The sequence below is a fragment of the Eutrigla gurnardus genome (genome assembly GCF_963514095.1).
Source record: "Eutrigla gurnardus genome assembly, chromosome: 2".
NCBI lineage: Eukaryota > Metazoa > Chordata > Actinopteri > Perciformes > Triglidae > Eutrigla > Eutrigla gurnardus.
Genome location: NC_139916.1, coordinates 8,787,664 through 8,847,267, shown reverse-complemented (window position 1 = coordinate 8,847,267; position 59,604 = coordinate 8,787,664). Strand labels below are relative to the sequence as shown.

The 59,604-nt window shown below is 41.2% G+C and overlaps 4 protein-coding genes across 4 annotated transcripts in view; 2 read left to right on the top strand and 2 right to left on the bottom strand.

The window, feature by feature from the left end:
• Positions 1-4,864, bottom strand: part of LOC311027414 (uncharacterized protein) — a 7,816-nt gene extending 2,952 nt beyond the window's left edge. The window contains exons 1-3 of the mRNA XM_084031440.1: positions 4,723-4,864; positions 3,511-3,652; positions 2,994-3,150 (exon numbers count right to left, since the gene is read on the bottom strand). Of these exons, the coding sequence (XP_083887566.1) occupies positions 2,994-3,150; positions 3,511-3,652; positions 4,723-4,792 (369 nt within the window). The 5' untranslated portion in view covers positions 4,793-4,864. The remainder of the gene's footprint in view (positions 1-2,993; positions 3,151-3,510; positions 3,653-4,722) is intronic.
• A 1,762-nt stretch (positions 4,865-6,626) lies between these two features.
• Positions 6,627-12,725, top strand: alas1 (aminolevulinate, delta-, synthase 1). Its single transcript, XM_084028678.1, has 11 exons — positions 6,627-6,790; positions 8,097-8,340; positions 8,511-8,693; positions 8,798-8,944; positions 9,095-9,314; positions 9,777-9,961; positions 10,101-10,280; positions 10,473-10,637; positions 11,110-11,378; positions 11,495-11,657; positions 11,823-12,725. The coding sequence occupies exons 2-11, from the start codon at positions 8,130-8,132 to the stop codon at positions 11,981-11,983; spliced, it is 1,884 nt and encodes a 627-aa protein (XP_083884804.1). The 5' UTR covers positions 6,627-6,790; positions 8,097-8,129; the 3' UTR covers positions 11,984-12,725.
• A 10,862-nt stretch (positions 12,726-23,587) lies between these two features.
• poc1a (POC1 centriolar protein A) lies at positions 23,588-56,974 on the top strand. The gene is made up of 11 exons (XM_084035165.1): positions 23,588-23,754; positions 27,399-27,483; positions 27,619-27,790; positions 27,934-28,113; positions 28,367-28,474; positions 28,894-29,009; positions 30,614-30,747; positions 34,083-34,151; positions 34,514-34,618; positions 47,620-47,898; positions 55,247-56,974. The coding sequence occupies exons 1-11, from the start codon at positions 23,740-23,742 to the stop codon at positions 55,355-55,357; spliced, it is 1,374 nt and encodes a 457-aa protein (XP_083891291.1). The 5' UTR covers positions 23,588-23,739; the 3' UTR covers positions 55,358-56,974.
• On the bottom strand, positions 25,750-26,425 carry b9d2 (B9 domain containing 2). Its single transcript, XM_084040276.1, has one exon. The coding sequence runs from the start codon at positions 26,286-26,288 to the stop codon at positions 25,761-25,763; it is 528 nt and encodes a 175-aa protein (XP_083896402.1). The 5' UTR covers positions 26,289-26,425; the 3' UTR covers positions 25,750-25,760.
• Positions 56,975-59,604: the final 2,630 nt, after the last annotated feature.

The following is a 59,604-nucleotide window of genomic DNA, read 5'->3' as shown; positions in this document are numbered from 1 at the left end:
TGTTTATGTGCAGACTAACTGTAAACAGCTTGTGAAGGTGTATGTCCTCACCACTAAACTGAAAATACCCAAACTATTCAGCCAAAATTGCTTCCCTTCATTCCTTCCTTCCCATATGGTTGTCCAATATGAATCATGGACTGTATAAGAAGTGGACATAGTCATTGTGACATCATCACCTATTAGTTTTCAAAGCTTCGAGTACAGCCTTAAGGCCTTCGCCATCTTGGAAATTTTGCAACCAGTGCCCAGAAGTGACCATATTTGGACTTTGGACATTTGGATGAATAACAACAAATCATTTGGACATTTGTATATAATTTACTCTTGAAGAAAACAGTTTTCCTCACATGCTTCCACAGTGAGGAGAAAAAGTAAACGGGGTTGTGTTTAACAATTAGAAAAACTATATCAAAATACAACACTTGAGCAGTATTTATCAAGTGTTTACTTCCCAAACACATACATCTTCTCTAAAAAGCCCATAAATGAAAACAGCTTGTTTCAACTCGCAGGGACATGCGTAGACGAGTAGTGTGCCTGCGCAAGCAAGAGACTGTTCATGCAGAAGTGTTGCTTTAAAAAGATTATTTTTTGGTAATTAACTTTGTGTGAATCCATTCTCTGTCTTTCACAGTAGTGTACTGCTCTGCAGTGATGAGATGATACATCATGTTTAACTCATCATGTTTTTTGTCTGCTATTATCAAACAACAGGACCTGAAACTCGACGCCAAGAAATAATTAATTCTATTTTGTTATGATTTGGATCAGAGCTCTAGATGAAACTAAAGATGGGCGATATGGCCTATAATTACCAATGCAATATTTTTAGGTTATATCAGGGGTGAGGGAAAAAATGTATTCTCATATTAATCTTAATCATATAAAAAATTTTACAGGACGATTAACAAAAATCTATATTTCTCACCAGAATTTATATATTGCTATTATTTTTTTACGATTGAGTAGAGCAGCCAAGACCCACCCGAGTCGTTGAGAGCTGCGGAGAGCGGGAAATCAGAGACGATATCACACCACCCAGAGATAAATCCTGCACCCTCTCTTTTTTAAGTATGGGCACACTATCGACACACTTCCAGGAAAAGCAGAGCCAGATATAACCAAATCTGTATGCAAACGCTGTCATGGGCAGGGATCGTATTGTGGTGGATGGATGGATGGATGGATTAAATTAATTATTAAATGTAGCAGTTTACTTAAAAATAATCACTCTGTTTTTCGATACAGCTGAAATAAATGTAAGACTAAGTGGCATTTGATGTGCATTGCTGTTGGAAATGTGACTCGTGATATATTGTCTCTTGAAGAGTATACTTAAACTTTTGGTTTTAGAAGGGGGGGGGGGGGGGGGGGGGGGAATCATAATAATCAATACTATCAAAACTTGTAGAATCACATTAAATAGGAATCGCAATATAAATCTAATCGGCATCAAGTAGAGACAACAAAAAAAGCTAAATGAATCTAAATTATATTATAATACAGAGAAGGTATTTCTGTTATTATTAAAATAAACTACAGAGCCCATGTTCTGGCAATGATGTGACACATAGTGTGCATCTGTGTTAGTCACACAGTAATAAGATATATCAGGCTCTGGCTACACAGACAAAACTTGTTGATATGATCAGTAAAACAGTATTATTTATGTTAGGGCGTGATCTTTCCGGTACGAACGCCAAACAGCAATTATCAATTATCACTGACACGACTCACCGCAGACGGATACTAAAAAAGTTGAGTTAAAATCTGCGCGGCATGCAGAATGATGACCAACACAAAACTGAGGAACTTCACAGCTCTACACAGAGTTAACTTCATGTATAAAGTACCTCTTTGTAACTGTTGTCAGTGTAACATAGGATGTTCAGTGTCTGTGTTAGTGAGACCGAGTCACTGCAGTAAAAAAAGTCACGTGGTGGGTGGGCCAAAAGGCCTCAAATTAGCCCTCTGATATTTAAAACTACTCCAACACGCTGGAAACTATGAGACTCACTTCTTCATTTAAACAAAAACCAACAAATCTGTTGAGAAACAGCCAGTCAGTGACTCAAAAATGTGCTCCTTATTGGTTGAGTGCAGGAAACACATGCAGCAACATGTCGCAGATGCAGACGCACATGACCACATGCTGCCAGTACAACACTTCCTGATTCTAGCATTTTATAAAATAATACCTAACTAATTCTAATATCTGCTCACTGTTCATTAAGTGGATAATAATTCATGCAATAAGCTCTATGGAGGGATATAATAAGCTTTTTTTAAGCGTTTAAGGTAGTTCCAGGATATGGCAGGTGACTAAGTAAACAATACAAAAATCATATTGTCTGCTGGTATATCCAGCAGACCTGCTAACTCCACCTTATCATTAAAAAGACTTCCCCTTCATCTTTTTTGTAACCCTGATAGTTACTTTAAGGTGGTAGCAAAATTACATCTTTCTTGCATCCTTCAACAAAAGAGGAAATATGTAGTTAATATAAATATGGACACTATTGAAAAACCCAAACTTAATGAGGCATCAGTGCCTCAATGATACAAAAAGGGTTATATCAACAGTACAGTATCTACTCTACTCTACTTAAAGTCTGCCAAATCAATGAAACACCACATCCTGTTTGGAGCTCTTGAAACATCGGCTGTTGCAAATATCAAGCAGCTGAAGAATAAGCTCCAGTTTTTTATCTAAACAGCATCACCAACAACATATAGCAGCCGATACAGAAAGCAGATTGGGCTGATAGTGACTCAAATAGCTGGATCAGAAATTGGTGATAATGGGGCTGATCCATTCAGTTAAAGTCTATGTGTATATACTGCATACATAATATTGTGCGCATGTTTTGACCAATGTGTTGCTGCATTAAAGGGTTTACATTTGAGTCGTGATTTTTACCAAATTGCTGGCTCCTTATTTATTATTTTAACAATAAATACCAAAAAGTCAAATTGGTGCACCTCTAAACAATAGAGGGTAACTTACGTCTTGGTTTGCGGCACATCTTGTACAGGCAGCAGCAGGGACAGACACAGCAGCAGATGAAGATGAGCAAAATGGTGGCGAACCCACCAATGCCAAGGACCATGGGCAGCGGTGAGGAGTAAGAGCTCATGGAAAATTCACTAAAAAAGAACCAAAGAAAAAACAAGCAAAACAATATTAATGTTGCCATAACCTTACTGGTATAGAATAGACAACATTATTAATGCACAGTGTGTCACAACATGCACAAATGCATACTTTATTATTGCCCAGTTTGAAAAATCCCCTTCCTTGTTTTTTTTGCTAATAGAATTATCATCCAGCATGTAAACTAAACACATTTCATGAATACATTAAGTGAAAGGAGACTGCAACGGATTCACACATTAGATTGATGTCGCAGATGCACAGGAAAACACTACTTCCTGTTGCTTGCTTGACGTGACAGAGAAACTTAGAGAAACTGTGACTATAATAGAATACAGAATAAAATAGTATACCAGTCTTCTTGTTCATCCTTAGAAAACCGCATGTAGTCATTCGTACAGCAGGTTCTGACTAGGCAGCTTCCACAGCAAAAAGAACCTTTAGCGCATTCTTTGTATGCTGAGCGACTGTAGGCTAGACAGTTGTTGTCCCACGCTGTAAGAGAACAAGACAAAAAGCAGAGAGGTGCAGGGAAGGTGAACCAGTGAAGACGAAGCTGCAGTGGTGATTAACTGTCAGAGAATGGTAAAATATGAGATTATTGAAACACATCTCAAACACGCCTCAACACACTTGGGGGGGGGGGGGGGGAAGGCATCACTGTAGTGTGAGGTGATGTATTGGTTTGATAGTCTAGGATGAGAATGATGTCATAAAACAGCCAATTAATTTTGATTGTTTTAATTATATATAAAATAAAGAAAAGACCAAAGCCAAAAGATATCCACTTCATTGACTGTTGGTCAAACAAAACAAAAACGTAATTTTAAATTATAATGGGTGTTTTACACGATATTCTGCCATTTGATAGCCTTAATAACCAAATGGTAATGAGGATGATTCAGGCTCATACAACAGTTCTGGTCGAGCTGGGTTAGTAAATACTCGCTGTACTGTACTATTCAGTCGGAACAATGTGTTTCCTCATTTTATAAACTGATTGTTCGACTGACAACAGATGTGTTGGCAATTGTGAATGCAAAAAGTGATTCACATTGGAAATGCAGTCTAATAAAAATAAATTATAAACGTTATAGACAGGTTCTGACTCGACATTACGGTAATTGTATTGCGTTAAACTGAGTCTTTTTATAATCTTTTTCTTCGCCTTTATTCATATCAAAGAGGATTCGTTAAGCTTGTGCTGTTCATCTTCACAAATAATGCCAGTAAACGACGGATGCTTTATGGGAAGACTTCGACAACAGCGACCAGTTGAGCCTTAACGTTAAATCTGTCGGTGTGCTGTTGACCTTCAAATCATAAAAAAAATATGGACCAGATTATAGACCCACTAGCTAGTTGAAACAAGCTAACTTTAGGATAATTTTAACAATAAACGGTAATACTTAACAGACCCAGTTCCTGGGTAGCGAAGCTAACGTCACTGGCATCGCCCCGGTTTCTAGCTAACTGAGCCACTAGCTAGCGTTAACGAAACAACGGGAGGGACAAAGAAGGAAAAGAAACGACCATTTCCAGTTTTAAAACGAATTAAAACTCACCAGCTACACAGGGGGCCAGGGCCGCACACAAAGCCGACACAACAACAACACTGAACAGGCCCGACGCCATGGCTACTTCAGGACTCCCGGATTCGGCCACGGAACTGTGTGCGGGCTCTCTCCTCCTTCCACACACCGAACTGAGCTGCCACGGCAGAGATCGTCTATGCACACGGCTGCGTCGCTGCAGGCGAAGCCCCGCCCATGTTCCCCTCTGTAACCAGTGGCAACCAGGAAGCAGTAACCAGAACGTGTGTTCTAGAAACAATTAGTAAGAACTACTGCATGTTGATGTTGTAGTTTGTTAATGTAGAGCAATATCTACAATATAATAAGTCTTATTTTGACGGACAGGTCTTCAAAATATGACAGGCCTTCAAAATATGAGGCCCTTCCTTACAATTGTTTCATAGTTTTGCTTTAGAAATGCATTTTTGCCACATTCCCTGCTACAAAAGACAGTTTTCATTACAGATTAATCTTAAGTCTATTTATTTATAATAATTTTAGTTCATCCAGTAAAACGTTTCAGAAAAAATATCCATCAGAAAGTTTCAAGTTGATAACTGCAATAAATGACTGGTGATTATTATGATCGACCTCATCTAACTTGCTCAACTTCATAAACGTATTTCATTTTATGAAGGCAGTTCAGAGAGAATTTGTCAGTAAAACATTGTTTTGCCCTGAGAGCAAGAGAGGAAATGACACAATGTATGTCAGACTGTGGGTTTGTTTTACGAAATGATGCACAGATTTTCGTGTGAAGTAGTATAATTTTCTCTCCCCCAATAAGAACACTCTATTTTGGTGTATATGGTATGCTGTATCTGCATCTGTATCATTAGCCTAGACAATTCTGAATGTCATATATGAAAACTGCTTTCAGCAGCTCAGCTATTGTGGTAGATTTCAATCAAAAACAGCAGCAGAATATCAATCAAGTGTAAAGCCTAAAGAGATCTGCAGGGGGCAGCAAAACACTACGAATGACCGTGCTAAAAAGGTTAAGACTTCATCCACAGACTCAGATATCACAGAAATACATTTAAATATGTTTTGCAAGTACTATATAGTACGATAGTTTATTTTTTATTTGTTTTAATCATGAGGCTTGCAGTTGCTAAGCAAATATCCACATCCACTGTTTGCTTATGTTTACTTAGCATGCATTTTCATAAAAAGGCCCATTCATCCCTGAACAATGGCAATGTGATGTATAATGCAAATAAATATGTGTGGTTGTAACCTTTACATCTTAAGGGATTAGTACTGCCTTTCTTCATATTTAATTTTGTCCCTTCCATTAATATAAATTCGGGGAGACCCTAAGCTGCGAAATATACATTTAATTCCTCCCTTTTCTCCAAAAAATAAATAAAAAAAAATACACAAGCAAACAAGTGTTTTTCTCGTTAATCCAATTTTGTGTAGTCCTCTTTTTGAACACCAGGGGTCACACGCGCACAGAAAAACTCTCAATTCCGCCGCATCGACTTCAAACTGCGAGACTTTGATCTGAAGATATAATTCACGTCAAAGGTGTTCATTCAACAACACACTCTTGTATCAAAGTTAGACATTAGAAAGAGCAGTTCGATATTGAGCATTTCTGACGTAAGTAAAGTTGACAGACGTGCATCGACGTCCCAGTGAATGAAGACAGTAATGGTGATAAACTTGCAGAGTCAAAACACATCAAGTATATTTATACTATATATTTATACTATCAAACATCTACAGAGAAAATACCCGTCGACGTGTTTGATCACATGCGTGAGTCACGCAGTTGACTGACTGGAATGACCTTTTGACGTAAAGGAATAAGATCTCGCGAGTCTTTGGCGCGGGATCAGCCACAGCGCAAGCTCTTATAAGCACTTGCGCGTCCTCGTCCTCTTCGTTCGTCCTCAGTGCAGGATAACGAAGTTGCCATCCTTGGTCCTTCTCCAAAAGCAAACGCTTTTTATCCAGAGGGTCCTTAGAAGATCAGCCCCGCCGCTGTCACCCTGCACTCCAACACTGTTGAAGAGGAGTACACCATCAAGCGTGAACGTTTCTTTCAAAGGTACGTTTCTTATTTGATCATCTTCTTGGTCGTAGCTTCTTAGCTAACGTTAGCAGCCTAGCTAACGTTGCCCTCGGTCAACCGGCGAGGATCACGAACGGTCCGGCTAACGTTTAGACTTCGCGTTAGTCTATCTGACGTTAGGTCGGGTTTATTACATATTTTATATATAATATTCACTCACTGTTTTATAACGTTAGCAATGAAAGGCTTTGCGAGACGATACGGAACGCCACTTTGAAAAAAAGGGGCGAGTGGACACTTGAAAACCCACGTTATGTGTGCGTATGGTGAAGGTTGTAATGATAGTACTACTACCCAGATACTAGCTAGAGGCCAATGTTTTTTATCCTGCCGGTAAAATTACACTTGGAAGGAGGGATAGCGGTGTTGTGCCGTATTCGGCACCCCCTCGCGGGAGAGTATATTTAGGAGTCTGGTTACAAAAGCCGACGGGATACAGTTATGAAACCTGGAAATTCACGGTTATTAGATGGGAACCAACTTGCCACCAACACAAGCTAGTATATTGACTCTCGTTTTGTTTTTAGTAAGAGTTATTTTCTAGTAAAAGGCCCCTACTGAGTTTATTTTACTGGCTTACCGTCTAACTTCGGGAGTATGGAAGTGATTACTCTGTCGAGGAATGTGTAGACTTCAACGGGAGGGAGGGGGTATGACACGGGGATAGCGGTTATGTGTTTTCCCATTTTACGCAATTCGACTTTACAAATATTTATTACAATGTCATGATCGGACACCTGTTACACTGACCCCAGCAGTTCGTCCAACCTGATACATCTGATCGACTGAGAGAGAACTTTGAGAGAAAAACAAGTATTAGGTTTCACAACATGTATTTTGTGTATATAATAATCGGGTATTTTGGTGAATTGGTAGAGATTTTGAGCAGCATGAAGGTTTATCATAATACAAAACTGTTTACAAAAAATAATTTTCATCATCTTGAGATCTCTATCAGTGTGTGGACACTGTCATAAGAATGTATACTCTAGATGTAGTTTTATTGTTCACCATAAACTACAATATTAAACTATTTTTGAATAGTTTCATGGGGAGCTTTCTGTCTTTCCTGTACATAAAAAAGAAGCCTTTGTTTGCCAATTATTGTGTTAATGTATTTAAATTAAACCAAAACTGCGTGAATGGATCTATTGCATATCAGGTAAAACGGAGGTGTGTTAGTAGTGTTCTTGTGCCTTAGAGTTACCCTGCTAAACAGGTTTTGCAGCACTTGGGAAAATCCGAACTGTCCTCATTACTAGTTCCGTCTGTCCCCTTCTAGGCCGCTTGACAATCACAAACACCACTGCTGACCATGGATGTGATCGTGCGTCGCTGTCCCTTCCTGGCTCGTGTGCCCCAGGCCTTCTTCCAGCAGCCCAAGAAGTCTATGGTGTCGTACGCCCAGCGGTGCCCCATCATGATGGAGCTGGCTGCTAAACCTATGGCTCCATCAATGGCACGGGCCCTCTGCTCCTCAGCCTCCTCCCACCAGAAGACTGAGGAAATCATGTCTGCCTGTGAAGGTGAGGGAGACAAAGGAGGAGTAGATAAATGTTTTAGCCTAATTAATGGTACATTATATATCCCAGGTAATGTGGGTGATGACTGGCTGAATTATTGCTCCATGGTATTGTTTTAATGGTTGTAAATAATACTTTATTTAAAGTCTAAAACTTCTTTGGTCCACCTGCAGTCCCCAAAAAAGAAGGGGAGCCCATGCTGCCAGGGGGCCACCCTATGCCATCCTCAGGCCAGGGAGTGGCCTCCAAATGCCCTTTCCTGGCTGCTGAGATGGGCCAGAAGAACAGCAGTGTAGTCCGCCAGGTCGGCATGGAGTACCAAGAGGATGTTCAGGAAGTCCGCACTGTCCAGAAAGGTATGCGTTCTTCAGAAATTCATTAGACTTCACTGTTTTGGGGCCATTTTTTTCAGGATTTACATAATTTGACTTCTTTTTGTCCTCTCTTGACCGTTTTGCAGAAGTGTCCCCTGCCCAGTTGAAGAAGCCGTCCCTGGCGAGTACCATTCAGGGAAGCGGGGGGGAGCAAATTAATCTGATGAAGACCCTCCTGAAACAGAGACCGAAGATCGTCTCCCACTTGCTGCAGGACAACCTGTCGGGCAGCAGTAAGTTTTATTTTACTTCTATTTACTTCTTCACATGGAAAAAGGATTTTGAATTTTGACACTACTAGTTTTCACTTAGATGAGCTGAGACTTTCACTCTAGGTGTTGCAAGCCAAATTATGCAAACTTCTCCTTCCTGTTTTGTTACAGTGTCCTGCTACCAATACGATCAGCTTTTCGAGAAGAAGATCGAGGAAAAGAAGAGCGACCACACTTACCGTGTGTTCAAGACCGTCAATCGTCTGGCCAACGAGTTCCCTATGGCCGATGACTTCACAGGCTCTTTAGAGGATAAGAGGGAGGTGTCTGTTTGGTGCAGCAACGACTACCTGGGCATGAGTCGACACCCACGGGTCGTGCAATCCATTATGTGAGTGTTTGAGGAGTTGTTTGTGTGCGTCATGTAGGAACAAAACCCACATGATTCAGTCCTATGGGTTAAAGGTGTGGTTACATGTAATGACACCTTCGGAGAAGGGAAAGAATAGGTGAGACAGTACATAATAATTGAATATAACCTGACACCTGGTGATCCAGTTCACTGTTTGTGTGGGTGTAGAGTGTTAGCCGGCTGTAGTTTTAAATCTAAACCTCATGGGCTCCAATGAGATGATGTTTTTCTACATTTCTTTTTAGCTTGTTTAAGCCTGCCCAGCTCTCTTATCCTCTGTGCGTCAGTAACACCAGGAAACAAGATGTCATTTATTACTAAGCAACTCTCCTGCGTAATTATTTACATTTTTACATTTCCCTCCCCACTCAAGCGTCCATCTGGCGTATAAACATATAAACGACAGTAAAAAGCAATTTGTTTGTCTTTCTGGTGTTCCAGGGAAACTTTACGAAAGCACGGTTCAGGGGCAGGAGGGACGAGGAACATCTCTGGGACCAGCAAGTTCCATGTGGAACTCGAACACGAACTGGCTGACCTTCACAAGAAGGACGCTGCACTGCTCTTCACCTCCTGCTTTGTCGCCAATGACTCCACCCTCTTCACCCTCGCCAAGATGCTGCCTGGTATGCAACATATTTCTTTCTACAATAAACCCACCATTTCTGTACATTTTATACATTATTCGTGAATTCCTATTCAATATTCTTGCATTAAATGGAACCACTTTGTAAACTCTTTCTACTTCCTTCTGAACTATTTCAGGTTGTGAGATCTACTCCGATGCAGGCAACCACGCCTCGATGATCCAAGGAATCAGGAACAGCGGGGCTAAGAAATTCATTTTCCGCCACAACGACGTCGGCCATCTCCGAGAGCTTCTTCAGAAGGCAGACCCCTCAAAACCAAAGATCGTGGCCTTCGAGACCGTCCATTCCATGGATGGTTAGTTTGGGATGGTCCCCGTTATTACTTTACTTCCTTGATGAAGTGATTACAGCTACACGTTTGCTCGCATAAGAACCACCAATTTATAGTTGTCTAGCAACGGGAATCAAGTTTATAATGTAGGGTCTAAAATAAATTATTTCATGGCTTTTACTCTAATGGACTAATGGCTGATCTTATGCTACACAGGTGCTGTTTGTCCGCTGGAGGAGATGTGCGACGTGGCCCACGAGTTCGGTGCCATCACCTTCGTAGACGAGGTTCACGCCGTGGGCCTGTATGGAGCCCGAGGCGGGGGCATCGGAGACAGGGATGGCATCATGCACAAGATGGATATCATCTCAGGAACACTAGGTCAGCATGGAATCTCTACAAAAACCAAATAATATGCTATACTATTTAAGCATTTTGACTTTGAGGTTATGCCTGCATGTTCTTGATTCATTACGAGAACCATCTATACTTGTTGCATCCATATTTTTAAAGATCCGTTTTGTTGTTGTTAGGATCAGGCTTCATCCGTGTCACACAGTATGCCAGAGGGCTTAAAGAAGCCGGAGCAGCTCTGTTGTTGCTAGGAGACTGCGGGCTCTTATTGAATTACTCCCCGCGACTGTGTGTCGCTGTCAAGCTGAGGGGACAATTATCTCTTTACAGCCTCTGTACTCCTGCAGCAGCCATTACAGAGTGATCTAGTTTGTGAGATTACCGTGGGAGGATGTTGCATAGATCACTGAACATAATGTAGTTTGTTCAGTGGTCTTTATCAAAGGATGTAAAGTGATGTCTCTGGAGCCGTAGAGTAACCACCAATGCCCTCTTTCAGGCAAGGCGTTCGGCTGTGTGGGCGGCTACATCGCCAGCACCGCCACGCTGGTGGACACGGTGCGTTCCTACGCCGCGGGGTTCATCTTCACCACCTCTCTGCCACCAATGCTGTTACACGGAGCCAGGAACTCCATCCAGGTGCTGAAAGGGGAAGAGGGCCGCGCGCTGAGACGTAAACACCAACGCAACGTCAAGCTGCTCAGACAAATGTTGATGGACTCGGGGCTGCCGGTGGTGCACTGCCCCAGCCACATCATCCCAGTCCGGGTAATTTATTGCTTCCTTTTCTCGCCTAACGATATGAAATCCGACATTACAATTAAACACGCTAAGTCAGCCTCAGTGTTTCTAATCTTCGTCCGTGTGTCTCTGTTACTTTTTAGGTATCGGACGCAGAGAAGAACACAGAGGTGTGTGACCTCATGATGAGTCGTCACAACATCTATGTGCAGGCCATCAACTATCCCACCGTTGCCAGGGGAGAAGAGCTCCTGCGTATCGCCCCGACACCTCACCACACCCCCGAGATGATGAAATACTTTGTCGGTAAGAACATCGAGTCATCTTGTTAATGTATTTCAGTTGTCAGACATGAAACGTTCCCAGATCATCTTAAATGTCTAATTGATTTTCAAAAACGTAGTTGTTAAATGTCTGAATTTCATCCGTACACACATGAGTTGACCTCTCGTCCCTGTTTTCCCGCCACAGAGAGGCTGGTGGACACATGGAAGGAGGTGGGCCTGCCGCTGAAGCCCCACTCGTCAGCGGAGTGCACGTTCTGCCAGCAGCCGCTGCACTTTGAGGTGATGAGCGAACGTGAAAAGTCCTACTTCAGCGGCCTCAGCCACCCTATCTCAGCCTGCGCATAACACTATACCCCGCTGCTGGCTAGAGATGGCACATCTATATATATATATCTACTCAAAACCCATTCCTCTTATCACTGTCATAGAATGTATTAATTATCTTTGATAAGTCCTCCTACACATATTATTTAAAATATTCTATGTTCAGATGTTCTATATCCTCAGAATAAAATATGAGATGGAAAGAAAGCTGGTGTGTTTGTGGGGCATTTCTTCTTTAGATCTTACACAGCTGATGATTTGATAAGGAAACACCCGAATAAGGGGAGCTGACGCTCTTCCATACACATGAAAGGATGATGCACAAATAAAATGAATTATAATATGTGTTCAGATTGTCATATAGCTGGTATAATAACATTCTGACATGAGCTAACGATGCTATAATGGAGCAGATTGTATGCATGTATTGTACATTTAGTCACATGCTTCTGATGTTCGTGGAAGAAAAAAATGGGTCAAACTATTTTTCTGGCTCAGCAAATGAAATGACTGAATCTTTGTGTTGTACTGATGGTGGTGTTGGTCCCCTCATTATATTTGATGCCCTGACCTACTTGTGATAAATGCAGGACATGGACATGTTTTCCGGTTTTGGTCCTGGAACAAACAATGGAGCAAAACAATATTTCACACTACTCTATTAGCTGACAAATGTTCGCTTATTATAAGATAATTTTTTTATGCTGCTGTTAGGTTTCAATGCAGGTGGCCTTTATTTGAATACATATGTGTGAAAGAGGAAGCAGGTGTCTGTGCAATTTTAGCAAGGCAAGTTTAAAAAAAGCACATTTTAGTAACAAGGCAATTCAAAGGTTCCTACATAAAACATCAAAGTGCAAAAGAAACACATCACATAAGAACTGTTGTTAAAAATGTTAATTAAACAACCAAGAGAGCATAAGAAAATTAACAGGCTAAAATAGAATAAGACAGGTATAAAATACAAGAATAAAAGTTGCTGTACAGTGTAAGAAATGAATAATAATTTGATTAAAGGAAAACACCACCGCATTTCCATACTGAACTATGTTCTGCTCTGATGTTAGACGAGGTGATACATACCTCCCTCTCCTCTGTGCGTGCACTCAATGGCTCTTGCGCGCACTCCACGCAGCGCTAATTTGCTAGCATGTAGCTTGTCCCAGTATATTCCTTAGGATCCAAAGGGGGGTGAAGTTAGAAGCGACCAAGCACTTCCACGTTGTCCCTATTTAAATACGGTTACGTGAGTAGTTACACGACCCAAGTTTGGTTACACAAAATGAAACATGCCAATTTTTCTAAGCGGATAACAAGGATAACTATATAGTATGGCGGAATAACAACTGGAAGCACTTCGACGTCGGCGCAGTAATATCATCACTCCGCTCCCCCTCTTACTTCCGTCAATAGAACCTACGTGACCTGCACGCCGTCGCCTGCACTACCTGTAGTAGTTTGTGCACAGTTGAGGAAGCATCAGGTTGTAGTAAGATAGTTTGCAATCAAACAATCAAACATCATGGTTATAACGTGGATCGTACAGGGTTGTGAAAACAAGCAGAAGGTATATAGTCCCGTCATGTTTTGAGTGATGATATTGCTGCGCAGACGTCGAAGTGCTTCCAGTTGTTATTCCGCCATACTATATAGTTATCCTTGTTATCCGCTTAGAAAAATTGGCATGTTTCATTCTGTGTAACCAAACTTGGGTCGTGTAACTACTCACGTAACCGTATTTAAATAGGGACAACGTGGAAGTGCTTGGTCGCTTCTAACTTCACCCCCCTTTGGATCCTAAGGAATATACTGGGACAAGCTACATGCTAGCAAATTAGCGCTGCGCGGAGTGCGCGCAAGAGCCATTGAGTGCACGCACAGAGGAGAGGGAGGTATGTATCACCTCGTCTAAGATCAGAGCAGAACATAGTTCAGTATGGAAATGCGGTGGTGTTTTCCTTTAAATAAAAGGCAGCATCAAGTAGTTAAGGCTTCAGTCTTGATTTTTTTTCTTTTCTTTTTTTTATTTAACCTTTCCACAAACGTTTGTTCCACAAACATGATAATTAAATGCTGTTTGTCTGTGTTTAGTTTTGTTCTGGGGACAGAAAACAGATTACGGTCTGAATGGAAGCTCCTCAGAAATGTATTTCGGCCCTCAACCATTCTGTGCTTTACAAATCAGCAACAATGAAAATTGAACAATTGAAATCAATTTTGCTGACAGACAGGAAGCCTCCGCACTGGAATGATGTGATCCACTTTCTTTGGTCTCAGGCCCCGAGCAGCTGCCTTCTCAATCAGCTGCAGCTGTCTGAGTTTTAAGGTAGACCTGTAAAGACACCTGTTAGAGGAAAGTTTTCACAAATCATGCTGAGACGAACAATTTCTGAAAGATTTGAACTCTCTTTTAAGCCTGAATATCACAGCGGCAGGATTTGGAGATGTTATATAACGTCGTCCAGGTAACAAGTGAAATCTTGTACCGTCTGTCTGACGGTGACCTGCTAACCCACTGTCCCTGGAAATTCATCTGGAAATGACATAAATGTTGCTGTGAAACTCGATGACCCAGATTCCCAAAATGATAAAAGGTCACAAAGGTTCACAGCTATACGTGCACACATCGACGTGATCCACATAAGCCTCCAAGCTGGTCACTGATGGCTCATGTTTGCTCTATGAGTGGAGTTGTTATCACACACACGGACGGGTCTTATGAAATCATCAGTCTGTTGTGACTTCTCTATTATATAAACGTTAATTGAAACCTGATGGACGGGGAAATCCTTGCACCTGGTATTGTGCATGTTGGTTTCCTGGAATGGCTGTGACTCATTAAATTAGGAAGGTACAGGAATTAATCTGACCAATTACACCTGACTTTCTTATTAACATGGCTGCTGTGAAAAGGGCTTCCTGAGTTGTGAAAAGCCAAGGTTGCTTCATAATTACTCTGAAATGGAAGTGAGAAATATGTCTAGCTGTTGCAAAGAGAACATGTTGCCACCGCTCTGTGAAAATAAAGAGACTTCCACTTCTGAGTTGACCCCTCATTAAACCCCACATGTAAGCTCTTGATCACAATTAAAGGAGATTTATTTTCTCATGTTGTGAAAAAGAGTATTTAGAGATTAACTACATGCTTTTTTAAAATGTATTTATTCTGGGAAATCTGGAGAGTAGAATGAAAACGTGGCGAGTGTGTTGTTAAAAAATGCACAACATTACTTTTACATTTCTAATAATGTTATTGTAACATGTAGGTTATTTTGTTGGCAGACGCACCTAAAAATATGAATTAATACAGCATTGAGGTTATCTGATTGGAAACATTTTGCATGTTTCAAACACAAAACAAAAAATTGCTGCAATCTAGGTTTAATTGTCATATTCTCATCAAATGGTTGCAGTAAAATATGGGGTGGCGTTCTCTTGAGACTGTGTGGTCTATCATAAAGATTATTATAATGAGCAAACAACGATTAGATAAATAAATATGAAGGATAACGTATATAAATATAAGTATATTTGCCAAATGTGGAGCTGTACTGTGCATTTCCAGCATATAAATAGCCTAAATATTAATAATAAATGTAAGATGTACAATATATCAGTACATAGCATATACACATGTCAGTATATAAAAGTGTAAGATGTACATTTGTTGCTGTACTAAAGATGTACATGACAGTTTGTTTAATTAGACGTCAGTATATGAAATTATAAGATGTACATAAGTCAGAAGATAGATAATGAAGATATACATACAGTTTAATTTTACGTACACCAAATGGCTGACAAATGAAAGCACAACAACAACAAAGGGTCTTTGTGGAGTGTGCTGTCGCCATGACACCACATCAGCTTCAGTGCTTTTTAGAGTCTCTAAACATGATGAACATCATCCAGGAGAGCGCTGTCTTAGATTAAAATCTCCTCCACAGGGTCAGTCGGGTTGAGACGAGGTGACTGTGAATGGCAGCCAAAAGCATGTGATGTCATCACCCCTCTTTACCTGTATGGAAGCACCTGCATTCATCAAGTTTCTCCACTCATATATTCAGGTTTTACCTTTCACCCGTCTCTTTATGTCCAGACATGTACAGTACATGAGACATCACAATTACCCATTTGTTAACCCGAATTATTTATTAACTGTTGAATTTATTATTAATGGTTATTATCAGATGATTCATGGATTTAACCTTTGTAGTAAGAGAGTTTTAATGCTCCCTGACCCAGCTAGCTGCGTGTGCTTCACCCTTATCCACCATTTCCATGACGACTGGTTCCTGCATGGCTGCCAAACTCTCATGGTCAAACAAAATAAAACCCACAGCAGGCTCACAGCTGAGGTTAAAGACTCATAGAAACCTCACATTGAATGATTCAGCTCATCTGCTCGGTAACAAACCCTGACGCTCACTTTGGAAAAACCCCCACCATGGGAAACGAATGCAATCATATGAAAGACACTTGAAACGGTTTGAGGTTTCAGTGACTCTGATTTAGATGATTAGCTCAGAATAAATGACTGCTTCTTAAATTCTCAATATCACAAATTTGTTCAGATCGCCCTCTGCAAGGGAAACTGTTCCTACTGTTAAGCTAACATTATGTGACATTACTTGTTCAGGATTATGAAATGCAATTTTATAAGGATGTAACCTGATTAATTTTAATTACAATTTAAATCACATTTCACAAAACAACTCAAATAACAACTAAATAGTCAAGTGACATTGGTTAGGTTGGAGTAATCTGGGATTGTAACACTGAATAACATCTATTGTATGGAGATATAACTGAAACAAATGCATACAGGGCCAGTCTTAGTATTTTGTGTCTTAGTGCAATCACCATATCACAACATTTAAATGAACCAGGAAATAACCTGGTAATGTTAGTGCAAGAGACAAAAAAACTACATTTTAAAAAGGAAGTGTATTCTTTTATTTCTTCCTGGTAGCAAATCAGCTCGACTGAAGGAAGACTAACCCCGATGTGTTCAAGCTTTTCTCCTAAAAGGTCACTTCCTCATAACACAGCGAGCGCCGAGGTGTGTAGAAACAGACGACAGCAATTAACTGGCTAAATGCCAGAACATACATGTCACCAAACAGCCTGCAGACACACACACAGACACGCACATAACACAATGTGTTTGTTCTCTGTTCGCTTGTCATCGTGTGTCTGATTAAAAAACGCATTACATTTCAAAGTGTTAAACATTCCTTGTTGCAGCTGGGTATTTGAAAACAATATACTCCTTTATTTGGGCTGCAGTGTCATCCTTCAACATTCATTTTATTTGAGATGAGACGCGATCATTTCATCCCTCTTCGCTCGACCGGCCTTCAAAAAACTAGAGTAGATAGAGGGGTCGGCTCTTTGCTCTACGTGGCTTAAAAATGTAGATATTGTACGTGTTGTGAGGCAGAAAGTCCCCAACGATGTCAATTCAATTAAAAAGACGAATGCACAAGTTGACACTTGGTATCATTTCCCCTTTCCGTGTTTCAAAGAAAGACTTCCGTGACTTTGTGGCTGCCGCCTCAATACGCTAGATAAAAGCTGCTCGATGTTAATAGTTTGTTATTTTTTGGTTCGTCTTTGACACCGATTTCCTTATCTTGCCGCTGGCATCGGCGTCCAGAAAAACTGCAGGGCCTTGGGGCCTCCAGGAATGTGGCCATGTGACTGTTTCACTGTTTCAGCTCGTCTAAAAGGTGAACAGTGCGTGTCTGCACGAATTGCGTTGAGTTGCACGCAGAAGGATGGCTAGGGGCGACGCGAGGCCTGCGCTAAGCCGTTGTGGGACCATGAGAGTGGAATTAATGTGATTGCTGTGCAGCTGTTAGTCCGTCACATTGTATTTATTTACAGTATTATAATGCGTTTACACATCAAAAGACTCGGCGTTGCACACTGGTGCATTGCACATGGGCTCATCATGTTGACATGCTTAGTTATTGTGATTAATATAATACATGTTATCAATGGTTTTTTATCAAAATCATGAATAAAATAAATCACAAACCAGATAGAAGTCAACTTTATCGAACTCCTTTGTGTTCTACAGTTTACCACTCTGACTCTGAAACACACAGTGACTTCTCCCATAATGTAATGACATTAACCACCAAGGCCAAGCGGTTATTTCACCAGCTATTGCACAATTACGACTGTTGTGGTGTAAAAGACTTGCAGCACTGCAGCAAAAAAAACTCCCCGTTAAAATCACCAGAAAGACGAGATGGAACGACTACAAACTAATCTTCCTCATATGTTGTTTAACATTTGTTCGCTTTAATTATGTTTTTACTGAGTACTTTTATGGCTGTAGAAGTTTCCTCTTCAGCTTTCTGGAGCATGACATCAGACAGGAATGAAACTCTGGAGGCTACGCTCTCCACCCTGACCCTGATGGTTGAAGGAATTACTAGAGGGACTATTATCTGTCTCACACACACACACACACACACACACACACACACACACACACCAGTGATAACCACTACATGGACGACTTTTTCAGAGGCTGCAAACAATATGACAGACCTGGTTTAATCACAAACCCTTAAAATAAAGCACAACTGACTTTTCCATGTTTGTAACCGATTAGAACTGAATATTGATAGCAGCGCATGAAGAGTTTGAAGTTTTGGATGACTGGCCTTGCTGCATGCTAACAGACCTACGTGCCTGGCCGATGTCCAGGCTCATCATGCTGGACCCCCCCCCACCACCACCACACACACACACACACACACACACACACATCTACAAGGTCAGGTTACAGATCAGGGCAGAACAGCCACAGCACTGATAGCGTTTATTTTTGTATTTGAACAGAATCCTCTCTATTTTTTCAAAATAATAATAATGTATTCGTCTTTAAATATTTAAAGTTAAATATGGGGCATCATAGGTCAAGGAAATGATGCTTGCTTACTCTGACTCTCTGTAAAAGTGACCTTGTAGTACAGTAAAGTTGTATCTTCCATATCTGTTTCAACACGTGCCGCTTGTTGCAACCTTCACTCTAGTAAGTTAGACTTTGCCCACACCTGCCTGGAGCCTGAAGCCACACCAGGAACAAGGATGTGTAATGGTAACACACCAACAATTATCAACAGCATGACTTATGAGGTCATCTGTAGCTCTACAGTATTTAGACTTCCCTGTTTATTTCCTGGCTCATTCAGTTTAGCAAACAAAAGAAGTGTGGTAAGAAGGAAACCTTCCAACCGTAAAAAAACAAGGAAAAAGTCAAGTTCTCAGTTCTCGGACAGACAAAAAGTTTAGGATGTTCTCTACTCGCTTAAACTTTAACGAAACTAAACTAATATAAAAGGTGGGGTCACTTTTAATGTTTTACATTTCAATCCCACAAATCAAACAGGCAGTTAATTACAACTGGAAGCGAGAGAGAGAGAGAGCATTGATGTATTTACAGTATATATGCATGTGCGTGAGACCAAAATCTGATAATAGAATAACATCCACAAAGTCTTGATTGAGGTCAGCAGTTCCTTTTCCTCCACAGGCCAAGAAACACACCATTCTTAAGTAAGCCGGATGATGAAGCAGTCCCAATAAACAAATCTGTCACGCACCATAATGGCCCAGGAGAGCGTCGGCCGGCGTGCCTTCATTTGGTTTCACAATCAATGATTGATATATAAAACCTGTTCAGGCTTGGGTTCACTGGCTGGTAAACTCGATAAATGTGATTACATTCATGACTTCTGGTCCTGCTTCTCCGTGCTGCCAGATAGTTTCCTCATAGCATGCAGGTAAAAGGGCATCAGGTGTCCTATTTGACACATTTTAATTTGATTATTCACTAAATTAAATGAAATTTGCCATCGACCTCAAATTACTTTGATACGCAGCCCGAAAAAAATACATACATTCCATCAAAGCCAACAATTATTTCTACTTTCACACGCAGTCGTTGATAATCACAGTAGAAATCAGAATCTCGTTAAAGCAAAATATAGGTTATTATACTTTAAGCTGAAGACGGTGCGTGATTTGAAGTCGTCTGCAGCTATTATGTTTTGAAGGAAGATAAATCCTTTTTAATGGTGTTTGGCAGCAGTTGTTGTTTTTAGCTCTTGAATGGACCCGCCAGATTTACAATTCTTTTTCTTGATTTATGCCAAAATAAGAAAATAAGATGTGTGCAGGCCAGGGGGTTATACAGCATTTAGTTGTGTTGGCCTTGTTAGTATTTGAACTGTGAGTACTCACAGGTGTGGCTCTATTGAAAAGTGGTTTGATCTTTGAATATTGTCCTGTTAAAAACCATGTAAAGTGTATAAGCCTTTTATTGCTTCAGATCTTATTTTCTTACTTTATTTGCTAATCAAGTTAAATGGATGAGAGGCGTCTTCAAAAACCTAAAGCAAGTCCAGTAGCCCACGACGAAGCTTTCAAAGACAGCCACCACAAAACCACGCCAACATTTCTGTGTTGAGGAATGTTTCTCGGTATGTTTCATATACAGAATAACTCCCGTCTGCACACCCTTCAAACTAAAAGCTCCGTCTCAAGCACATTAGCATTACTCAGCACTGTGTCACCAAAGCCACAGTTAGAGAAAAGATGCGGCTGTGCATTGAGCAAATCTATTTCTTTGTGTTGTCTGCGTGTCAACACAGAACACGTAACTTTATATTTCCAAAGACTCCCCCCTCCTGCTGAGGCTGTTATGTAACTAAATGGCTTTAACTCTACGCTGGATTTTGGGAGTTTTCACATTTCCTCATTCTTTCTGCTAAACAATTGTTTCAGTTGTGTCTCTAAAAATAAACCATCACTAGTGTTGTGATTGCCTGCCTGACATTCTCGCCTTCAAGACTGATGTGGAATTTAAATTACTCATTTCATAATATGAAAATCGGTTGAGAGTTACATAAGAGTTTTCGAGCTGTTCCTGCCTTATGGAACACATAGGAACTGTACAAAGTAACTATTTAATTGTGGGTCCCAAACTTCATCAGTTCACATTCACACGCATGTTCACACGAACTGTTTCAAAGTGACATAAGTTGTTGTCATGATGTCACTTTCTATTGTCAGAAAAGTCACTTCACAGCGATATATGATGGCAGCTGATGTCACTTATCTTTCTCCTGCAGCACAAAATGTCAGCCAGAGACCGGAGCATACATTAAGGAGAGAATTACAGCCTTTAACTCATATTTAAATTGTAATGTATATGTAGGGAGTTATGAAACTCTTTTCCAGAGGCGTGGACTCGATTCAGAGACATTGGTGATGTAATGTAATATGACTTTATTGTTGAAAAGGCAGAGCCCATTATGACTTGTTCTCAAACCTCCAAATGTATGACATTGACGGTCTTGACGAGGGAAATGACTCGGGACTTGATTTGCAGAACCTTGAGACTTACTTGTGACTTGCAATGATTCGGTCCCACCTCTGCTCTTCACCGAGACGATTTATTCTTCACGCACTTACACAAAGGACAATGACAGAAAGTCACATGGCTCCTGGTGAAAGGAGACAGTAGGGGAGATAAGATTAGAGCCCATAAATGACTCCTACCAAATAAAAACCCATCAAAAACCTCCTCTATTACTGAAAACCAAGCCCAGATTTATTTTTAGTTAAGTAGGCCATATCCTCCTTCCCTTCAACAATAAGCACAAAGGCCCTGAGGACAAATACTTTGGCCATGTTCACACATTTTCCAGAGAAGCGAGTTGGCTTGGATGTTTGGTTTGAAGGCTTTTTAATCTGCGGCTCCGAGCAAACCTCTGGCTGGCGTAGTGGACTTTCCCTCACACCGAGGTGTGTTAGTTTATCAGTTGTGACTCAGTTGTTGTGATTAAAAGGATTCCAGGTCATCTGTCTGTTTTCTTCCTCGTTCCTTCACCCTCATCACCTACTGGAAACAATTATCAGGAAGTATTCCCATCATATTCTTAATTGGTTGCATTGTCTTGATTTTTTTTTTTTTTTTTTTTTTTTACTGCAGTGCAAAGAAAATGTGCAGTTACTGTAACTTCACAAGTGACAAAATCTATTTATCGATTCATGCAGAGTAATGGAGTTCATTGTCTAATTATTTTTTAATTAAAAGAAAATGAGTTTATTGATTCATTTATTCCAGAAAGGTATTTGAATTTATCAAAACTGAACTAAATGACAAGGTGGTGACATTCTTGAGTTGAACAAGAATGACAAACTTCAGGGTGCAACAAACAGGCTTGACTCGCATGCAATGCGGTTTGTAAAAAGGAGTAAAAGGACGAAAATATGTGTAAAATGAACGGGATGAAGCAGCTTAACAGATGCTTTATCTGAACAAGTTTAGTGTTTTGCAAATACCTTTGAATATCTGCTAAAGGCTTCACATCCGCAAGCAAATATCGAACTTCTCTCGGTATTTGATTAACTACTGGCTGGTGTGTAACCAGGTGAAAAGGAGCCTGTTTTTCCAAATAAATCTAATAGCAGTCACATGACTACACGGTGTGCAAATAATATACAAAGAACATAATTGCAGCCAGTCATATGAGGTAAGGAAGGGAACTTATGGTAGGGTTTGTGGAATTAATTGTTGGCTATGAGACAAGGCCAAAATCCCACTGAAACGGCCTGCAGGACAGCTGACTACAGCAGTAATTGTTGAGGGGATTATCCTTGAAATACCACACTCAAATATCAAATATCAAATAATCAGTATTTGTCTGACTGCAGTTTCTTTTTTACATTTTCGGAGCCCTGCATACGGTGTTTGCACAATGCTTATTGTATTCTGAGTTGTGGTTTGTTTGGACTTCTCTTATGGCTGGGCCATATCTAGTAAAACAAACAATACACGTCTGGTAAAATGGCCTTATTTGTAATAGTTAATAGTTAATTTACCTTTGCATTGGTGATACAGAAGTGTATTTTTACAACCAGGGAAAGCAGAGGAGTTCCTCAAGGCCTGTAAGCTCCAGGTTTTGAAGGGCTTCAACTGGTTTATGCTTGAAAAATTTGGTTATAAGCACACTGTAAGCTGACACAGTAAGTGCCTTAAAGTGGGTCTTGTTTTACTCATCATGATCTTGAGAACAGAGCACTGCTGTTACTATGAATATGAATATAATATTCCATTGCAGCATGTGCTAATAGAAGGAGACAGATTGTTTACTTAGGCTAATCTTAGCTATTTAAGTGCTCAATCGAATACAAAAGTATTTGCAACATGTATCATAATTATTTTATTGAATTGATTTTCAAGGACTTAATACATTAATTTGAGATAAAACTCAGTTCATCTCCTTGATACAATGGTTGATTTCTAACGGTGCTACACTGCTGACACCTGGCGGTAATGGTGCGTCACTACAATTTTAAATTAAAGTTTTCAATCGAATATCGAGATCCATTAATCATATGATTAACTTTACTCTTGTTGTTCAAATAAAAGGCGCTCCATTCCGTCACCCTTGTACAATGTGATCTCTGTGACATCGAAGTTTTACTTTTACACATGAACGTTATTAACCGAACGTCCCCTTTAAGAAATCCCACTCGACGCTCAGCGCCCAATCGCGGCGCGTAAACTGAACTTTGTTGTTGTCAGCAACCGCCGGCTAATAGTTTTAAGCTAGTAGCGAATAGCACCGCGCTAACAGCGCGCTGTCGTGTGTCTCACTTACCGTGATAAATACATAGAGTTTTGGCTCTAACGGTCAGAACCGTCGCTTTCCCTCCCCGGGTTTGTGTCTCCGATATCAGCAGGAACGATGACTTCAGCAGGGGTGAGTGTACGCTAGCTGAAGTTGGTTTCTTGTGTGTAGCTTCACAGTCTTACAAGTCGACGGACGCAATAGGGAGTTAGTTGTATGTGTGTGTGTGTGTGTGTTTTTATGTCAAGTCTTAATTATAATTCAGTTTCATTGTACCCCCGTTGCTATGTGACCTGAGTCACATGTTTGGTACGGTTTGGAGTTAGGTGGTTCTGTAGGGAACATGTCTGTGGTCGCTAATAATGGAAAGTGTATTTTTTCAGGAAATGTATTAATTTATAAGCCTTTAAGGGTCACTAGAACACCAGGAAAATAAATCAAGTGTAGGTAAAAAGTCTGTAGTTTTGACACTTTGTTGTTGTTGTTGTTGGGATGTTGTAACACAATATGACAATGCTTTAACACGCGTGTAATTAACAAATCATGTTCTCATGCACTTCCCACAGGCTGTATGTTAAATAATGAGGAGGTTGTAATTACAGATTTGAAAATTTCTAAATTAAATGAATCATTAGATTGATCAACTAATTGAACAAGGCTTGGGCGGTATCTGTTTTGTCAGAGCTTCCTGCCACTTCACTAGAGCATACAGTATACAAGGGTAAAGACACCATGGCAATCTTTATGGGGCGCAGAGCCCCATAGCGACACAGCTGGACACACATGCATAAATACTCTGAGATACAGGGTTGAAAGCAGACAAATGAGTATTGTAAATGTATCAATTCAGAAGATTAAATTCAGGCTCTTCCACTCGGCCTTAGGAGTTGATTGGGAGCGAATATCAGTACCTGCACCCGTAACCTCATCAAAATGCGGCAATATCCTTCAGCAAAGTCAACAGAAAATAATATCAAAGACATTTACAACACCATTTAAATTGGATAAGTGTAAAGGTCAAATGTCACTGAGCCTACAAAGAACCCTCTAATCACATGAAGCGTGCCTCAGGCTGCTTTAAGTCAAAATCTGGCACCTTCCCACAGATCTGTGAGGTGTGTACATAACGGCTGTAAGCTATGAGAAAATAAGATTTAATTCTTCTTAGTCACATATTTTTTTTCCCTCACTAACGCTGGTCCCACTCTTCATTCACTCTCTAGAATTGTGAATGCTGTGTTTACAAACAGCAACTGACACTGCATATTATATCTCCAAGAGGTAATAATGTAGGATGAAGATCAATATGTTCTATAATCGTAAATCATCTGGTTACTCTCCATCCATTAGCTATATTACCTGCTAATCCCAGCTGACCTATAGCATTGCAGGAGTCCTAAAACCAGGAAATAAGTAAACATTTTTGCACTTCTCATGTTAAAATCAATGGGATTTTTGGTTTAATGTCTATGGTTAATACAAGTGTGAGTTATTTTAACATTTTGTGCAATATAAATTATGAATTCCCCCGCATGGGATGTTTTAAAGCTTTTACTTAAAAAAAGGTGTCTGAGTCTACAAAACGGAATCATGGCCGCCTAGTTTGCCTTTGCAGCCTTGTTGTGTTTACTCATGCTCATGTAAATGGTGTAGTATGTTTATTGTTAACTTTATTTTCTCACTTCTGCCACTTCATTTGTGAGGCTTATCTTGCTGAACAAAATTATCGCCACAGAGTTTATTTTCTACAATAATGCAGTTGAATTGATGGGAACCAGTCATCATCCCTGCAGCTCACATGTACAACAGGCTTGCTCATGCTTTCGCTTCCAGGCTGATAAAATGAGTCGCTGGATAAAACACATCAGCAATATATGATTTAGTCTTATCCATTGACAACCGTACAAGGTCTGCATAGTAGTCCACCGGAAGAGGCGGGACATCGCCTCCATTGGGCGAGATTGGTCTGACGACGACACATCAACAAGGAACCAACTTCGTTAAAACAATCGTTTATTTTCATCCGTAGTATAAAAACACAAACGCAATTTTGAAAATATACAAAACTAAAACATCAAGACCATCGTCTGCATAATATAAAATCCATCACCCGAGTCATTTTTAAAAATGTCACCGTATTAACTCTCGACGCCATATTTGTCAAAGTTTCTCATGATGATTCCTAGTTCCAGCTCCACGGTTCCCATGGCCTCGGTGTTCAGTCTGTATCTATCCGCCCCGCTGTATATAAGGTCCGGGCTGCGGAGCTGGGGTCCTCCGCCGACGAACATTTGCGCCAACTGCTCTTGCCAGGAGCCGAGCGGCCTCCAGGTCGCACAGCTTATCCGGTGGTGTCCGGGGCTAGAGGGGACATTGCAGTAGCCGTAGCCGTACAACTGCCAGCGCCCGAAAGAGTCCTGGTGCCACACTTGGAGGTGGAGCTTTGGCCAGCCCTGGAGTCCCTTAGTCGCGTAGTGCAGATCGATCGGGTGGCTCCAGTACGCCATGTCTCCGGTTTGGGGGATATCCACCTGGGTCTGACCCTCCTTCAGCCCGGACAGAAGACGCCATGCTCCTCCCGTGTGAACTCCCCATTTGCAAAACAGGCTGTTTTGCGGGAAACCACCGGCCCCAACGATCTGGCCTATGATGTGGAGCTCTGCCATGTTTCAAACGTCCCTTTACATAAAAACATGCGGCACCGAGAGTCCCCTCCTGTCGTCCTCCGAGTTTAACCGCTAGCTTAAGGGCTAGCAAAGACGAGCGCCACCGCTCTGGTTTCCTTGTTGTTAACGCAGGCTACTGTTACTATGACAACGTTTACCCTGAACTGTGTTTGTCAGGCAGCACTTCCTGTCTAAAAGGCAACACATCCGGCGTTCTTGAATGTCAATTAGAGACGTAAATCCAACATTTGCCAAATTAATAGTCATGTATAACACAATACCAGATATGTAGCTAATTTGACGGGAGACGGGTTTTTTTGGCGGTGGCACACATTTGAAAACTGCTTCCTGACAGGCTGAGCAGAGGGTGAAAACTGCGGACTATATTTTGACATCGTTTATATTTATAAGATAACATTTGTCCACTGGAGAAAAATAAGATATCGCCTCATGTTCATCACGACCAACCAGTGAATTCAGCTTCACAGCAAGTCTCAAAACGAGTGTGAATGTGTGGGTTTCTCTGGGATTTAATCAGCAGTCTTAAAACAAGTAGCACTGTGAAACAGCGCCCCCTTCAGTGCTTCTGCATTTTGTAGCATTAACACTATACGGTACAAAAATAACTTTTTTTGTGTGTTAGTTTGAGGCTGTTTTTCCACAAACTAGTTCAAATAGAAGGCCACAGAAAATCATTTTCCTCCTGTGTCCCAGTAATTCATGGTCATCATTTATTTCAATATCAACACCTCCTATTTTGACATGCCAAAATAATTTTGGCAAAATGTCTGTGAGGTGAAGTGAGTGAAAAAGGCCCATGTTTGACCGAAGACACGCTTTGATACTTTTGGCTACTTAATGTATGTGGCTGGAATGTCGGTAGCGTTTTGATTGTTTAATTGTTTTAATAAAGTATTTTACAGGCCTAAACGTTATCCCGCTGTTCTTTCCTACAAATTGCATTGAAAACAAAGTGGATAATGGCTGTCCAACCTTTTAACTTGCACTGAATGTAATCAGCTTCTAGCCAGTGTGCTAATTATAGAGTTGTCTACCATGTTGCCATGCCAGTGTCGATCTGCAATCTGTCTCTCTCTATTCCCCATATAGTCTGATCCAACTCTAGAGAGACATTTCAAGGGTCACAGGGACGATGTGACGAGTGTGGACTTAAGCTGCAACATGAAACAGATTGGTAACTTGATTTTACTCTGTCTCTGGCCAATTAATTTGCTGTACATGCATACTTTTTTATTTTTATATTATTCTCTGTCTATGTTTTCTACACAAGTGTTGAATTCACACTCACCTGTGTTTACTCCTCTCCCAGCCACAGGCTCGATGGACTCCTGTGTGATGGTTTGGAACATGAAACCTCAGATGCGAGCGTATCGTTTTGAAGGCCACAACGATGCTGTCACTTCTGTTCAATTCTCTCTCTCTGGCCACCTGCTGGCCTCTGCCTCCAGAGACAAGACTGTACGCCTTTGGGTGCCCACAATGTGAGTTTTAACGTATTCCACCCTTTTGAGTACATTTGTCATTGCACTAGAAAGCAACAAAAGTTGTACTGAATCTCCTGCTTCTGCCAACACAGTAGAAGGCTGATTTGTTCTAAACGTTGTCGGGTTGTCTTGGGGTACAGGAAGGCGGAGTCAAAAGCTTTCCGGGCTCACACTTCCACTGTGCGCAGCGTGAACTTTTCTGGTGACGGACAGAATCTGGTCACGGCCTCTGACGACAAGAGCATCAAAGTGTGGACCGTCCACCGGCAAAAGTTTCTCTTCTCTCTCAATCAGCACATGAACTGGGTCCGCTGTGCCAAGTACGACGCATACACACACACATACACACACACATACACACATTTTGTGGAATCAGATGTCACTGGCTGCTGCAGATATTTGTACTTATTTGTTTGTTGCAATTACATCTACAGTAGATAGATAGATTTTTTTCACGTTTCTGAGTTGTTTTACAACTTTAATGAAAACATGTATAAAGAAAAAAAATTAAAGCTGAAGAAGGAGGTATTGGACATTTTTTTAATCTAGCATTTTCCCTACCTTTTTTTGCAGGTTTTCGCCAGACAATCGTTTGATTGTGTCTTCCAGTGATGATAAGACTATAAAACTGTGGGACAAGAATAGCCGGGAGTGCATTCATTCTTTCTATGAACATGCAGGGTGAGTCTGGAAAAAAGATGCATGCGGATGTGGATAAGAAATATTGTGATGTGTGTGCAAGAATTGCAGTGAATGAATATGTAAGATCCTTATATTTTTGTCATTGTTTCTTCAGGCATTCCTTGTATGTAGACTTACATTTACAAGATGACAGGTCCCATAACCATGACTCTGAATACTTATTTATTCATTGCACACATCTCTAAAAGCATCAGCTAAATGCTTTTATTTCAGATTGTTTTTAATTGCTTTAATTCCAAGAGCAGAAAATGATTCTTTGCCAGTTTCCAAGTAATACTTTGATCAAAGGTTTTATGTCAGTTATATTAACCTGCTGGAATAACGCTTTTCAAGTACTGTAAATGCTTGACCAAAGACCTAATTGACCTGACTTAATATCATGTTTTCTTTCTACAAAGTTATGCAAATCACGTGGACTTCCATCCCAGTGGAACATGCATCGCTGCAGCCAGTACCGACAACTCTGTCAAGGTGTGGGACATCAGATCCCATAAGATGCTACAGCACTACCAAGGTAAAGACACCTCAAAAAAAGCAAAACCTCAATTACTGCATATTTGCAGCTTAAATGCAAAGTTGTTGGGTTTTTTTAATTAATAAATGACAACCACACCGACCAAGACAAAACATTTATGGAAGCATTTAAGTTTACTTTAGTATAGTCTATTTAGACACTCTTGAAGCTTAATAGCTATTATATTAATAGAGGATCAAGTGAGTTTTACTGGCTTTTATAATAAATTGGATCCTCAGCACAGAACTTGCAAAACCACGACCCAGTGGTTGGGAGAAAAATATCTAGGGCTTATATGGCAAACAGTCAAAGGCTTATCATCCTCTCCCAGACACAACAAAAGTAAAGCCTCACCTTTAAAGACAGAGGAAAATACAACAAACGACTGAAATAACACCCAGATCAAATTAAGCTTTAAAGCCCACGATTTAAGTGGTAATCAAGATTCCTTGCATATTCAATAAGCCAAATGTTGATGCCTTTTGTCAGGCTGCCTCTCGGTTTGATAGTTCTAATCAGCTCTCCTAAATGGATTTGAGTTGTGAGATCTAATAATGGATAATCACGTCTGTCTGAGGAGACGGGGCATTAAGATAAAAGCTTTTCTTCTCCTCTCATGTCTTCCCACTTTCCACAGGGCTTCACCTTAAGTTTTACTGCAGTCAGTCACCAATTTTGCCAGCCTAAAATGCTGGATTTAAATGTGGCGTAGTTACTGTTACATATCCATGAGAGTTAGAGAGGTAATAGGTAGGATTTATTGTTTTCTCTTCTAGTCCTTTTTGCTTGCTGTTGCTGATTTCATTGGGTGGTGTACCTTTCTAACTATCCTTGTATGAACCTATAGGCCCTAATTAAGGTATCAGTGTGTGTATATATATATTTACATATACACACAAACACACGTCATAGCATCTTGTAGCCAGCAGAGGGACCTTGTCACTCGTCGAATGTCTCCGTCTCTGTTAGAACCCAGTCACCAGATGGTAGATTGATTTCAGGGAAGTTTTGATTAGTTGCTATAGGCTACTATACTTGACGTAATGACACATGCTAATGTAAACCTGATGTTAAGCCATTCTCAAGTTACACAGCAACAGAGGCATTGTGATGTACGGCAGTAGTGCATTTCGGCGGGATCCAGGCAACCATGTTAGCAAGCATCTGGCCTGCTGAAGTGTCCTTGAGCAAGACTTAAAAGCCCCCTTAGGTGTCGGTACAACTGAATGTGTCCTTGTTGGCCAATTTTAGAGAGGAAAGGTAAAGGAAAATGATTCTATATTATATAGAGTGTTAATAATGTATGAGATTTCTGAAAATCAGCTTTGACCAACAATATTCATAATGCTCGTTTCAGCTGATATTTATAGCATGTGGTATTTTGTCCATGACTCAAACTTAAATATTTTAAAAGTCATTGTTGGTGTTTTGAAGATTTGAATCATAATGTTGAATGCTGTCAGAAAAGTAGAATGCTACAGTAACGCCTGATGAACAAACAATCAGATTTTAAAAAAATGTTTGGTCTTTGCTTGAATCCAAGGATACACTTCAGTGTGAATTTCTGTTCTAGCCCTGTCATAAAGTTTGCGTGCGTTTTCCAGTCCACAGCGGTGTGGTGAACAGCTTGTCTTTCCACCCGACGGGTAATTTCCTCATCACTGCGTCCAGCGATTCCACAATGAAGATACTGGACCTCGTAGAGGGCAAGCTCCTCTACACACTGCATGGACACCAGGTAGACACACACACATGTGACGCATTGATCCTCGATATCCTACAGGGATAACTGTGCAGTGAACCCAGTCACGCTCAGGATGGGTCCTGTCTGCTCTGCTGCTCCTCAGTGTGTGTGTATTAATAAGTGTGTGGAGAGTTATGTGTGAGTGTGTCTGACATCTCCTTTGTGCATGTTTGAGCCTGTGAAGTGTGTGAGTGTGTGTGTGTGATGCCATTTTGTAAATGGTGTATTTTAGTATTGCCAGGCGAGCGGGCAGCCTACTCATGATGACTCATCTCAGGCTTGTTGGAAGGAAACAGAACTGTGTTCCTGCCTCCGTTGCTCCTCTTCCCCATCTTGTTTCCGTCCGGTGCCTTTTTCTCCATCTTAAACACTCCTCTCCGTGTGTTCCGGGGATGTTTTAGCTTTGCTCCCATCGTTATCATCTTCATTTTCCTCCCCGTCCTTCTCTATTAGGTCCCACTCGTCGGCCGGACAGCTCACTGACTGCATCTGTTTGTTTGAACAGCTGATGGACTGGCTTGCTGGCTAGTTGTGGAAATCGTTTGGCTTGCCAATACCACATGTGGTCCATCTGTTTATCTATTCCTATGTAGGTTGCATCTCTCTCATTCCTGTCTCTTATTGTCTGTTTCAACCGTTTGCCAAGACTGTACTCTTTGTCAAGAGATGTAAAAAAAAAAGAGCACATTCCCCCCCTTCTCGTTTCACACCTCCAGGTTTGTCATCTCCTGTGCTCTGTCTCCATTTCTGTTGTTGTACTTTTTGGCTCAGCGGTGACTTCGCCAATCTGGTGCTGGGAGCGCTCCGGGTGTTAATTGTCCCTCCAGCCGCGTAGCTTGAAAATGGGAGAGACCCCCATCTGTTCGGCGTGGGTGTGTTTAGGTGTCTGCTTGTCTGTGTATGTTCGTAGACTTATGTGCATGTGCTGTATGTGAAAGCGCGCGAGGGCTCTCTGAGGGAGTGTTTTATTTTCTGTTGGATCTGACAAAAGTGTTGTTTACCTCGCCTCAGGGGTTACCCTGCTTACCTGGCTGGAAATAATCAGCCTAATTTTAGGTTAATTTGTCTCTCTGCTCTGCTGATTGACAAATGATTTTCTCAATGTGATCCCAAACTTTTGAAGAAAGTCTTCCACTACACTTAAGCTTTCAAAGACCCTTTTAAAGACCCTTAAAACTCCTGCTTGAAAAAAATCTGACATCGAAGGCCACAATGCCACGCTGGAGTTTTTGACCTATATGAACGCTATGTTTTTAAGAATGGGTCCCTGTTTTTTTTGTATCCTGTACATGTGAGCAGTGTGTGGATTTTGTGATGAACATTCCTGCTGGTGTTTTCATAATGTCCCTCTGATCAACAGTTGTTGGTGGTAATGTAGTAAGAAAAAGTAGAAAGTTGTAAACAATGTGGGTTTCATAGACATTCATACTCAAGACATTTCAGCATCATTACGGTTTTATAGCAACTCAGAGTAAGAAAAAGATCTGTATATTATAAATACGAAACATAACCATCCATCCATCCATCCATTTTCTACCGCTTATCCTGTATTCAGGGTCACGGGGGGGCTGGAGCCGATCCCAGCTGTCATTGGGCGAAGGCAGGGTACACCCTGGACAGGACGCCAGTCCATCGCAGGGCCGACATGTAGAGACAGACAACCATTCACACTCACATTCACACCTACGGGCAATTTAGAGTCACCAATGAACCTATCCCCATCCTGCATGTCTTTGGACTGTGGGAGGAAGCCGGAGAACCCGGAGAGAACCCACGCTTACACGGGGAGAACATGCAAACTCCACACAGAAGGAGCCTGGGTCGAACCCAGGACCCTCTTGCTGTGAGGCGACAGTGCTACCCACTACACCACCGTGCAGCCCCCGAAACATAACCAGTACAAGCAATTGTTTTTGTTAGTCATAACTTTATGGAGATCACCATGTGAGGCGTGTCTGGTTGCCTATTCATTTATCAGTACGTACAATGTGCCAGTTGGGTTCATTACTCTCTCTCCCTGTCTCTCTCTTTCTCTCTCTCTCTCTGTCTGTGTGTGTCTGGCCATGGCAAGTGCCAGCCTGGCAGCAGGCATTAGTCAGAGAACAGACAGAACATGCTGTCTGTCAGGCCGTCGCGTTGCCATAGTGACACTGTCTGCTTCTCTCAGGTGCTTCTGGGAAACCATTCCTCACCCAAACCAGCCTGTCTGGGCGCCAGCTGCAGGACACGCAGCTCCTATTTTCTTCCCAGCAGCCTCCCTCTCCGTTTCTTTTCCCCTTCTTTTGTTTGTTGTCTCCTTCATCCTCTCTTTGAACGCAGTCAGAGGGCTCAGGCTGTAATCGCTGACCCCATTCTGCATTGTGAGGTAGACAAAAAGGAAAAAAAAAAAAAAAAACGAGAGCGTGATTTCTGAGTTTTTCAAGCTGGATCCTGTCTGCCTCCCAGGTTCATACACACAAACGCACACACTTGAATGTCAAAGTCCTGGCAGGTGTAGCTTTTTGGCTCCGACCATGTGTGACCTCACCTGAGTCTCTGCTTTCTGTTATAACTGCTCTGCCACGGGCCCACCCTCCGCTCCACACACATATAAACCAACACACATGCAGGAGCTTCTGTTCTGAATGACCATCGTTTTGTTGTAGACACACAAACACGACTCTAGCTCTCTTCTCGCCATTGTGTGTGTGTATGTATATATATATATCATTAATTTATGTTGTGGTTACTTCCCCTGCATTTAACACCTACACTTTCCCTGCAACTATATTACTTGGCAGAAAAAATAACATTTAATTATTTATCATTTCCTCTGGTACTATACGTAGGGTTTGTAAATTAATGAATGGGCTGAATGCAACACACAGACTGTACCGTTTTCACAGGGATCGCTTCATTCTTTCAAGGCTGCAACTAACATTTATTTTTATTATTGATTGATTAAACTCACTATTTGCATTATTTATCTATTGATTGCTTTTAATTGTCACAGATGTTTGTTATCACATAAGACAAAGGCAAGCAGCAAATCCCCAACTGAGCAGCTAGATGTTGTGAAGTTTGTCATTTGTGCTTTAAATGGCTGATGAGATTGAGTTGTTGTATAATAAATCATATTTATTATACATATTTAGTTATAATAAAGTATTTTTTTGAGTCACAACATTTCTTAGCAGCAATGACATTGCTTTTCTTTCATAACTTGAATTAACAGTTAGCTTATGGTTTCAGGATAAGAAAGATAAGGCCTATAAGATAATGTTGGAAAATGATTTTTGCTGTATTGTCATGTTTTTTTCTCCATCGGTTTCTCTTTCCCTTCACTCCAGGGAGCAGTGAGCTGTGTGGCCTTCTCCAGGACAGGAGAGTACTTTGCCTCTGGAGGTTCTGATGAACAGGTGATCAATGTTTCTAACTGATCCTAAAACACATTGCCTTCATCATACTATTATTACTATTATTATATTTTTATATAATTCAACGTTTCACATCAAAGAGACAACCAACAGCAAATAACATCAATGTCATTCAGTGCCAGGACAAGTAGTGTTTATTTAAAAGGTCCTTGATCCTGTTTTAAAACATTGCATGAATATAATCTCGTTTAAAGTTTATGAAACAACATGAAAAATTAATTGAGTTCCAACACAAAACTGTATTTATGTAGCACATTAAAATCTAGATGTAGAAAATAAGATCACTCCTAATTTAACTTTGTGTATTGTTGGGGAATAAGCAATGATTTCTATTCACTTTACAGGTAATGGTGTGGAAGAGTAACTTTGAAAGTGCTGAAGGCAGCGATGGTGTCAGGCTGCAAAAAACAACTACTTCCCGCTCGCGTCCGTCTCTGCTCCGCAGCCAGGTAAGTTCAGACAGCTGCACCCACAGCAAACTGACAGCAAATCTACTTTGATCATCCACTTTGATGCAGTATTTTATGCAATTATGTTTTATCCTCAACACATAGCGCATATCCTTTCCGTTTCCTAACACTCTTACATTCACACATTTCTATGGTCCTTATAGACCTTATCAGGTTGTCTCTACATCGTCAGATTTTCAGCTAGCTTGACTTCAACTTTCAAGGTTTAGTAGACAAGGCAATTTTATTTGTATAGCACCTTTCAGCAACATGGCAATTCAAAGTGCTTTACATAAAACATTAAAAGCATTGGAGAAAAAAATCATTAAAACAAGCCAATAAAATGTAATTTTTAATTTTTAAATAAAAAAAAAACAAATAAATAAAAACAAGAATATCAAGGAAAAGAAATTACAGTGCAGTATAAGAATTTCATAGATTACTATTAAGTGAAAGGCAGCGGCAAACAGAAAAAAGAGCTGAGATTCGAAGCAGACCTGCAGCTTTCTGGAAGCTTGTTCCAGATGTGTGGTGTGTAAAAACTGATGACTGTCTCTCCATGTCTGTTTCTGACTCTGGGGACACAGAGCAGACCTGTCCCAGACCATCTGAGAGGTCTGGATGGTTGCCGTAACCATTCAGTGCTTTGTAAACCAGCAGTTGTATTTTGAAATATTTGACAGAGAGGAAGCCAGTGTAAAGATCTGAGAACCGGAGTAATATGATCCACTTTTTTGGTCTTAGTGAGGAGTCGAGCAGCAGCGTTCTGAATTAACTATTAACTATTAGCTTTATGATCATCTAGAACTTTCTGATTTCAAGCCCAATAACAACATGGTAATGATTTCCATAATATGAGAGCTTTGCTAGTCATGCAGCTAAAATAGAATTGTCTTCCTGAGGGTTGCTCAAGCTCATGAAAGACTTCAAAATGATGTAAAAGACTGAAATAAGTGCACACACATTTACATGCAAAGGTCGTGAGTGGCTCAAAAAATAAACATGAAAAAATACATGCACATCCACAGTCTTTCATGCTGCCAGTGCAACTGGCTTTTTTCTTCCCTACATATCCTTCCCTTTGAAGTCTGGTGTGGCCTGGAGCTACATTCATACCTTACATGCATGGAAAGAAACACCTACTTATTCCCACAACTACACTTTGATATGGAGCAAGCGTTTTCCATCTTTCTGACCACATGAAATGAATTAAATATTAATCTTTGCTCAGTTTATGAGATATTTTACTACAACGCAGGTGCCTTTTAGAAATGATGACAAATGATCAAAATTGAAAACAGCAGTAAGAAGAAATGAAGTAAGATAGTTTATACTGTTATTACTGCAGTTATTGTGTCTTGGTGCTGAAATGAGACACTGACCAACTAAAAGGAAAGATTTTTATGAAAATATAAAACCCATGTGGTAACTTAATGCACTTGTAATTGTATTTATTCAATCTCATTTGATTGTCTTTATATATCACATTTTAATGCTGTTATTTAAAATACACCATGATACAAGACAGGCAGACAAGGAGGAAGACATCATTCACTTTATCCAGCGCTGTTACTATCCATTCATGAAAAGGAAATTGCACAATTTTGGATCTTTCGTGCCCTGGAATATGTACAGCCATTAATGTTTTCCAAGAGTGGCATTTAATAATGGAGCAGAACACACAACAGTGCTGTGGGGAGAGAGAGAAACGGTGTGTGGAGCTGGCTTTATTTAGGCATATAATACTTTGAATTTAGTGCTCATTAAGCTAGATTTGTTCATGTAGGTATTATAACTTTGACTGAGGTATTATTACTTTCAGTTCAACAGTTATTCAGTTTGTACTACTATATCGGTCGACCTCTACACTCCACTATCCTGATTCATGCTGTTTTTATTTAATTTGACAACTAAGAGACCTGGACAATAATATTAGTCAATAAATGCCAAAGTCTGTTATCTTATAAAACCTATTCAGACTTCCAGACACTAAAGCTTATTTTGTGGCAACTTTGCCTCCATTTTCACAACAATAATCCAATCCAGAGTCCACCACTTCCTTTGTGACTGCGGTGTAAATCTGTCCAAGAAGAAAGTGTATTATATATAACATTTCATGAAACCTGTGGACTAATGTACATATCATACAGTAACAGCACATTATTGTTGTTGTTGTTGTTGTTATTCTAAGAGATTTTAACCTCAAGATAAACAGAAAGTGAGTAGTGCTGTTAGCGATGTTTAAATATTAAAAGACCTTGTCAGATGTCACACACACACACACACACACACACACACACACACACACACACACACACACACACACACACACACACACAGGGGGCAGGGTGTCATTGGCTGGCATTGGTTTGGATTTCAACCCCTTTGACTGCTACAGTGTTACTTACATCAACAAGGGCACAGCCAAGGTCCACTCACTCACTCACTCACTCACTCACTCACTCACTCACTCACTCACTCACTCACTCACTCACTCACTCACTCACTCACTCACTCACACACTCACACATACACAACCATCTTCCCTATCTTTGCTTTGATCACTGCTGGAAGTAAAGAGCCACCAAAGATGCTCTATAACAGAAGATGACACTTTGCAAGCTGTGCCAATAGTATGAAAGGGTAGACACTTCCTGTCTCCTAATTAGGTGCGACCTAATCTATTTATATTTATAACGGCTAACAGCCATATTTAGCATTATGAAAAGTGGTTAGTTAGGGCAATAATGTGATCTTAAAATCCTGACAATTTGGCAAACAGACCGATAACAATGGAGAGAAGAGATTCTGTGTTATGCTGATTAATATGGATACAATACAATCGTATGGAACACTACTTACAACGCCCTCAAATTGAAAGTGCATTACAAAAGATTTAGGAAACAAACAAACAAGATGTTGGAGTCATAGATTAATGTCCTTTAAACACCTTTTTTCTGAACGCCAGCCATGGACCCTTTGGGGCTCTTTTCCTCCTTCCCCTTCTGACTGTGCTCGTCTCTCTTGCTGCTGTGATACAGGATTGTAAATTGATTTTAATAGCTTTTCCACTCGACAGCTGTTATTACAGACGTGCCTCCAAGGGTGATTAGAAAATGGGCAGTTGGATCATGCGGAGAGAGATGATTAATGCAACGTTCAAAACATATTCTCTTCTTCTGAGAACCACTATTCTTGTAAAAACCCCACTGAACCCTTTCATTGGAAAATGTGTTTCAAATACAGCTTTTCTGAGGCTTCAGCACTTTACTTACTTACTTTGGTTGATTGAGATCAAAGTGCAAAATGGTTTAAGTGTTTGCGTTGGCGCTATATCTTCTAAAGAAAACATACACTGACATGTTTGTTTTTTTTTAAATTATGCATATACGCACAGTTACTAGCATTACATGATGACATAATCTTGATAGACAACTTGGACCGGAAAGTTGGTCTCATTAATGCCTGAAGAGATTTTGAATGTGGATGAAGTCCATGCAGAGCATTTGCATGGGAACACAGAGCTATAAAGTACATAATGTAGAAACAAATCAATCCAAATCCCCATGCATCACTAAAGGGATTCATGTTGTAATGATTAGGTTGGCTGCATATTAGATTTGACTGAACGAGAGGTAACCTGTCAGAAACGGTCCCGGTTGAGTTTGACCTTTTCGTTTTTTGGGCTTTTGTTGACTGCTGTCAACATGTTACTGATGATGTTGCCGTTACCATGGCAGCTTCTGGTGGCAGTGTTCATATCCACTGGGATCACTCAGCTTTAATTGGAACGTCAAGCCATAAAAAAATAAATGTAATCAATAATAATACATACTTGGCATTTGACACTGCACTAATTAATGTCTGTGATAGCAAATAATTAAATACGAGCACTATTCACTTAATGCTCTAATACTCTTTATTTACAGTTAAGAGTGTTGCACGCCATCAAACACACATTAACCTCATTAACCGGCGTCGTTTCCCGGCAATCACATTTCTTTCATCCGCCTATATGTGTTGACATCTGCCAGTTGTTGCGGTTAAATTCATGGTAGTAGCTGCACCTGGAAGTGCCCGCTTCCTAGATTTTTTCCTTTTCATGTATTATTTATCAATTCATAATTTATTATTAATCCAGGCCCTTTCATCTCTCGTAAACTGCCGCAATTCTCAGACACGTGTTGCCTCAGAGGAAGCAGAGAGGAGAAAAATGTCATCAGCTCGCCTACATTTGTTCAATTCCCTTTCCCTCGGAAAGTGTATAAAACCCAGAGAGGTACTCGAATAGAACGCAATTTTCAAATCACGCAAAAAGCTGCAATTGTTTGGTTTTATTAATGCTACGATATGGAGCAAAGGATCAGGAACAGCTGACAAATGCATGCCTGACGACTCGACCACCAGTGTGTGAAGTAGGATAATCAATTAATCTCGTTTCATCATAACATGTAGGCCCAGCACAGGAGCAGTCTATATTCTGACTATATCCAATGCTCTGTGTTCATATTATAGAATGATGTATTGCTTGTGTATAGTAGAGAAAAATGTATAAGAAGCCCACACATATTGAATACCAATTGCAATATAAATGCAATATATTAACAAATCATCGTATCATTCAGGTATAACTGTAAAGCAGGAGAAGTGGCTAATGTGCTGTTTTCAATTCATTTATTTTCAGAGAAGCAGAAAAGAATGTTTGTTCTGCATGTTGCCATGAAAGTAGTGCTGCAACTCATACGACCAAAAGTCAGACAGCAAACTAATTAAAAGAAGTGTAAATAACCAGCGTGTGTTTAAGGAAGCTGATTAAAACTAAACTGATAGAAGTTTTGTAGGACATGAACTCAGTCAAGCACTGAGCAACAAGTTGTGCACCTTATTTTACACTTAGTTGCTGCGTAGCTAAACCTCATGCACTCTTATCACAACAGTTGTGCAATAAATCATACCTTAAGGTAATTGTTTGAAAGGTATTAATTAAAAACAATAGTATGATCATTTTTTTGGTGGTGTAGTTTGTGGTGCTGCTGAACTGTATTGCATTATTCAGAGAGGAGTTTATGTTACATGGCATCTCCTAATTAATATATGATTACATCATTACAATTAAACCTTCCAAAACAAACAGCAGCAATATAAGCTTCACAGTGGCAGGATTTAATGTAGTACTGTTGTATTAGACTGCATTAGTTTTAGCTAGGTTCACATAATTAGTGTATCTTCTCCATTCAAAAATATGTTCCCGTTTGTCCAGAACAGCATTGAACACCTCAAGCTCCTTCAAGGTTTTTGGCAACTGTGACTAAGTTGTATTTGTGTGCTTGCAAAATAAATATATATATATATGTTTTTAATCTAGCCAGTACAGTGGATAAATGTTAAGCGTATAATATTAAAAAGAAAATCACAGGTTAAGCTTTTAAAAAGACTCTAAATGAATGAACCTCTGAGTATATTGTCGGCTGACACCTAGAAGCTGGTTTGGAAAGCGTCCGGGACTTAAGCCCACTAGTCTGTGCTTGAATAATGTGATCGAGGTGTGAAAACTATCCCTGCTTGCTATGCCAAACATCCAGTATTACACACGGCGGCCTTTTGGCTTTTATTCATTTCGCCAGGAAGAAATTGACTAATGAGACAGTAATGCTGCGTTTATTCATACGGAGGCAAAGGCCACCCATGGCTGCTGCCCTCTCAGAATCACATCCACGGGGATTTCAGAAATAGCTAATTTGATACGCTGATCTTTTAATGTACTTGGATGCGAAGCCCCATGACAATTTTCCCGCGCTGGGCTCCATACCAGGAACATGTAGGCCTATTTGTTAAAGGCATTAAGCCGTCTTTTAAATGAGGTCTCTCCACCTAAACATTGAGAGTATGTGTGGCTCAGTCAGGCTGCCTCTGTGCTCACGGCAGCTGAGCAAATCTCTGTGCCACTGTTTTGGTGTGTGTGTGTGTGTGTGTGTTTGTGTTCGTGTGTGTGTTGTGTGTGTGTGCACGTGCCAACCGTTGCTGACAGGCAGATCAGCTCTCTCTGATCACATCCACCCTAATCCCTCCATCCATCCCCTCCTCAACCCCCCCCCCCCCCCTCCCTCCCTCCCCCATTCATGTCTCTAGCTTCACATCTGGGTCTTTCTCCCTCTCACGTGTGCAGGCAGACGAGCTGCACACTCACAGCAGGCTTCCCTTTCACAGCGCAACACGCACACACACACCGCTCAGCTTCAGGATGTGGATTGGAGAGCGGGGAGGGGGTTCTGAGACTGCAGTAGCTGTATGAACTTCTAATCTCCTTCAGCATTATTTTATTCATTCACAGGAGCTAATGGGCAGCTGTAATTGTTGCTAGAACAGACCAAACTTTACCGGCGGCTCAACAAGCAGTGAAACAATCTATGAGGATTTATTTAAGACCTCGGAGCATTGCACTGAAGACTCGCAGTTTCTGGTTCTGTGTGTTCATTTTTAAGGTACCGGTACGGGGAGACAGGTGGTATTGTTCTGACAGTAGGAGTCGAAGGCATTTGACAGCAGGGAATTGAGCGAAAAGGCAGGGTGTGTGACAAGGGAGTGTTGAAGACAAGATAGCAATGGAGTTAAAGAGAGCCTAATGGTCTAGTGGAGCGAGAGAACATCAGCGAGAGGGAGGGAGAAAGGTAGCAAGTGGGAAAAACAGGGGCGAGCACGTGAGCGAGCCAGCCGACACGAGCGCAGTGGAGACAAAAAGAGGCAGACCGAGATGCCGAGCCGAGGCATGGGAATAATACAAATGTGAGAGCCATTTACAGACACCTGTTTGTCCTCGTTACAGGGATGGAGATGGAAAAACAGGTGGGGATCAGGAGAGATGTGAAGAAAGAGACAGACAAAAGAATAGCAGGAAGAGAAAGGGGTTGAATATAAACTAGTAGGGGAAGCAGTCAGAGAGAGACTTTGAAAAGTGACTAGCTGACTGAGTAGTTTAGGGAGAAACGCCCTCCCTTGTCGAGTCTGTAAGCTACAGCCGAGGCCAGAAGCATAAGTCACAGCTGAGTCACATCGCGGCTTCATTCATCAAAAAAGCGTCACAAGCAGTTTGTCCTGAAATGATTGCTCCACTGTAATTAACTGAGCAGTCAAAGAAACGGTTTTCCTCCATCTTATGGTTATATTATGTACACACCCACCCTCCAGCTTCACCTTGAGAATATTGTTTATTTACTATTTTAATGTTTAGTTGCAATTAAGACTCGGAAAGCAAGTATTATTGATGGCCTTTCCTTTAGAATATATAGATCTGTGGAGTACAGTAATGTATGGCTGAATACGGCTTCTTCTGTGGCAAAACAGTGAGATCTATTATCGCCAGCTGTGTTACCCCAGAGTAATATAAAGGAAAGGGCGGACCTGGATGATTGACATGAATTTAGAGTAAAACATAGACATTATCCTTTAATAGGGACAGCTGTCAACACACGTTATATGCCTGGGTCCATATTGTTGTTACTTACAGTATCGGTCTTCTTCCTTCAGGAGTGTGTGCAGCATTAAAAATGTCTCCAATGATGCTACAGTGGAGAAGCCCCCGCGTATTTACTTGGATGCTCCTGATTGACACTTTGTGTACATTAAATTACAGGCCTGTATTTGTGGTCCACATAGTATTCAACGAGATGAGAACGTGCTCGGCATAATCACGGTTTGCGTTACATGTCAACGTGGCTGCTGTGGAAAGGAGCGACATGTGCAAATGTTCTAGTCTTAGTGAAGGTTCGAGATGCGGCGGCCAGCAGCAATCATGGGTTGTCATGGTGATGCTGATGATGATTACATATCAAAATCCCAAAAAGAGTAATCAAATATTGGCTTCATCTAATAATAATAATAATAAAAAACAACAACAACAACAAAAAAGCACACTCTTATCACCAGAAAACCCTGCAATGTTGAGCAATAAAGAGTCCCTTTAGTTCACTTTCTAACCGCGTTCTCTCTCAGGGCCAGTCTGACGCCAAATCCATTAGAGTCAACAAAATTATATCGCACCGCAAACCAAATGACATCGCTAATTGGAACGCACAAACAAAAGCACCAAGCAAAGTGCTATCTGGCCCTAAAAAGGCCGTATGAGAACAGAAGACTATGTGGCCACGCTAAACAGAGAACTACCTTAATTAAGTGTAGACTAAGTGAGCTCAACATGGCCATCGAGTCAGGAAAATACAAAAAAAATCAAGGTTCCCCAAAGAGCAGCGCTTCTGTATGCTGTGCAAGGAGGAACAAGTCGAGCTGTGCTTTCTAGCAAAATGCATGAAAGTCCAGCCAGTGGACCAGACGGGTGTGGTCCGAGCAAGGGGCTCCAGAAGTAGGGGGGTTAGTGAGCGGTGAACGGCACATCCCATAGCAGGATGGTCTCTAGTTAATTTGATTATTTACACCTGTGCTTTTCTTGCTGTGACATGTTAAATTGTCTTCTATGAAAAGGGAACGGGACAATTGCCAAAAGCTATTTTAACCAACTCACACAATTTACATTCATTAAATTTACCACAGAAAGTTGTCAAATATTAGATTAAATAAATACAACTTCAACTTGATTCAGGTTAAGACATTTTAGATGATGTGAAATTAAAATAAAGCACTGCTCTTTGGAATTACAATTTCTATATAAAAGTGATTAATCACTCATCATTTTCACAAGTTCAGTAACATCACGCTTCAGTGCTTCGCATTAAGTCAGCGTTGGAAAAAGTCCTATAATAGTGTTCCAGATTCTCAATTAACACTGGATGTGCCGGTATGCATAAAACCAGAGCTCTGACACTGGTGCAAGTACATGAAACCTTTGTCATGATTAATGTTATACACCTGTGTTTAACAATGACGACTTGAGCTCTTTCTCAACTGGAAACTCTTACTGTTACCACTGCAGTCACCGCCGTCGTTCACACGTGAAACCCAGCTGAATGCATCGTGTTGTACAAGGTCAGATATACAACAGTGTCCCTGGTGTGGTAATGGATCCAGGGAGATTTGGCAGATGCTTGCTTTCACAAAAGGGTAAGCCTGGACTTTCAGGGAGCTTTCACACCTGTAGTTGGGTTCATTTGGTCCGGACCAAGGGAAGAAATGATTTATTGTTGCACACTGTTACACTGACTTCCTACAAACGATCCAGTGGAATAAACGTTAAGTTATATAGACAAGTTGATTGGACAATTTTGCAGATTGTCATCCTACCCCATCAGCACCCACGATCAGCAGATTAAACTATTAGTGGTTTAGCTTTTCAAATCATGCTATAATCACGCATCTGCGACCATAAAACCCTATGATTGCCTTCACGCCACCAGTCTCTGTTGGCTTGTTCATCCACAGCAGGGTTCGATCGACAGCTTTCACACCGGCCTATACAAATCATACCAAAGCATAACAATCAGTGCATCACCCTGTTGGCTCTGTATTGTGAGAATTGAACATTCATTTTTCAAGTATTTGCGTCCCCAGCAAAGATCATCTTAAATGTCTTCATCAGGTGTCTTTAAGGTGCATTTATTTAACATCCACTGTTGTTTTGGCCCTTTTTCGCCCAAATATAACTAAAATTGATTGAAGAACCAGCAAGTGAGAAGAAAGTTTTACACAGTTGAGTGTGTGTGTGGAGATGAATAATTGTGTGTGCAGCTTGCAAAGTGTAGTGATGCCTCGCTGTGTGAGACTAAGAGTTTAATTTGGGCCTCAGGAAATTTTCCACTGTTGGTTTTTCCACTCCAGGTGATTCATTAAGGAGGGTGGTTACTGTGTGTGCTGTGTTTGCATGCACGCATGTGTGTGTGTGTGTACACTTGTCACTTGTATCAGGGTTTTTCCCTGGCTCCACGTAAGGCCACGGCAGTACAGGACGTGTTGAGTTCGCAGAACAATAAGTTGTGTTAGCATCGGCATCGTTATGTACACAAGTCACATTGCAAAGCATGGTATGTAATACGATAAATTAAAGGTATACTGTATAAACCATTTTCTTGGTCTATTGCAAATTATTCCAGCTAGAAAAAAATGTTATGCAACAAATTAATTGTTAAGCACGCAGTGGAAAATGTTATTTCAAAATGTTCTGTTTTAAATATTTAATATTTAATGTTTACATTTTTCGAAAGCAAAACTGACATCCCTACTATAAACTATAGCCTACGTTTTTCAAGTCCACAAGAGATGACCTCTAGTGGCTCGTGCTGTGCACTACAACACATTGTATCAATACAGCATCATAGAAAGCCAGCGTCTGTGTGTATGACAGCATTGAAAATCATACCGTCGGGATTTCTAAATACCGTGCTATACCGTAATACTGTAATACCGCCCAGGCCTAATCTGTATGCACTTCTACATCAGCTTTCCAGCATGTGTGTGTTTGTGTGTGTTTGTGTGTGTTTAAGCAGCTGTTTTAATACAAAGCTTTAAGTCGTAGTCTCAACAAGAGTTAATCCTGTCTTGGTGGAGCTTGTAGGCTTAGCAGAATGCTCTATTTTCTCTCTCTCTCTCTCTCTCTCTCTCTCTCTCTCTCTCTCTCTCTCTCTCTCTCTCTCTCTCTCTCTCTCTCTCTCTCTCTGGGCTTCTACGTGTTTGAAGGATTTATCCCCGATGTGCAGAGAGACATATATTTCATTTGATTTCAAATTGAAAAACAAAAGGGTGCATTCAGTCGGGTGCAGCCCTCCGCCAGGTGTGTCTGCAACAGCCACAGCTGTATTATATGATTGAATGAACACTTACCCCCCGTCTAGACCACAAGTGTGTCTCACATAACAGATATGCTGTAGTTTAAATCTATTCAGATGTCTGCAGTGTCTCCGCTCCGTCTCACAGGCATAACCATGACTTGACACGTTAATTTAGTCTTCAAGTCTATTATTTCCACAATATGTGTGTAAATGTGATGTTGACGTCCAATAAAAAGGCACAGATTAACTGTGCTTCTGTCAGATATGTGTGGGAGTCCCTTAGCTGGTGGGAAACTGGGAAACACACGGTCCAAACTGGGAAAACTGTTTCCCCCTACTGTGTCTCTGGCCCCAGAGCAGTGGCTGGGGATCGGTGATTCACTCAGCTGTGTTATCACTAGCGAGTGAGGAGTCAGACAGGCAGTCCATGGCCGTGTAAAATGGGCAATAAAAGGTGTTTTTGCGAAAGCGTGAGTCACCGTAACCACCAGAGGTCCTTGAGCATGCAGCCATAACTGGACACCCAGAGGATTATGCAGTTTGCTGCAGCAGAATGTGAGATAAGTTGTGGACAAAACCAAGGGAATTCTAAACATATATTAGACACCAAATTAGTATTTTTCCAATTAATCTTAATAGCTTTTTTTGTTCCTTGCCATTTAAAAAAAACATGTCTTCTAATATTGGTGTCAATAAATGAAAACTTAAAGCAACTTTAAAGGTAGAAGCTTTGGACTACAGATCAGGCTAACCACCACATCACCTGGATATCCAGAAGGAAGACGATGAAAACTAATGTTACTAAATGTATTTAAACTCCTTCCAACCAAATCCAACCAGATTTGGCCAATTCTACACTAAAAAAAACAATAGCATAGCCCACGTACATGACTGCAGTGGAATCACATTTCACTGTTGCACTATGTATTTCCAATGTCTGTGCCAAATGTGTAGAGCCACGGCCGCTCCGCTCATCTGGCTTCATTTATAAGGTACAGTATGACACGGCGGCCTTGAACATGCTTAGCTAAGTGTGAATGCATTTCCTGTTGCGTGGTGATGAGTAAAACAGTTGTTGTCCCTGAGACGGTGACGAGATGTTGTTGTCTTGAACAAATGCACGCACACACACACACACACACACACACAGACAGACACACACACACACACACACACAGACAGAGGTCTGCGGAGACGGACAGAAATATGGAGAAGCTTAAAGATGTGTGCACACAGGTTTTTAGTCACATACACATGGTGATGGAGAGATGTGGTCACTGGCCTCCATGTGTTTATGTCTCATTGAATTAATCACAAGGCAGACAGACTGACTGGCAATTTGTGCTTCTGTGTTAGAAAGAGAGAGTTGACAGTTTCCTTCTTTTGACTCCAGAGCCGTCTGAAAGCAGTTTTGTAAAAGCCTCCTTTCTGGAAAGAAAATGGAGTCAAACAAGACAGCGTTTAAAATGTCACGGTGTTCTTACTGTGCTGTTATATTCGGTGGCGAAATATAAGAAAAGTGATGATTTGTCAATTCTCAATTCATCGATTGGGGAACGGCAACATGATGAAAAATCAAAATGTCATCTATGAACTCTGTTAAAAACCTATTAAAAACCAGCCCTCTTTTATACAGTTTCATATGTTTATGATTGAATGGCATCAGACAACATGAAAAATCAGGAAGACAACATGACAGATTTTCAACATGGAACAAATTCAAAGTATATACAGTAGTACGGGCCAACATTTGCCCATAACTGCATGATAACCATCATTGTCGTCAGAAAAACGTTTGATTCACCACCATGCTTGATGTATTGACATCGTAAAAAGAAAGTCTGAGACAGTTCTGAATATATATATATATATATATATATATATATATATATATATATATATATATATATATATATATATATATATATATATATATATGGTTTGAGCAAGACTAGATGTAATATTACTACTTTTACATGCAGTTGCTGATACGATGGCTGTTCAGAAACTCAGCCTGTGATTCATCAGTGATCTAATTAAGTGCTTTGTTCCGTCTTTTTGAAAAAGAGCAGAGCCGTAATTTTATTTTCCGTATGTAAAGTTATAAGGAAGCAATTTTAAAAGTGTTGTGGTCTGGGAGTTGAGCAAATTACATTCCTGTTTCATTGTTTCCGCTTTATTCTTTTTCATAGTTTATACTCACTCCACCAAAGTACGTTATGTGAAGCACATCAGAGGCCATCTGAGTTTAAACTACTCTTCTTCACCCTCCTTCCTCTCTGCTTTTAGGCTTCAGAACCATCGGAGCATTTTAACGGACAGGACTCCCACACTGCTGCCCACGCTCAGAGCGGCAGTCACAGTGGCAGCCCCAGCAGAGCGACTCGTTCCCACACCTACAGGCACCTGAGCACCAGCTCTTCTTCCACCCACCAGACACAGAGCCGAGGTTTACCGCCGCAGTCGGCCCAGGTTCAAGCACAGTCCCAGGTCTCAGAAGGAGGGGTCCCCCCCGGTCTAGCCGGCACCCTGGAACACATCATAGGTCAACTGGATATTCTCACTCAGGTAAGCAGAAGATCTAGTTAATCTCTCGTGACAAACAGCATGCAGTGTGCTTTGGCTGTGCCACCCACTCACACTGTTCAGAACAAAAGCTTCCTTTTACTTTTCAACCTGCAGGCCAGAGATGGTTTCAGCAAAACAGACACAAAAATAGATGTAAAAAAAGAGCAACCTTCCCTTCTTTTTGACACTGCATTAGACACTCTACGTGTACACATGTGTATGTGTCGGAGTACGCCGTTATATCTCAGTATTTCATCAGCACCCGTCCTCTACAGAAGGTTACCTGGGGCAAAAAGCTATGCTGCTATTATATTTTGGGCATGTAATGTTGATGCTGTATGCACCACAAATGAAATTCCATTCACCTCTGGGCTATGGAGGAAAAACAGCAATGTTATTATCTGCACTTTTAATATGGGTGATCTGTCCCTCAACCATGCATACATACACAGTATCGCAGAGCGCCAGCTAACTGCTATCTGTAACACTAAATTGCACTGAGACAAACATTTGCACAATCATTACTTGCACTAATTTGTGGGGACACCAATAACAGAGCGTAATGAGGCCCATAGGTTGCTCTAGTTATTGTCAATCATTATTGTAATAATAATAATTATTGTACAATCAATTACAAGTATGAGACATGTGTACTATGCAGATATATTTGACTTAGCAAATGAACTTATCCTAAATACACAAAGTGAGGACAGAAAAACTATCCTAACGAAGCCGGACCAAACCGGAGACGCAGGACTAAAAATAGATCCTCGAACCGAAGCAGAAGGGCAGTCGGTCCCACGTCTGCTATGTGTCAATTTATGTCATATTTGATGTCGTGTGTGTTTTAGAGATGGGAGGATTAACCGATTCGTATCAATACATGAACACGATCCAAGATGCGAGTGCATCGGTAGAGCAGCTGCTAGTCGATGCAAGTTTTGAAAGAAATCGAGACGCATCGGTTATAAAATGTTTGCAGCGGTACAATCTCATCTCCTAGATTATTAGACGTTTTATTCAATTGTTTAGAAATGTCACTCACCTCATTGCAAAGGGTTCCTAACACCTATCTGATGTTTTTACTTTGCTGCTTTCCACTCAGTGTTACCATTAAATATACCATTTAAATATCACTTTCTAGAGATGACTAGAAACCATAATTCCTGTTGATTGTGAAACGTGTGCAGCTGTGGATGTCAGATACTGGGAAGACTCACCCATTTAGTTTAAGCTCAACGCATTCCTGTGTGATTCCATTAAACTTTTACTTCTTATGCAGATCCAAATGCGTTTATCATCATTCTAAAGTCGCTGCATATTTTCTGTTAAGTATTTAGTTTAAGGTTGATGAAAAACACATATAGGACCCTTTTTAATAATAAAATGTCAACAACACATGTTGTATCGATTTGAGGATGTGTGGATAAACTTTCCATAAATTTGAGACAGAATTTATAAGGTTCATATTCTAATTTTTTCTATAATAGAGAGAGAGAGAGAGAAGAGAGGTGAATGAGAGAGCTGTGTGTGTGTGTGTGTGTGTGTGTGTGTGTGTGTGTGTGTGTGTGTGTGTGTGTGTGTGTGTGTGTGTGTGTGTGTGTGTGTGTGTGTGTGTGTGTGTGTGTGTGTGTGTGTGTGTGTGTGTGTGTGTGTGTGTGTGTCTGGAGGTTGTGAACGTGCCCTGAGGGGAAATGCATCATTCATATGAGTGGTGGCAGCACTCTTCCCCACTCACTGATATTAAGTGTAAACGCTTTATGGTAACGCTGAGATGAGGGAACACTTATTGTATGTTTGTGTTTCTGGATTTATTTTTTTTCTTTCTTCTTTCTGCTTTCAAGCTGCAGTCCACCATGTGGTTGCATTACATATTGGCCCACGGCAGCCAGGCAGCTAGGGGGGGAGGGGGGGGTTGGTGCCAACCTCTTCCTTTCAAGCCCACTTGTACCCTGAAACCAGATGGATCGTCTGCATCTGGTTGTATCCTTCTGCTCTTTGAATGTTCGGTTTCATTCTTTTTTTCCATTAAGGAAGATAGATTATGTAAATCACATACAGCGGTTTCTATGGAGTTGTCTTTATATTGTATAATCGCACAATTCTGGTCACCTATCTGACCATCTTAAGGCTGCCATTGAAAAAAAACATTGTTTTTTCCCCGCGGCTTTCAGTCTTTTCAATCCAGTATGGGACATGTCCACATTTAGTTTCTCACATGCACTCGGAATAATGCGTTTCACAGTTCTGCTAATGGCTTCATATGATCCCACTGTTCTTCAGGTGCTAGTAATGCACCAAGAAGAAGACTGACTGAACCCATAAACACTGATTTAAACAGGAAACTTAACAATTATATTTGCAAATGTTTCACGAGGAAAGAGATTTGATACATTTGTCGGACCTCAACGACACACACACACACACACACAATTTGTTTTGGTGAGTTACATTAAAATGTAAATGTAATTTGTGCACCTTTAATTATACCTATAGGGTTTGAATGGGACGAGAAACAGGAGAAGCTCAAAGCCTGCATAAAATTCAGTAAAAATGCAGGAAGTAGCACAGCTGGGACGGGCTTCGATGCGCTTTTTAACCCAAGCAGGTGTTAACACTGGCGGGTTGGTGGCCTCACCTGCTGTTTTATAGATGGCCTGTTGGTGAGAGGTTGTTTACAGTGAGTTTCACAAAACACAGTGTGGTTCAGACAACTGCTAGTTAAATAGGAAAATAGGAATCGTACAACAGACTGAAATCTGGCAGCAAGGAGGCAAAGTGGGAGAGGTTGGCGAGAGACGTCGCTACCAACAACACAAGCCATAAAAATATCTCCCCTCAAACCAAAAGTCAGATTTGTTTAATATAGATTGAAATATTTGGCAGTGTGCTTGATTTAGTTCACAATGCAAAGTGCAACTGATGAGGCTGCCATTTCCCTGAAACCCAGACGATGCATACGAGGCATGTTAAATGTATTTCCCAGACAGAATCAGGGTTGTTTACCTCCAAAGTGCACTCACACTGTTTTATAATTCACAACAAGCTCCGAGCAGAAATAAGCTGACACTCTTGTTGTAATTTCTGTACAACTTTGGCTAACACGGAGATTTAAATCCCCCCCCCCCCCCCCCCCTCCATCCCTTGAAGATTAGGCTGACAAAGCGACATTATTTATTTCTGCACTTTATACTTGCTCCTTTTATACGTCTTTTCCCCAGCTTTATTTTTCACTATTACAGCTCTTTGTAACTCTAATAGTCAAGGAGAGGGGATAGAGGGAAGATGATGAATTATTCAACGTTAGACTGAAGCCTCCAAAGCCACAGTTTGCTGTGTTAGCTGCTTTTCACTTGTCTGCCCCCCCCCCCCCCCCCCATCCCCTTTCTTTTTTCCTCTCCCCTGTTTGATAATTCATTGCTCTTATGTATCCTCTCCCGCTACGCCTGCAGTACCCACACTTATCCCCTTCCTTCACACTCATACTTTTAATTATGAGGAATCTTGAATGAAGAATTGCTCTCTCGCTCTCAATTTCATTTACCAATCCGAGAGCAGTGGCGCCCTCTTTTCCTCAATGGACTATTAGTCAGTAGATGAGAAGATTTTGTGAACTCTGTGATGTGGCTCATTTGGCCTAATTGGGCAAATTTAGGGGCAGCTCTAAATAATCAAAAAGTTTTGGGTTTTTTCTGTATAAATGTATGTTTCAAATTCTGTATTTGTAGGTTGACATAGTTTGATGCATACGTTCTGTTTAGGCGAGAGAGTGACGGAGGATGCGCTCAGAGCAGACAGCTGTTAACGATTGAGGCAGAGGAGAAATTAGCAGTAAAGCTGTCAAATGGTTGTAAATGTATAGCGTTGGAGATTGTGTGAATAAATGCTGCAGCTCACTGAAGTGAGCATCAACTTCTGGCCTGGAGGCACAATAAAGTACCCCCTCCCATGCTCCCAACAGCCTGGAAACCGAAATAGGAACGTTATCGTTCCCTTTTTTTGTTCTGTCAGATCAACATTCGAGGCTGTTGGCACGTTCATAATTGACCACAGACTGTCCAATCATAGTACAGCATCAGCCAGCTCCGACCAACTGTCTGGCTCCGCTCCATAGACTCTGATGCAAGCGTTTAAGATTTTTGGGGCATTTCCAGGCTGGTTTTGTGGATTGCGAGCGAGTCATGGTTCCACGTTGTGCCTGGGGCACATAGTGATACTCATTACCCAGTCTCTAAAATGTGACATCTGTACTTAAAAAACCCAGGGAGCTATCATTAGCAGAGTACGTTAGCACATCATTAACTATTGTTAGCACTTCGATGCTACGCCACGACGATATATACTGAACGTACGCACGCGCTGCTTTTGCTTTCTAATGATGCAACGTGAAAAAAAGGCCTGCCCCACTGTAAGGAGCTGACTTTGACACCTTTCACCAGCGCCGGCTTCGTCTTTCTTTGACTTTCAGACTATTGTAGCGTGGGTCATACCAAAGCTATGAGACTTTGTAACAGAGGCCAGTCATGCTCGGGGCGATGGAGGGTATAATGTGTTCTGGAGAGAAAAGAAAAACAGCTTGCTCTATTTTTAGGAGCATAAAGATTTGGTTTCTACTCCAGATGAAAACTATATGCCTGTATAATGTTGCTGCTGCCTGGGGACACGTGCAGAGTTACACACACACACACACACACACACACACACAAACACCCATGATAGCTGGCCAGGGTGAGGACTGGGTAGCCATATCGGGTTGGTAAGATAAACAGGCTGGTATTGATCTAGAAACGGAGACAGGCAGAGAGGAGGAAAGAAGGAGGAAATACAAGCCCTTTCTCTCTCATGATGCATGAAATAGCAGGAGATGTTATCTAGTTTGATGACCCAAAAGAAAACACCACTCGCCCACGCACTGTTGAACTCATTAGGTTTGTGCTGAGTATGAGATTATCTCAGGGATTTAACAATCTTTGTCGATTCCTCCATCATTACGCGTTTGATCGTTCATGGGTTTGTGTGTGTGTGTGTGTGTGTGTGTGTGTGTTTATTTATGTGGCACCGTGAGGTCAATGCAGGACCTTGAAAGGCCAATTACCAAATGCAGCTGGATCACTAGAAACATGCTGCATATGGTGTCTTGGTTTTGAAAACCATGTTGTGAATATTTAAACCACAACTTCATAAAGATTCATGAAAATATCTAATTGAAACACTTTTTACATTTCTAATAATATATAAAACCAAAGATGCAACAGTCACAACAGTGCAGTGTGTCTTGCTTCTTCGTCTGTTTTGATAAGGTGGTTTGTAAATGGAGCCACTATTCTCTCATTATTATTTTAATATTTTTGTATCGTGAAGGTTTTGATTTCTAATACTATGGAAAGTCATGCTTCATTTTTTTTTCAGAAACAGATGAAAGAAATGCTCAATAAGAGGTTGTATTTCCTTACAGAAGCTAGCGGAACAGAGGCTAGAGACTCAGCTTTCTATTAAACATCTTAATAAACGTGTGGAGCCGACATGACACATCTGTCAGTCACGTTGGTCTGTGAATGGAGGACAAAGCTGCAGAAATAACAAACTAATCAGGTAGTTTTTAGTCCAGTCCAATTGCAATGTGTCGACGAATGCCCTGATTGCATCTGACCATTAAATATTGGTGAAAGAAAGACGGTCCTGGAGCAGAAATGAAATAATAGATCAGGAGAAATCGTGACATCAAAATCCTATGATTTAGACCCTGCTTATTGTATCATAGTTCTGACTTTCCCCCTGCATAGATCTAATGAACTAACCCGGCATCAAGTTATTTCTCAATAAAACAAGCTGAAAAGTTTGTGACAGCCGACCACTCCTGCAGTAAACTAGATTGGGTTGTGTTTTCATGTCTGTCTCACACACAGCTGGTTATATTTTTGATAAATGGCTCATCTATTCCCTGCTTTCTAGCAATTTCAAAATGACATACTGGAACAAGGAGGGACATGAGATTAAAGTTCAAGATATGTTGACGTCTAGAGACCCTCGTCTGTCACTGGCAACGTTCCAGAGGTGTGAAAAGTACAGACTCTCGATACTCACGTAGAAGTACAGATACTTGTGTTAAAAAGGCTCTGGTAAAAATAAAACTACAGATTCAACTTCTGTACTCAAGTAAAAAAGTACAGGCTCTGACACATATTCAAAGTATAAAGTATCACTATGAAGGACATTAATACGGGCTGTTTCCTTGCAAGGCTCACTGAATCTGGCGTCATATTAATAAGTAAAAAATAATTGATAATCCCCCCGAAATGCATTAAAACTAAAGGAAACGAGCCTGTTGTCGAGATAGTTGTAGGGAGTAAAAGTACAATAATTTGAGCAATATTATTTCCTGACTTATCTATCCCCACTTTAAAACATTAAAGTTGTTTAAAAATAAAAATCAGTGGACAGAAGTAGTGATTTGAAGTTTGATTAATAGAAGGTTTCTTTTTTTTTTTTTTTCTTTTTTTTTTTTACCTCAATTAGCTCATCCTGAAACACTTTTCAGCTTTTATTTTTACATTTACTTACTGGCTTAATATTCGTCAAACACATTAGAAATATATATATATATATTCACCCAAACCTGTTAAGCAATTAAGTGAACTAACTTGCAGCCACTAAAGAATTAAAAATAGCAGTACTTTGCTCAGTTCTCCTGGTTTTGTTAGAAAGTCTTGCCTTGAATCCTCTACGTTAATTTGCTTTAGATGATAAAGGGCTGATTAAGTTATTGCCCTTGATGCTTCGTCTGAAGCTCAGATAAAAGAAAAACCTAGAAAAGCCAGCCCTATCCTCTGTAATCGCTTCATTCAGATGGTGAAATTCCACCTGGGGGCTCCTCTGGTAAACAGGCTCCGATGGCACAAATGCACAACAAATACTGTCACTGTTGGAGGACGCTGAGAGGAAAAGTACGTCGGCTGTGATCTCACTGCCCACACATACCCGTCCCGTTCCGGATAGCGACCTTCTTGTGTTCTCTGTGTGCGTTCGAGTGTTTATGCAACTGAATGAGAGGGAGAACAAGAGAGAGTGCGTGCCAGACACAGAAACTCTGGTGTTTTCGGCTCAGGCAGCAGATCTCGCTACGATAATCAGCTGGATTGTCTTGCACGCACAACATCTGTCTCACGCACACACACACACAACTGCCTCTTTCACACACACAAACACAACCATTATATAGTCATTACTGTCAGGCTGATGCTATACAGCCCTCTCTAACATGCTCTTTCTCTCTTATCCATCTCCTTCCTTTTCCCCCCCTTTTTTCTTTCCTTTGTCTTGCTCCTCTCCTCTTGTTGCCTCCATCCAGACGGTTTCGATCTTGGAGCAGCGGCTGACGCTGACAGAGGACAAGCTCAAGGAGTGTTTGGAGAACCAGATGGAGATCAGTCTACATCTCCGGAGACAAAGGGAGGCCTAAAGATGACGCCACCAGCGAGCGGGAGAGAGAGGTTGAGCCGTGGAGGGAAACGGGGTCGCACCAACACGGCCATTAACCAAACACGCGTACAGCACTCGCTCTCACTGTGGTCGGATCACACTGATGAACGACGCGGCGCCGAACCGGTTTCCTGACTGGAATGCAAATGCACGTTGAGCCTCACCGCTGCTTGTACCGTGTCTGGTTATTTTGTGAAGAGATATCAGAAGTGAAGGAGTTGAATATTAGAGAAGTTGCTCTTCGACAAAGAGTGCTGAGAGCGCAGTCCCTTTTCTGCTGACGAAGGACCTGCTGCTACTAGTCACTGTGTGTGTGTGTGTGTGTGTGTGTGTGTGTGTGTGTGTGTGTGTGTGTGTGTGTGTGTGTGTGTGTGTGTGTGTGTCTGTGTGTGTCTGTGTGTGTCTGTGTGTGTCTGTGTGTGTGTGTGTGTGTCTGTGTGTGTCTGTGTGTGTCTGTGTGTGTACAAAGTGGAGACACTTGCAAGAGACTTTTGCACTCGCCTCTGTACTACGTGTGTGTGTGTGTGTGTGTGTGTGTGTGTGTGTGTGTGTGTGTGTGTGTGTGTGTGTGTGTGTGTGTGTGTGTGTGTGTGTGTGTGTGTGTGTGCGTGTGCGTGCGTGTGTAGGCTCACGTAGCATGGCATCAGTGTGAAATGCTCTGTAAACAGGATACACAACCTTCATGTCCACGAGGCACCGTTATTGTTTCAGTTGCGCTGTGATCTCGATGAACGGGTTCTGCATTCACATGTGGAACACGGGGCAAGACTTTGGGATCAGAAGCGTTCCGGGTTTTTTCCGTTTGTGGTCCGAGTAGAACCGACCGTTCACATTCAAGCAGGCTTTGGTTGTATGCAGGTGAAAAGTCTGCAGAGCAAAAGAGGTGGAAGACGTTGTGAAACAATTCATGCGTATACGTGTTCTCTGCAACTGCAGTCTTGCATCTCTAGTTGCTAATCTCACTTTTACTGAGAGTCATTTAAAAAGGAACCATTAGATATTATTCACTACGTTTGCTGTTCACAGGTACTTCCATGTTGTAGTAGAAGCACGTTTTGATGCCACCCATTCCTACCTTTTAAGGAACTCATATTGCCTTTTTTTTCCAAGTGAAACTATATATTTGTTTCACATTTTGAAAGTTTTACACTGGGAATGAATTGGCCGTTTAAGTTAGATTGATGCTCTTTTGATTTTCTACTCTGAGTGTACAACGGCTGATTGTAATGACTGCCGTTTCTAAGATAAGCTTCTTGTTCCGTCCTTTTTATATCCTTTGTCCGAACCTTTTATACGTTAGAAGTAACTTATCTTGAACCTTCTTAATAAATCTTTTCCACCCTTATCTCTGACTTGAAATTAGTTGACAAAAAGATTCCGGTTTGCTCTTTCGCAACACTGAGCTCTGTTTGTGTAACGAGTGAAAGAGCGTTTGTTTTCATAATGGTTGCCAAATCGATGATGTCACCGGGTTACTTTCAAAGAGACTGTTTCCTGCTCTGATTGGTCCACAAAGCCCAAGCAGTTACCCAAGAAATCATGACTTTTTTCTGTCTTTTATTGTCCTCGGCAGAGCTGTTAAGATCATAAGCCATGAGCTGACATCCATTGCTCATTTTCAAGCGTTTCTTTGCCAGGTTTTTTTTTTTTTTTTTTGTGATGGTTTATTATAAAAACATGGTGGTAGCAGCTAAATACATCTGCCCCAGCCATCCCCCCCCCCCCCACACACACACACACACACACACACACACACACACACACACACACACACACACACACACACACACACACACACACACACAAGTAAATGACATAACCTGACCATTGATGCTGGATCAGAACTTTTATTTTTAGAAGCTCAATGAATGAACGAGCCCGAAGCCACGATTAGACGCACGCTGTGTTTTCTCCACAGATTCATCTTAAAGACCTATTCATTCGATGATTTCATTTAACAAACTACTAATATGTTTACATAGTGATGTAATGAATCAAGCCGATCTCTATTGTGGCGTTCTCGGGGAACAGTGTGGTGTCATTAAGAGGGGGAAAAATATTAATGACTGTTTCTTTAAGACCCGGCTCGTGCTCTGCACTGATGGAAAAAGAAGAAAAACAAAACCGGAATTCTGGAGCTGTGCTGCCGGGCCCACTCTCTTCCTTCCTGTCTGGGGCTCGAGGACACACACACACACACACACACACACAGAAACGGTTCCCTTTACTATGGGCCTCAACCAGACGGCTTGCCAGGAGCTCTAGTGGAGGAGAGGAGGGGCTTAGAGAGTGGGTTCAATAACTGCAATCTGTGTGTGTGTGTGTGTGTGTGTGTGTGTGTGTGTGTGTGTGTGTGTGTGTGTGTGTGTGTGTGTGTGTGTGTGTGTGTGTGTGTGTGTGTGTGTGTGTGTGTCTGTGTGTGTCTGTGTGTGTCTGTGTGTGTGTGTGTGTGTGTGTGTGTGTGTGTGTGTGTGTGTGTGTGTCTGTGTGTGTCTGTGTGTGTGTGTGTGTGTGTGTGTTTGAGCATTGACACTTAGTTCTAAGCATTAAAAGTTAAAATCAGGTTTAGGTTAGACCTGAAACGATGAATCCATGTCAAACATTATATTATAAAGAGAAACACCGACTGTTCTTTGGTTCCAGCTTCTGTGGGGATTTCCTGCTGTCTCTCTGTTTTATAGCACTGTCAACAAAATAAGAGTTTGGGACTTTTCTGTTCTGATAACTGGAAGATTAGTAGTTCAGTCGAGGCCGAGGTCTCTGATAAGCCTTCAAACTAATGGATCCGTTACTCAAAGTGGACGTTGCGGAAGAAATTCCTCGCAGCATAGGTCAACGTGTTACGAGGGGTCACGGGACTCTGTTTACTGATTGGTCGCGGGCACCCTTCGCCGCGGAATCAAAACGGCCGCAACTCGCTGAGCTCAGAGCGGCCGCCACAGCTTTCCATAAACATTGCATGGCAGCCCGCCTCAGCCCGCACTCCGCCGCTGCCCCGTGTGTGTGTTTTTTTTTTTATGGTCGGGGGGTTAGCATTCAGTTGTGATGGTTAAGCTTGGGGGCCACAGGGAATGCTTTTTATCAAAGAGAGTCCTCGCAAGTATAGCTGTAGGAATGTGTGTGTGAGCGCATGAAAAAGAAAAGGGGAGAAAAGAGAAGTTGGAGAGCAAGTAATATGTAGCCCATGTGTGGCCCACAAGTGTGTGTGTGTGTGTGTGTGTGTGTGTGTGTGTGTGTGTGTGTGTGTGTGTGTGTGTGTGTGTGTGTGTGTGTGTGTGTGTGTGTGTGTGTGTGTGTGTGTGTGTGTGTGTGTGTGTGTGTGTGTGTGTGTGTGTGGGAGGGGGTTGGTGATCCTATGAGGAGAACATCTGGATATGTTTTTCCTTGTGCGCTGTGGTTGCTGCCACTGCTCGCCTGAGTGTGTGTTTTAGTGTTTTACTTGTTCAGTGTGTCAGTTTTTTTGTGCTCTCCTGCTCCTCTTGGCTTTTTTTTTGTGTGTGTCCTCAAACGCTAACGTGTCATATTTCCACTTCATGAGATTTATGAGACTGAGATGATACCCGGCCTCTCGCCTGGCCAGACTAGTGCAGGTGGAGGCTTCCGTACAGTTTCACTGTGGGCTGAAAATACAGCCGGATATCCCAAAAACACTGTATTCTTACGAACTGCAAGTGTGTTTTATAATCTATCTGGTGACCATCACAGAAGTGATCAGTGGAGGTCACCGCTAAACGAGCGGAGGGGGAACTGGACATTCAGCAGTTCTAGGAAAGTAATGACAGATGGTCTGTGGAGATAAAATACCCTGAACCGTTTTGAGGAACCATACTAGAAAAGCATGAAATAAGTCTGCGTTCTGCTTGTGATGTACAACTTTCCAGTGAGTCACAGTAAAGCAGGTGCACCGTAAATGTTTACAAGCCCTAAGAGATGTCCGGAATACAGCCAGGGCCATATGCACGGGGTGGACAAAATAATGCAAACACCCAAGAGCTATAAAAGTGAATCGTATCACGGCGAATATCAGTTTGTCGGCTTTAAAAGAGCCGGCGGTCAGCAGATATATGAATTTTTCAAAGTGATGCAAGCTAACAAATAACACCTCAAACCAGACTCATGTTTCCAAACTGCAGCTGCATTGTTTTAAAAAAAGTTATTTCATATGTTGAGGGAGTAATTATGGCCTACTTTCTTTTTCTTTTTCATAACTGGGTGATAATAATCTGG

Bases quoted from the DNA above. Each gene is read 5' to 3' on its own strand.
- alas1 (XM_084028678.1), top strand. From the start codon at position 8,130: ATGGATGTGATCGTGCGTCGCTGTCCCTTCCTGGCTCGTGTGCCCCAG. The intron at 8,694-8,797 runs GTATGCGTTCTT...ACCGTTTTGCAG, and splicing joins AGTCCGCACTGTCCAGAAAG to AAGTGTCCCCTGCCCAGTTG. The intron at 10,638-11,109 runs GTCAGCATGGAA...GCCCTCTTTCAG, and splicing joins TATCATCTCAGGAACACTAG to GCAAGGCGTTCGGCTGTGTG.
- poc1a (XM_084035165.1), top strand. The intron at 28,114-28,366 runs GTACGACGCATA...CTTTTTTTGCAG, and splicing joins AACTGGGTCCGCTGTGCCAA to GTTTTCGCCAGACAATCGTT. The intron at 47,899-55,246 runs GTAAGCAGAAGA...GCCTCCATCCAG, and splicing joins AACTGGATATTCTCACTCAG to ACGGTTTCGATCTTGGAGCA.
- b9d2 (XM_084040276.1), bottom strand. From the start codon at position 26,288: ATGGCAGAGCTCCACATCATAGGCCAGATCGTTGGGGCCGGTGGTTTC.